Source organism: Prinia subflava, chromosome 5 (assembly GCF_021018805.1).
Source record: "Prinia subflava isolate CZ2003 ecotype Zambia chromosome 5, Cam_Psub_1.2, whole genome shotgun sequence".
In the NCBI taxonomy this organism is placed as follows: Eukaryota; Metazoa; Chordata; class Aves; order Passeriformes; family Cisticolidae; genus Prinia; species Prinia subflava.
Window position 1 is genome coordinate 62,904,023 of NC_086251.1, and position 69,342 is coordinate 62,973,364.

At 55.1% G+C, this 69,342-nt stretch overlaps 1 protein-coding gene across 5 annotated transcripts; it reads left to right on the forward strand.

Moving 5' to 3' along the window:
• The first annotated feature begins 606 nt into the window (after nt 1-606).
• Nucleotides 607-40,915, forward strand: LRFN5 (leucine rich repeat and fibronectin type III domain containing 5). 5 transcript variants are annotated; one of them, XM_063399776.1, is made up of 4 exons: nt 607-950; nt 31,547-32,954; nt 33,938-34,211; nt 40,508-40,915. In XM_063399776.1, exons 2-4 carry the CDS (start codon nt 31,567-31,569, stop codon nt 40,652-40,654), a joined length of 1,809 nt encoding a protein of 602 aa, XP_063255846.1. In that variant the 5' UTR covers nt 607-950; nt 31,547-31,566; the 3' UTR covers nt 40,655-40,915. The 5 variants fall into 5 exon arrangements, with proteins under 5 accessions (XP_063255846.1, XP_063255845.1, XP_063255841.1 ...); XM_063399775.1 differs by having other exon boundaries at nt 610-950; nt 33,938-34,650; XM_063399771.1 differs by lacking the exon at nt 40,508-40,915 and having other exon boundaries at nt 610-950; nt 33,938-40,499.
• The last annotated feature ends 28,427 nt before the right edge of the window (nt 40,916-69,342 follow it).

The window sequence follows — 69,342 nt, forward strand, 5'->3', positions numbered from 1 at the left end:
AGCTGCGTGCCCCGAGGGTGGACAGGAGCCCTCGCCGTGCCGGGCGGCGCGGAGCGGAGCTGCCGCCGCGCTCCCCCCGGCGTGGCCGCGCCGCGGGATGGTTCCGCCGGTGCATCCATCGGATCGATGGTCAGGGCGAACTCCGGGGCACCGCCCGCAGCCGCGCCGCCCCCGCCCGCTGCCCGCCGCCCGCTCCGGACCTGGGGTCCCGGGCGGCGGCCGGGGGAGGGCTGTGAGGTGCCCCGAGAGCCGCGGCCGCTCTCTCGGTGCCCGTCGCCGCAGCCCGGCCCCGGCGTGGCGGGGCAGGCGGAGGCGTGTCCGTGCCCGTGCCGGTGCCCGCGGCTGGTCCCGCCCGGCGGCGCGCAGCCCTGAGCCCGCCGCGGCGGGGGGCGGCCCGGCCGCACGTCTGCGCGGCGGCGGTCGGGCGGCTGCGGCTCAGCCGTGCGTGCGGCGGGGCGGGGAGGGCCCGGCTGCTCCAGCCCGCCCCGGCGCGGCGCGGCGCGGGGGAGGCGGCGGCTGCTCCATGCGGCAGCGAGCGGCGCGGCTGCCCGCGGCCGGGGCCGGGGCCGGGGCCGGGGCCGGGCGGAGGCCGGCGGCGCGGAGGATGGGCGCAGCTGCCGCCGCCGCGGAGGGCCGAGCCGCGGGCGCCGCGCTCCCCGCTCTGCCCCGCCGCAGCGCCCGCCGCCGCGGCTGCTCCGCCTGAGCGCGCCCGGCGCGGAGCGGCGCGGAGCCGCATGGCCCTGCCGCCGGCCGCCCCGCGCTAGCGGCACCCGCACCCGGGAGGCGCCGGCCCGGCGGCGGGGCTGCCCGCGCCTCGGCCGCGTCCGTCTGTCCATCCGTCCGTCCGTCCGTGCGTCCGTCCAGCGCAGCGCCCGGCGCGCAGGATCCCGCAGCGGGGTGCGGAGCGGCAGCGCTTGGCGAGGATTAACCTGGCGCAGGTACACGACAAGGTCAGCGCCGGCGGGAGCAGAACGGGGCGGGCTGCCCGGTGCGGGGCGATGCGGGCGGGCTGATGCAGGCGGGTCGTCCCGCGCCTCCCGCCCCCGCCGCGCGTGTGTGTGTGTGCCGCCGCCCGCCCGAGCCGCCGCGCGGGGCCGTCCCCGGGCCGCCCTGCCCGCCCCGGCCGCGGGCAGCTCCGCCGCGGACCCGCGGTAGGATGCGGGTGGTGAGCGCCGGCTCGGGGCGGAGCGGCGGGCAGCCCGCCTGCCGCCAGCGCCCGCAGCCCGCCGGGGCCCGGCCGCGGCCGCACCCGCAGGGGACGCGCTCCGGCCGCCGCCCGTCCCCGGAGGCACCAGGTAACGCGAGGGGAGTCTCGCCCGGCACATCTGCATTGCACCGCGGTACTGGCCCAGGGGACGGGGCGGGGGGGGTTGAGGGGCGGCCCGGCCGGTCCCGAACGTCCCGGTACAGATGACCCCACGGCGCGGCGGGGGCGCCGGGGGCGCCGGGACGACGCCCTTGCCGGGAGGGCGGCGGCCGCGGGGAGCGCGGAGCGGCGGGGCGGGTGCCCCGCGGACGGGCCGGGCCGGGCCGGGCCTGGCCGCGCTGCCGCCGCTGCCCGCGGGACGGCGCCGGCGGCCGCCCGCGCTGGGCTGGGCTGGGCTGGGCTGGGGGTGCTGCGGGGCCGGAGATGCTGCCGGGCTGCGATGCTGCGGGGCCGCCCGTGCCGCGGCCGCCGCCCCCTCCGCGCCGTGCTGCCGCCGCCGCCGCCCGGTTACCCGGCACCGCTGGCGCTGCGGCGCTGCCCGAGCGGGCGGAGGCGCCGCCGTGCGCGGAGCCATCCCGGGGCGCTCTCGGGGCGGCTCGGGGATGCTCGGGGGGTGCGGGGCTCTGCCGGAGGGTGCAGGAACCCCGCGGCTCCCCCCGCCCCGGTCCTCCCGCCCCGTCCTACCGCCCCTGGCCGCCACGCACACCGCGCTCTCCCCGCGGCTCTCTCCCTAGGGCCGCCGGGGTCCCCTGCGTCCCGGGATGCGGCTGCGCCCTCCTCTCCTCCTCCCCTCCGTGGCGAGCACCGCTGTGTGCGGGAGAAGAAATGTAGGACAGAATGGACCTTCCCCGCCGGAAGGTTCCCGTTGGGGGGATGGCAGAGCAGCGGCGGAGAAGCCGGCGGAGCCTCGCAGCCATGTTGGTGTCGGAGCATCAGCCCTGGCGGCTCGGGGAGCCCGGCAGCGGGTGTGCGAACGGGCATGTCTGGGCCAGGTGTACTGGGGGAGCCTCTTCCCGGGCGCGTCCTTCCCAGCATAGACTGAGGAGCACCGGCTCTGTGGTTTCTCTGTATCCTGGGACAGCAGCTCTTCCCTTCCTGCGCTTTCGCCTCCTCCCTCCCAGTCTGTTGCATCTCCGGGGCACTCATTATGTTGTGTGTGTGGAGCAGAGGGATGTGTTGGTCCCAGCTGTGGTCATGAACCCGGCCTCACCAGTCCTGAAGACCTGGGGTGGGACAGCAAGTGTCCCCAGCCAAGCCCAGCCCTGCGTGGCCTTTGGCTGACTGCCGTGGAGCTGGACGGGCTGGGAGTCCCTGCCCTCGGCCATCGCGCTGTCGTGCCGGTGATCCTCCCCACCCACACTTCCATTTCGCATGTTCTGTGTGACACGTGGTGTCAGCCTGTTCCTCTGGCGCATCCTCGGCGAGCGCTCGTGTCCAGGGCTGCTCAGGCCAGCGCAGCGGCGAGGCAAACAAATCCCTCCTGGAATTGAAGCCTGTTTGGTTCCAGCTGTGTATCTGCAGATGGAGGGGCCTGGCTGGCTCTGGCAGCAGCGATCCTGGCCATGGCTGTGTCCAGGAGCGTGGGGCAGTGCTGCCCAAACGGGCTGTGTGTGCTGGGACCAGTCTGTCCTGGTGTGGCAGGACTGCATCCCAGCTGCCTCAACCTGCGTGCTGGGGCTGCGTGTGCTGCCACAAGGACTCTGCCCCTTGCCCCGTGTGCAGGCCACGCCTCCGAGCTGGCCCAGGGACTCTCTGGTATTGCCAGAGTCGGTCCTGGCAGGTAGAGGTGTGCCCGGCCTGGCAATTGCACTGCTGGTCTGGGAGTCAGGTTTGATTTTGAACAAGTGTCTTTGTACCAGAGACTGAGTGTTCTCAGTGCCCAACACCTTCCTAATCCACGTTGCTAAATATATACTGTACTCAAGGGATTATGCATTTGTTTAAATGCATAATAAATGTGTTTAAATGCGTAAGACTGGATCATAATGCACACCAGAGCTTGCCAGTTTGGCCTCCAGTTACAAGCCTCTCTAAGATATATCTCCTGGCGTAGTTACCTCATCTTTTTGCTTCCAGAAAGAGCAGTTCCTGGTTTATCATGGCAGGGCAGTCAGTGGAAGCAAATCCTGGATATCTCAGGTACCCAGTGCAAGTTAAAGCTGAACTAGTTTGCCTGTTCAGCAAGCACTTTGAGCAGCAGGAGGGGACTTGAGATTGACCATTCCACCAAACACATGCAGCTGCAGCAGTGGGCTCCAGACTGTGCTATGGCAGTGAGAGCCGGTGGGCTGAGTGCTCCTCTCATCCTTACATCCAAGAGAAGCTGTGCTCGACTGCAGCACTGCTCAGGATGGTGTCTCAGGGGCTTGGTTTGAATTTTTCATGCAGGTCTCTTGTCTGGAGAGGCTCCCATTGGCCATCGAAGGTGTGAGTGGGGCCGGGGGGAGGAGGATGAGAGGTGACTGCCCAGCCCAGGATATGGGCTGGCTGGGAATGTGGGGAACCCGAGAAGAGATGTGGCTGAGCAGCATGGCATGAAAAAAACAGATCTTGCCCAATTTTTTGCAAGAGATTACAGGGGCTGTGGAGGTGGGTGCATCGGGAAGGATGGCCTTGGCACACAGGGTGCCTGTCTTGGGCAGGTAGAGCATCCCGAGGTGCCTGGGGGGCCTGTCCCTTTGCTGGGGCACATGGAGATGGTTCAGAGGCTGCAGAGCTAATGGCTTTCCAGTGCTGATCGATACCGCCTGTGCTTTCAGATGTGGGAACGGGCTCGGTTTTAGAGAGCAATCTTTGCATATTCCCTGCACAAGCAGCTGGGCCTGAGCGCCGCTCTAATGGCCTCGCTATTAGCGGGCTCAGAACCTGAGCCAGACTGAAAGGCTGTGTAAGTGCTGCTCAAGCGTTTTGGGCCAGGCATATTCCATGCATTAGGGAAGATTTGTACTCCTTGGACCAGACATCACTGAGTGTTGTCTATTTATACACATCTAAATATATCCTCTGCAGTCTTCAGACTTTTCTAGTAGTAAAATTATTTTTCAATATCACGCTATTAAAACATGCCTGCTGACACTAGCCGATGAAGTTTGTGCGAGGAGAGGCTTATGTGTGTGCTTGTTTTAAATAAAAACTATTCTTGAGGTAGTTACCTAAAATGCTTTGGAAACAAAAGCTTATTGTCTCTGTGGCTGGGTAGCAGGGAGAAATGTGGTTGAACAGAAGCAGCACTGGAGACATGCTCAAGCCTGGAAAACCAAATCCAAACCTTATGCAAAATATAAGGTTTTGTTGCTGAAGAGTGAACCATTCTTTCTAGAAATTTTTATCAAATAATCATGCACTTTGCAGCAAAACAGAAACATTTGCTTCAAGTTAGTCAGATATACCTTCTGGTGCTCTGGAGTTTGAGATGTCATTCTGAAAACAAAATGACAAATCTTGAAGTAACGTAGGTTATGGAATTCCTCTGCAGTTCCCAGATTCAGGTTGTTGGGGGTGTTCCCACAGAGCCCTGCTGCAGGGGTGGGTCTGTGTCCCTGTGTGCAGCTCTCTGCAGCTGTGTCGCTCTTAGGGGCTCCTGAGGAGGGGTGAGACCTCGGCTACATCCCCAAGTGACCCCTGGGCTTGCTGGCTGGGTGGTGGTGACAGTGATGGCTGGCTGAGTGCCTGCAGCCTGACATGGAATAGTGATGGCCATCGTTTTGTTTTCTGTGGCAGTTCTTGCTGTCAGTTCTTGGAGAACTGAGAGGCTGCAGAGGAGGAGGGAGAAGGGAAAGGGGTTGTTATTCACAGGGGAGCAGGTGAGATGAGGAGAGGAGAAGACAGGGCTCTTGGAGAAGGCCCTGGCCCAGAGCCCCTCGCGCCAAGGACAGTGCTGATCCCCTGGGCCACCCCAGGTCTCTTGGCTGGGGCTCTGGGCTCCGCAAGCCAGAGGTGCATAGTGTGGTGCCAGGAGCTGTGTCCTGCCCAGGACCATGCGCACAGGTACCTGGCAGCTGCTTCAGCTGCCTCATTGATGCATTCTGAGGTGCTGGGAGGGTGACTGTGCTGTCTGAGGGGCTCCACCCCGCCTGGCTCGCTGGCCACCAAGGTGCGGGCTGAACACGCCAAGCCTGCTGCTGAGCTGGGCAGCAGCTTTTGTATTCCCATGGAATAAATGGCTCTACAGGTCATATTTCTTTTGAGCATAATGTAGGGAGTGATTTGTTGAATGGCTGGGGTGGTAATGGGAGCCTTGGTGGGTGCCTCTAATTGTGTAGCACATGGCCAGTGGGACCTGGGAGTACTTGAGCCAGTTCCCAATGCTGCAGAGCTTGTGTCCAGTGCTGTGGTTTTGAGTTTGCTCCTGTAGATGAAGCGTCTCCCCAGGAACTGTCTCATAGCAAAACATTTCCATGAAAACATACGATTAGGTAGCTTTGCTTTAAAGTTGAATATCTTTTTTCCCTTGAAGTTTTTATTTAGGCTTCTCTGTCAAGATCACATTGGAATTCTTTTGGATTGGAGACAGATAAAACTCTTCAGTTTTCATTGCCTCAGCATTGTTTCATTGCCAGACAGCTGATACTCCCTGTGTATCTATTTCCAATTATTTATGCTTCCTGGTCTCTGTAGTTGACCATGGGAGATGGAGAAGCAGGAGCCCACTACAGTGAGCTATGACAGCTCTGTGACTCCTGCAGCAGGACTCACCAGATGTAGGACAGCAGGTGTGAGGGGAAAACACAAACAAAGAGGAAAAGATGGGATGGAATGATGGGATGAATCCCAGGGATGTGTTCTTAGTCCCCTGGTGCTGCTGGTCCTGGGATAGGGATGGGATTGCTTTAGCACCAGTGAGGAGTCACGCAGAGACCTTCTGCTGCACATGGGTGAGGTGCTGGTTCTCTGTGCTTAAGGCAGAGCTAAGTTTGCCTGGCATGGGAAGGTCTGCCCCGGCACAGGGAGGCACAGGGATGCAGATGCCAGTGGCACAGGGAGGCACAGGGAGGCACAGGGAGGCACAGGGAGGCACAAGGAGGCAGGTGCCAGCGGCACAGGGAGGCACAGGGAGGCACAGGGAGGCAGGTGCCATTGGCACAAGGAGGCAGGTGCCAGTGGCACAGGGAGGCAGGTGCCAGTGGCACAGGGAGGCACAGGGAGGCAGAGGGAGGCAGATGCCATTGGCACAGGGAGGCAGGTGCCAGTGGCACAGGGAGGCAGGTGCCAGTGGCACAGGGAGGCAGGTGCCACTGGCACAAGGAGGCAGGTGCCAGTGGCACAGGGATGCAGATGCCACTGGCACAGGGAGGCACAGGGAGGCACAGGGAGGCAGGTGCCATTGGCACAGGGAGGCAGGTGCCAGTGGCACAGGGAGGCAGGTGCCAGTGGCACAGGGAGGCAGGTGCCATCGGCAGCACGGCTGGGGCTCGGGGAGCTGCGTTGTTCTTGTTTTCTCCAACGCACTTTTGAAAGCCTTGATGTAAGGCTCCCTGATAGGGCTCGTGGGAGCGGGTCTGAGTAAGGCGAGCGGGATTTGTCGCCTTGTCAGCCGTGAGTCAGTGGTGCTGCCGGGTACGTGGTGTTTCACAGGGAGCCTTCGCTGCCGGCGGTGATTGCACGCCGAGCCGGCGTTGCTGCGTGCTCGGGCAGCTTTGGTGCTGCCGTGGGCAGCTTTGGTGTCGCTGTGCCGTGGGCAGGTTTGCTGTGCTCGTGGCTCCTCCTGACACGTCAGCCTTGTGTCTCATCTCCGCCGGCGCCCAGCTGCAGTGACGCTGCTCTGGGGACCAGGCTCCAAACTGCAGCTCCCGAGAAGTGACTGCTGCTTTCCTGCTTCCGAGCCTCAGCTTTGGCCGTGGCTGCCTTTGGGGACGGTCTGCTGTGTCACAGGTGTGCAGAGGGCTCTGCACACCAATAGTACCCTGGGCAGGGCAGCACCAAGGCCTGAATGCCACAGCTGAGCCTGGGCAGGCTGACATCGCCAACTGAGCATCCCTCAGCTATGATGTGAGGAACAGGATAACAGCACAAGCCCCAGTCCAGGCTCCAGTGCTGTCTGCCAGTGCCCAGCGGCGGGATGTTCCAGCAGGCACTGTGCAAGTGTCCTTGGCACAGCCTCTGGTGGGTTGGAGATGTGCTGCAAGTGCCTCCAGGTGACGGCCTGTCCTCACAACGTGGGTCTGGTAACATTCAGGCCCCATATGCGGTGCTGAGGGCCAGGGAAGGGGATGAACGCGGAGACCATCAGCCCCCTGGTGACATGTGGCTTCAGAGGCTCAGCCAGCAGAGCGCCTGCGTAGGGACTCCTTTGTGGGCTGGTCATCACTTGCTGCCCTGGCGTGTTGGGCCACTGCAAACAGATGTGTCCTTGTCCCCAAGTACATGGCAAGGATGGCATTTGGTGAGTGCAGGATGCAGCCTCCTCTCTAGTACCCCACGTTCCTCGCACAGGGGCCCCCTGCTCATCTGCAGCTGGATCCCACAGGTGTCCCACACACACCTCCCCTCTCTGCATTCCCACTTTGGTGAGCAGCAGGGATGCCTTCCTCAGGGTCCAGTGTTCTGATGTGTTGAAATGAGAGCTTGCCTCCCCAAGGGCTGGCGTTCCTGTTGTGTCCATTATTGCCCATTCCTGCCCTGAGTTGCACACACCTAACTTGTGTTATTTAAGAAGCATTCTGCAAATGTGCAGCTTCTGTGGATTGAAGCAATTCCCTGTCCTTTCCTGATGCAGGAGGAGAACATAATAACACCGTGGAGAAGGACATGGCAGGTCAGGATGGGTGGTTGCAGCTGCTGTAAGTGCCAGGTGAGGGTTGTGTTGATTCCTGAGGGAGCAGATCAGGACAGTAGTTGTTAAGTGAGCGTTGTGCTGTGTCTCCAGACCAGATCCCAGCTGAAAAGCTCAGGTGAGTGCCCCGTGCAGCCCCGCTGGGCACCGCGGCCCCGCCGTGCTGGCACCGCTCTGCCAGGGCCTCCCGTGGCGTCACCAACAGGCACAAGGGGCTCAGCTGAGTAAACTTCACTTCTTCCAAGAAGCATTAAAGAAGCCAATCAACTACAGAGTGTGTGACTGCACTTAAATTCCATCTGGAAAGTTATAATAACAGTAAATAAAGAACGATAATGAGGAGTGGAATTGTGTGGCCAGTAGAATGCGAGACTTGGAATGCTGGGGAGAGGCTGGACTTGCTCCTTGCCATCTGGAATTTGGGTGTAGGTGTTAATAAGATACCCAAATGGTTCCCCAATGGTCAGAAAAGCTTCCCTGGTTTGTACTGGGGATGTGAGGAGAGGTGAAGGCTAAAGGAGGAGAGTGAGGGACAGTAGTGTTACAGCTACCACACATGGATCAGAGGAGTCACTCGTACTCCAGGGGCACAGCATGGTGTTCCTGTGATGCCAGGCACAGAAAATCTAACCCAAGCGTCTGGGGAGCAGCACACATGTCTGTGGCTGTCCGGGTGTCCCTGTGCAGCAGGGACAACATAGGGCATGTGGGTTCTAGCCACACTTCCATGCCCCCTGCTCTGTTCCCGCTGTGCTGGTGGTGTGGGCAGCAGTGCTCTGTGCCCTCCAGCATGGCCAGCATGTGTCTGTGCCCTCAGCATGGCCAGCATGTGTCTGTGCCCTCCAGGGTGGCCAACATGTGTCTGTGCCCTCAGCATGGCCAGCATGTGTCTGTGCCCTCCAGCGTGGCCAGCATGTGTCTGTGCCCTCAGCATGGCCAGCATGTGTCTGTGCCCTCAGCATGGCCAGCATGTGTCTGTGCCCTCCAGGGTGGCCAGCATGTATCTGTGCCCTCCAGGGTGGCCCGCGTGTGTCTGTGCCCTCAGCATGGCCAGCATGTGTCTGTGCCCTCCAGGGTGGCCAGTGTGTGTCTGTGCCCTCACCATGGCCAGCATGTGTCTGTGCCCTCCAGCGTGGCCAGTGTGTGTCTGTGCCCTCAGCATGGCCAGCAGTGCAAGCTGCACCAACAGTGCTGGTGCTTCAGGTGCTGGAGTGGATTTTGAGCAGCAGGGGTGTGATCCTGAGCTGGGGTCTGTGTGCATGAGGCATCAAGGGGCAGGACACCTGCCTCGTGCAGAGCATGGTTCCCTCTGCCAAGGCTTTTGAAGCGTGCTGAGTTTCATTGATACGGTTTTGGTTTACATCTACAGTAGCAAGTTGTGTGAGGCAGCAGAAGGGGGTTTCTGGGGTGAGATGAAGGGTGAGGAGGACCCTCGTCCTCTCCACGTGTGTCTGGGGAGTCAGGTGGGACTGTGGTGGCAAGGCCCGATTGATCAAGTGTGGACAGGGGCTGGAGACACTGGTGGGGGCTGCAGTGCTCACCTGCCCACAACGTTGTGCCTGGGAGGGGCTCTGGGTGCCCTCTGGGGCAGCGTGGGGGTCACCCCACACCCTGCACCCCGGGGTGGGCAGCAGCCTGGGAGGGAGGGGCGGCTGGGCTGGAAGGACTGGAAGGACTGGAAGGACTGGAAGGATGGGGTCTGACTGCCAGCTCCTGGTGGTGGTGGCAGCTCCACAGCCCTCAGGAGCAGTGCTGGGAGTACTGGTGCTGGGTGTGCTGGTGGTGTGGAGCAGAGCAGAGCGTGGCTCAGCTCTGTTGTGCCAGAGCTGACTGCTGGCATATGACACTCGTTATCTCTCCAGCTCAGAAACGCAGTGCTCAGGGCATCCTGATGGATTTGTGACACTTCCCATGGGACTCTGTGCTCATAAACCAATTAAAGGATTACATCCTTGTAATGTGGAGAGTATTCTTTGTTTATTAAGTAATGCAGGTATAATTCAATTAGTGACAGGCTGACCTGCTGATGTCAAATGTGGATGCCAGTCAGGCTGGTCTCAAGCTCCGCCGCCCCAGATCAGAGCAGCAGGAGCTGAGGGGAGCAGTTGCCCCTCCTATTGCTCCCCGTGCCCCACATGGAACTGTGAGAGTTTTTTGTGGCTTTTACTGACATGTTTCCTTTACAGAGTCACAGAATCCCAGAAGCGTTTGGGTTGGAAAGGATCTTACAGCTCATCCCACCCCTGCCACGGCAGGGACACCTCTCACTGTCCCAGGCTGCTCCAGCCCTGTCCAGCCTGGCCTTGGGCACTGCCAGGGATCCAGGGGCAGCCACAGCTGCTCTGGGCAAACTGTGCCAGGGCCTGCCCACTCTCACAGGGAAGAAGTTCTTCCGTGGAAATGAGATGTTTTATTAGTTTGTTGTGGCTCAGAGAGCTGTGTGTCACCAAACGGTGTCCAAAGCACAGCCTGTGCCCCCTGTGCCTCCGTGTGGGTGACTGTGGGTGGCTGCAGTCCCCTCCCTGCCCTCAGGCTCTGCCATGTGCTGCTCCTTGTTCCTGGAGCACCGTGGTCTGGGTGTGGGCACCAGTGAAGGAGTGCTGTGGTGTGGAGGGGATCTGCTCCCTTCGGTGAGGTCTCAGTGCTGACAGTCCTGTCCACCAGGAAATCCCTCTGCTCTGGGCCTTGGGACAGCCCAGGGAAGGCAGAGGGCTGCAGGTGTTTTTCCCTCTGGAAAGGGGAGTTCAGGGGCTTGTGGGTGACTCGTGGTGCCTTGGCATCAGAGCAAAGCACTGGCTGGGCACCTGTCTGCCAGGAAAGATGGGGAGAAGCAGAAGTGAAAAATACCCTGTACATCAGTAGGGTTGTGCAGGAGTGGCTCTGGAGTAGAACAGGACTGAGTCAGCAGATTTGGAGGAGAAATTAAAGTTCAATTATCAGTAAGGGGTGGTTTGCTCCTAGGTGAGAGACAGTGCAACTTGGACAGCACACCACCAGTGTGGCTGGGAAGAATTGAGTGCAAAAGGTGTTTCCAGACTGCCAGACCTTTCCAGAAAGACCAGTATGTTTCAGTGTCCTGAATAATAAATGCTGGTCAGAAGCCCACTCTGGCTTTCCATGGAATCTCGTGACAGAATTGTGCTTAGTTTGCAGCACAGATCAGGCAAAACGTTATGTGTTGAATGCAAATATAATATGGAAAAGGAGGATCTGCACATGTATGGGCTAATAGAGGCACAAAAGCAGCTCATGTAGCCTGGCACTGCTGGAGGAACGTAAGCACCTGACAGCAGAATTATCTCTGAGGACCACAGACTGACTTGTAAACTGTGGAATAAATTGCTCTTATTTTGTAGCATTTACTTGCTCAGCTGCACTTCACAGGGTTTTGCTTGTCTGGCAATTCCTATTTGTCAGGTGGAAAACCTGGACTGCTGGGGGCTGGCAGCTAGTGAGCTCTGAGCTGGGCAGAGGGTACGGCCCTGGCAGTGAACCCTTTCCCTGGCAGAAAAGTAACAGGTAGAGGGGTGATCTTGGCAGTGGGGCAGAGAGGCTGAGGATGCTGCAGAGGGGGAGCTATCCTAGCCCCACTGCACTGCAGGGCAGTGGAAGCCCCAGCCCTCAGCAGAGCGTTCCTGCCCCCGTGGGCAGTGGCACGGGCTGCCTGGAGCGTGCTGTGGCTGCCCAGCCTTGTGCTCCTGGGGCTGCTGCCTGCCACTGCCTGTCTGACACTGGGAAACCTCTCAGGTGCTGCTTCTGTCAGTGAACCTCAGCAGCTCTTTGAAGCCTTCCAAAATGACAAGATTTGAATTGCTTTTCTTGGCGGACAGAAGTGAATGCCCAGGCTCTCTGTGCTCAGTCACAGCCTGGCAGCTGTCCTGGCACTCTGGTGCTGACAGTGATCTGCTCTCCTGATGTGTATCCTGTTCCTGTCCTGGTGAGATGCAGGGTCTGCTCACCTGGTCGTGGCATTCCAGCCCTGTGTGCACTGGCACACCTGAGTCACCTGGCTGTGGGATGCATTTTGGTCCTCTGGAGCGTCAGGGCGTGTGGAAGCACCAGTGCTGCTTCCCGTGAGTTCAGGGGCAGGAGTGGCACCTCTGGGCACGCAGAAACAGCCGTCACTGCCGTGCTCCCTGATCCCAAGATAGAGATAGCAGAGTGTGAAGGAGCTGGTGGAAGTTGGAGGGGCTGGAGCTGGGAGGGTGCTGATCACCCATTAGTGAAGGGGAAAGAGTCTGCTCCCAGCACATGAAGACAGAAATGGAAACAGCAGCCTGCCCACATCTCTGGTGACTTAATGCTGATGCAAATCCTTGCTAATGTTGGCTTCCTCTCGGCACAGTTTGTGGTGACCTGTGCTCCTGGAGGGCAGGATCCCTGTGGCAGGACAGGGCTGAGGGGCAGGTTGGGGGTGGTCTGGGCTGATGGGTGGTGCAGGCTCCCAGAGATGGGCAGGAAGAGGCATCCGTGGCCTGCAGCACACGAGCAGCGGTGCAGGGGGCAGGAGAAGGAGGGGGGTGCTGGGCGTGCCCCAGTGGGTGCAGTGCAGTCAGACAGTGTGCTCCTGTGTCCCTGTCCTGCCCGAGCCAGGCATGGAATGAATCCTGTGGGAAACTCCCGTTTGTCAGACTGGCACCAGGATGATTTTTTTCCCTTTTCTTTTCCATACTTTTTATATAACTTTTATGTATCCTCAGTATTCTTAGCATGCATACTTGTAAGTCCTTAAATCTGGTAACTTAGCATAGTCCTAGCATTCTGTTAGGCCAGGAGACCAAACATCCTAAAGGTCTCATAGGAGGCCAGAAAACCCTGTGCTATCTTGGGAAACCAAGGTCCCCTCTAGAACATACCCTGTAAACTAGAGGTGTGACCCATCCAGGGCGGAATTCCATGGATAGGGGAACATCACACCATTCATCCAGGCCTCCCACTGGGGCATCCTTGCTGGATATGCTAATTTATAAGGTCTGTAAATGTTATATGCAATCTATTGCGTGTGCATTGCGGTGCATTATTCCACCTTGGCAAAGTGGTGCACCAAGAAAGATCCTTATTAAATATTGAGGTAAAAGCCCCTTATCCCTTAACCATATCTGGCTCTCGATTTAAGGCCAGGGAAAGGCACCAGGACCGTGGTGTCTCACTGCTGCTGCAGAGGTGCCAATGCCTCTGTCACACCCAGGGCCCGTTTGTCACATTATATCAGTGCATTCCCAAGTGTTATCACAGGGTTCAGAGCTGATGGCTGGAGCCGTCTGCTGTGAGTGTGGGCTGGGTTGTGTTTGTCAGCCTTGGCCATGGGGGCACCAGGCTGCCAAACAGGATCACTTTGCTTTGGAAGAAGTCTGTTCCAATATAATTCCAGCTGTGCCCTGGTGGGTGCATGTGTGGAGTGCCCGTGTGTGGTAAAGAAATTGCATGTAAAAGTGGCTCTCACACTGGGAGGATGCCATGAGGACAGCTGGATCTCATTCGGATGATGTGAAGGAAAGGCTGCCTGGGAGTGAGGAGATCCTGCTGCAGGAGATCCTTGTCTAGGAGACCTGAGGATTTGTTTGTTTTCTGCTGTGTGAGTTTAACTGACAGCACATAGCAAACCAGCACATTTCCCTAATTCACATGGGTGAAGCAGAGGGAGGCATTGCTGTGTCCCTTTCCAGGGGTGTGAGCTGTCCTGTGCTGTGGGCAGTCTACAGAGCAGCAGGATAGGAACCCACTGTCCCCGTGTCATCCCTCAGTGCCAGAGCCAGCAGAGGAGCTGTTCTTGTCCCTGGTACTATCCCAGCCTGTGGAGCAGGGAGTCGAAGGTGCTGGCTTCCCTACACTCCTGGTTTCAGAGCAGGATTTCATGTCTCAGGCGCCTCTCTCCTGAGAAAAGGGTCTGTGTTTCCTGGAGCATTGCTCCTCACAGCTCTCCTGTGCTGGCTCTGGCACAACCTGTTGGTGGCTGTGTTCCTCCCAGCAGCTCCTGGGTGGTCCTGGTGGTGTTTTGGCAACCATGGTGCCACATGGTGATGCTTCCAGGTGCTTCCTGTGGTCACAGTCATCCTGAGAGTGGCAGCATCATGCCAGGATGTTTTACTTTGGCAAATTTACTCTTGCCCCAAGCAGTGTTGTCTAATGAAAGGTGCCTCTGCCCATGTCAGGGGATTGGAACTGGATGCTCTTTAAGGTCCGTCCCAGCTCAAACCATTCTGGGATTCTGTGGTCTTTCAAAAGACCACAAGTCCTGTTCACTGGAGCTGTGTAAGGTCACTGTGCCCACAGAGGCAGTGGTGCTGGAGCTGCTGACTGGTGAAAGGACTGGAAAACGAGTCAGTCCTGTGAGCAGGATTGGAAGTGCTGCCCAGGGCATCATTCTGCTCTGCTCTGTCGCCTTGCTGGGACTCTGAAGTAATTTAGTTTTCTCCACTCCCCCACCTCATTCTTAATTACAAAAGTGAACAAGAGGACCAGACAGCAAAAGAGATAGGCAAGGGAGAGCTTAGATAGCAAAGCTGAGAATTAAAAAAAAAGTTATGGATTCCTTAAAGTAAGATTTTTTCTTTCCAGTGGAAGGCTTTCTCATTAAAAGAGATTCATTTGGCACCGGATCTTTGCAGCAGAAATTAAGTGTATGCAAAAGAATTTGTGTGTCTGAAGAATCTCCAGTACAGCGGGAAGGGCATGATGCCTTTGCTGTACTGTTGCTTTTTTTAATATAAGAAAAGTTGAATTTAAAAAAAGGTGAAAAACTTTAAAAAACCAATCAGCAAACACACAACTGTTGAAATGTTGGCAAATGGTTATGGTACTTTTCTGGAACTGTGATCTGCTCATGTCCCCTCACACTGTACCAGGACCTGCCCCCTGTCCCCTCTGCTGCACTGGAACCTGTCACCTGTCCTCCATCCCTGGGGCCACTGGATCCATATTTTAGCTGGGCTCAAGCCTCTGGGTGCTTCCTGAGCTGTAACCAAGGAGCAGCTGCTTCTCTGTCAGGAAATGAGCAGAAAATTGTCAAGGTAAGCGTCTCAGCTAAAAATTGTCATTTTTTGGAATACAAAGTGCTCTTCTCAAAGTGTTTCCCATTTGATGACTTTTCCTTGAACTTAGGCCAAGTTTTGGCGTGGCCTGCCCAGGGTGGGGGGCTCTGTGGGTCCCTGGTGCTGAGCCAGGCATGCAGAGCCTGTGGGGACGGCTGCATGGTTCCCTCGTGCCACCAGCACTGAGGACACGGCTGGTGGTTCTGACCCCCGTCAGCTTCGGGTGTTTGGGCTCTCCAGAAATAATCTTGAAGAAGAAGATGGATTCTTGATCCGTTCAGAGTGAAATGAAAGTTAAAAAACTCCCAGTGACATCCCCCACCATCATTTCTGTGTTGGCCTCTCACTTTCTCTCATCTCCTTGTGTAAATCCAAGGAGTGGCTGAGCAGCAGGAGTGGCTGTGGGAGTGACTGGGAATGGTGTTTGGGTCTTGCTCCCTGTGCTCGTGGCACTGGGACCCTGTTCTGCCTTTTGAAGCTTGGAGCTCGTCCCTCTGTCCCCTGTTCCTCCTGTTCAGTCCCTTCCTGCCAGACCTGCTGGGGTCAGTGGGTGGGATGTGACAGGGACACGTCACACAGACACGTTCTTGTGGAGCTCAGAGATGAGGAGCAGTGATGCTTTTTTAAAGAGGACATTGTGTGGAGGGCAGAGTTTCTCTCTGCATTGATTTTTAGGCATAATTTGAAGATAACTCAATTAGCTGCAGTAAAGTCACGCTGATTTACTTGAGGTAAGAGTTTGAGGTTCCTTGTTTTGTTTCTACAAACATTTCCCTACACAATGCTGCTCTGCCTCCTCTTGTGAGAGGGAAACTGTGTAATTTTCCTGATATTAATTAAGATAAGAGAGAATTATACCAAAATGTATTAAATGGGAAATAAATAAGTTTAAAACATGCCCGAACTCTGGATCATAGTCCATGTGCCTGCTGGCACAGCGCTGGCACCCCAAGCAGGGGCCCCTGTGGGGAGCAGGGGTGGAGGCTGCATGGGGGAAGGTGGCTGCGGAGCCATTTGGGATCCACCTGGACTTCATTTGCCTTTGAAGATCGTGGTGAGCAAGGCAGGCGCACACAGGGAGGGGATGCAAGAGAGTGGCTGTGCTGTGGCCACCATGGGCTGAAGTGTGTCTGTGCTGAGCTCCCGGAGTGCTGCAGAGCTGGCCCAGGGCTGCACAGCTCGGGAGCCGTGCACGGCCCCTCTCTGCCCTGCTCCAGGGGTCCCTGTGCGAGTGACCGACTGTCCCAGTGCAGGTGCACCTGGCCATGGCTGACAGAGCCCTGTGCCTGTCCAAGGGTGGCACCACGTGGGCTCCATCTCCTCGTGCCTGGGAGCTCTGGGTGCGAGGAGGTGCTGTGTGCCGGAGCCGTGTGCTGGTGCTGTGTGCTGTGTGCCAGTGCTGGGTTCCAGAGCTGTGTGCCGTGTGCCGTGTGCCGTGTGCCGTGTGCCTTGTGCCAGAGCTGTGTTCCAGAGCTATGTGCTGTGTGCTGTGTGCCAGTGCTGGGTTCCAGAGCTGTATGCCGTGTGCCGTGTGCCAGAGCTGCATGCCGTGTGCCGTGTGCCGTGTGCCGTGTGCCTTGTGCCAGAGCTGTGTTCCAGAGCTATGTGCTGTGTGCTGTGTGCCGTGTGCCGTGTGCCGTGTGCCGTGTGCCGTGTGCCTTGTGCCTTGTGCCAGAGCTGTGTTCCAGAGCTGTGTGCTATTTTCCAGAGCTGTGTTCCAGAGCTGTGTGCTATTTTCCAGAGCTGTGTTCCAGAGCTGTGTTCCAGATCTGTGTGCTATTTTCCAGAGCTGTGTTCCAGAGCTGTGTTCCAGATCTGTGTGCTATTTTCCAGAGCTGTGTTCCAGAGCTGTGTGCTATTTTCCAGAGCTGTGTTCCAGAGCTGTGTGCTGTTTTCCAGAGCTGTTTTCCAGAGCTGTGTGCTGTTTTCCAGAGCTGTGTTCCAGAGCTGTGTTCCAGAGCTGTGTGCTATTTTCCAGAGCTGTGTGCTGTTTTCCAGAGCTGTGTTCCAGAGCTGTGTGCTGTTTTCCAGAGCTGTGTGCTGTTTTCCAGAGCTGTGTTCCAGAGCTGTGTGCTGTTTTCCAGAGCTGTGTTCCAGAGCTGTGTGCTGTTTTCCAGAGCTGTTTTCCAGAGCTGTGTACCACAGCTGCCCCTCGTGCTCCTGCTGCCGCCTTGCCGTGGTGGTGCCGGGCAGGGAAGCACAGGGGCAAGGGGTGGAGGTGCTGACTCTGCCAGCTCCTTTGCAGGCCTGGAAGGGCTCATGGAGGCGGTCTGTTGGAGCTGGCTGTGCCCAAGGATGAGCTCCACATGCTGAATTCCCTTTTGCTAAGGAGAGGAGGATTTGCTTGTACCAAGTGGATCCAGTGCAGGTTTCTGTGCAGTCCCAGCCAGTGCTGCTTACACCTGGTGGGACTCAGGAGCTGCCTCTTAAATTGGTTGAGAGTGCAGCGCTGCTCCTGCGAGCCTTGGTGAGATGCTTTGGGTGGGTTGGTGTGGGAAGAGGTCATCAGGATCTCCCAAGATCTCTGCCTTCCCCAGGCCATGGTTGGAGTGCAGGATCATTCCTACAGCCCGGCGTGGTCCTCAGCAGCTGCTGTGCAGCTCCTGCACAGCTGGCCCACAGCTGGACTGTGGTGTGAGCAGGGTGGCTGCAGGTGTGCAGCCCTTGCGAGGCCTCGGGGCAGCATCAGCCTCAGCTGGACTTGGGGTGTCTGTTGGCATCCGTCTCTTGAGCTCTGTGCAGGTCTTGCCGTAGCAGCACGGTTGATCAAATTTTGAAGCAGCAATTAAAATCTAAATTTCTTTGCCAAAGCCTTAAGTATGTCTCTTATCTGAAATGCTCAGACACTTTGCTGAGTGAAGAACATTAGGAGCAAGAGACCCATTAAATTTTCTGGCACAGACGAAGGAGATAAATCCTGCAAACTGATGGGATCACATGTGGCAGATCTGATGGTATCTGCTTCACTGAGATGTAGAGAAGGAAAATGACCTTTCAGAATAATTTCTCTGGCCTAGAAGTTTTGGAAGTGGCTGTCTTTTCTTTTTCCAGAAATCTGTGTAAAGTAATTTTGATCTTGTCCAGCTGAAGGGAAACCCGTTTTATTCACTTATATTACTTTTTCTGTCCTACAAGATGTTTGATCCATCTTTTGGAAGCAGAGGAGAGGACACAGTGCCACTCTGTCAGCCCTTGCCTGAGCAGTTCACACCATCTCTGGTCATCACGTTCACAAACTTTTCAGCACTGTCATTCTGATGTAGGTGAGGTCACAGTCACGGTTCAGCTTCTCCTGGTGTCAGTGATGCTGTCCTCTGCTAATCCATGGTCTGCAGGTTCAGGAGCTGTGGTTCATTAGTGGGAATAGCTCCACTCAGCTCTGAGCTGTGCTTTTTAGCCAAAGCCTCCATCCTAACAACCAGCAAACACCAGTGTCAGCACTACCCTGGCAGCCCTGACAGCAGGGCTTGCTAATGTGAGGTGACAGGGGATGCAGAAGTGGCTAATTAACAGATAAAATAATGAGGCACTTGCTTGGTAGCAACTTGTCCAAAGCTGTGGGTCCAAAGCACATGTTGGGGAGCCAGTGGTGCTGGGCTGAGGTGCTGGAGGGCTGCTGGAGGGGCTGGAGTTTCTGCTGCAGCTGCCCATCTCACCACCCTCCCACAGCCCACATTTCTGCCAGAACACTGAATTACAGAACCAGCAGGGCTGCAAGAGCTTTGCAAGAGCCTCAAGTCCCAGCTGTGCCCAATCTCCACCTTGTGCCCAGCCCAGAGCACGGAGTGCCACGTCCAGTCATTCCTTGGACACCTCCAGGGACGGGGACTCCAAACCTCCTGGGGCTGCCTGTTTCAGTGACTGACTGCTGGAATCCTCGAGGCTGAAAATTTCAAGCCTTTCCATGAAGAAATTCTTCCTGTGTCCAAGGGGTTTAATTCTTTGCTCCACTGTCCAAAAATGTGTCTGCACACTGAGGGTCTTTTTTAATATCTGCCTAAATATCTGTCTTCTGAGATTGGTGGAAGTTTTCTAATTAAAATGTTCAATATCCTTGGATCAGGTACCAGTTGCAGGAGGAGGACTACATTTGAGATGCAAACATAATCCTGTTGGAGGGCTGGACCTCACGAGGCAAAGCGGGAAATACATTGGGATGATACAGAAGTTTTCTGTGATTTTTTCTGTTTGCCATTTGCAAAGGAGTAGCAAAATGCAAACTCTTGGCAGCTGTTTTCTACTGCTACAGGAACTAAGAAAAAGGCTAAAAGGGGACAGTTTAAGTAAGGCAGTTTAAAAGTGGCAGAGCTGGATAACTGGTACCCAAGAGTATTAAAATAATTGGCCAAGGAGCTCCCTAAGACACTAATGGTTTATTTTTAACAAATCCTGAAATGCTGAAGATGAACCAGAGGCATGGGAAAAGGCTAATGAAAATTGATAGAAAAATTAAATATGATTTGGTCTAAGGGGAATTGTGCCATCTGCTCCTCCCAGGCTGGATCCCTCTCCCAGTGGCTCTGCTCCCCTCCCACTTGCATCCCTCATTGTTTCCACCACAGGCTCTTCCTGCAGACCTGAACATAGAAAGCAGTGAGACCTTCTGTCCTTCCTGCTGCTGTTGGATGTGTTGCTGGGGCAGCAGGGCCATGCTCAGCCTCTCTCCCACCCTGTCCTGGCACATTTGATGGCTGGGCAGGGTTTTGGCTGATGCCATCGGAGGCTGTGTGCCAGATGCTGATCCTGGTTCCATGGCAGTCCCACAACCCATGCCCTTTGCCACCTTCACCAGCCTCTGGTGTCCCCAGGCTGGGAGGTGCCAGCTGGGCCCCTGTGGGATGTGACAGTGTGATGGTGACGGGTGCTGACCCAACAAATGACCATTGCCAGTCCCTGGGCATGGCAGCAGCAGGGCCAGGTCAGTGTTCCTGATCTTCACTCACCAACCCTCATTCCACAGCCTGTACATTTCACGGGCTTCTGGGGCTCTCCTGTCTCCATCCCGCCCAGCACAGCTTTCCTTGTACCCAGAGGCCTCCTCTCATCTCCAGAGCAGATCTTTGAGCCCTTTGGCACGGTTGCTGTGTTGCCTGCCAGCAGTCAGGAGCAGTTACGGAGAGCCGAGGTGAGCCGGCAGCGTGTGATGTCCTGAGTGTGCGGCAGAGACCGGCCAGGTGACTTCTGCTGTGTGTTGTCTTCTACTCTGCAAATGTGCTTTTCCCTGTTTCTGGCAGGGCCAGCTCCCTGGGTGTGGGACCCAGCAGAGGTGCAGTGAGTTATGCTGTGCCTGCCCCAGGGAGGGTCCCGCTGCGGGGGCTGTGGGTCACTGCAGCCTGGGAGCCAGAGCTGGTGCACGGTGCTGTGCTGAGGATCCCACAGCCCCCGCAAACACCCCTGCAGCTGAGTGTCTTTGTGCCCAAACATCCCCGCATCCAGGCACCCCTGTGCCTGAGCACACCCCTGTGTCTGCAGTGGGCAGCCACGTGTCGCAGCCTGTCCTGTCCTTGGCCAGAATCCCTGGGGCAGGGCCTGAGGTTCACTGCCACCTTCTCTTACCCCTGTCCTCCTGGTCTGCTGTCTGTCCTGCTGCCAGAGCTCTGTAACATTTCCTGCAGCTTATCATTACTTTCTTCTGTTCTTATTCCCTATATCAGGAAACCATAAATATGTATTTTAGAGCCGTCAGTTTTTTCGAGCGTGTGGAGTGCTGCCTCCTGAAAAATCCCAGCAGCAGATTTTGAGCCAAAGGGAAGATTGCAAAAATAGTTTCTCCCTTATGGCACATTGAAAGTTTCCCTTTTAGGCGAAATTGTCCAACCCTGACAGATGTATCTGAAGTTTTAAAAAATATGAGTCCCAGTATTTCACTTAAACTGTCATTCTCAGTAAAGGAAAATATTCCTTTTGGTATGCCCATTGATTTCCTTTGGATCTCAATGTGGGCTGAGGTGTGTCGGGTTCCTGCTGCAGCTGCGTGGTCAGTGAGCTCCGTGTTTGTGTGAGCAGCTGTCCCAGGCTGGCTGTGTGGTCAGACTGTGCCCTGAGTTCCTGGGAGCTGGAGGCACTGCCTGGAGCCCTGTCCCCTGGGCAGCCCGGACATGGCAGCCTGTGCTGGGGCCTGAGCCCCTTCAGCACGGGCAGGGAGAACGTGCAGGGAGAGAGAGGGAGGGGGTTCAGCTCCCTGCTCGCTCTTTGTTGGGGACTGCATGACCCCACTTCTTTCACAGCCTTCAGCTGAGAGGAGGCAGCTGCTGCTCCCTGCCTCTCCCTGTGAGCAGGGGGCTGGGATGGGGCATGTGCTGCTCCTCCTGTCCTGGCAGCACTGGGAGCCAGGCTGGGGCTGGGTGCTGGCCTGGCACTGCCCTGGCCTTGCCCTTCCCCTCGTCTTGGTGCTGTTGGTGCTGGACACAGCTGCCTGTGGTGATGGAAGTGCTTGGAATGGACTCTGGGTTGTGTGAGAGCCCCTGCCGGGGGTCACCGCTGGGCCGGTGTCACCTCAGGTCACGCCCTGGGGAGCTCCCTCCTGGGCACGGGGCTCTGGCTGTGGCACGGGGGGCACGGGGGGCTGGAGCAGCAGCAGCAGCAGCAGCTGGGAGTGCCCGGTCCCGGGGCAGTGGGTCCTGCTGGGGCTCCCCCTCTGCACTGGTCTCAGCTTTGCCTCGGTCTTTGTTTCTCAGCATGCCAGGGGCTGTGCCAGGGGCTGTGCCAGGGGCTGTGCCAGGGGCCACGCAGTCACTGCCTGTCCTGCCAGCCGGGACTGCCTGGGTTTCCAGACAAGATAACACGGTGGATTAATTAGATAGTAAGTGCTAATAGCGATTGAAAAGAGATGTGCTTGCTCCCAAGTTTGGATTTATTACTACTACTTTCTATATGGCCTATTAATTTTTGATGACTTTAGATAAATTGCATTCAGCCTGAAATAAATTAAAATAAGTGCATATAAATCATGTTCTATTCTTGGCTTCTGCAAAACAAATTTCCATTTCATCTCTTGTTGTCCTTCCTTTATTACATGTATCCTGCCGGCGCATGTCACCCGTTATTGTGATGGAAATGTTTTATCTCCTTGAGATTTCCTGGGTTTGCCTTTGAAGTGTCAGGACTGCTGTAGACATGGCACATCTTAGATCATCTCAGTAGCTAATTTGGCCACATCTGTTTGATTTACCAGTTAACAAGCCAGGCCTAAATACTAAATAGGTGTTCTTCCACGAGAGTGATCTACGGTTTGTACCCAGTACTCCTTGACATTAAATTAAACTTTAGAACTCAAAATCCAACTAGTTTTATGACTCACATCCTCAAGTGATGTTCAGACAAGTGTAGAGACAACCCTAATAAATGTCTGGTTTTAGATTGTTTAATTTACTATGTGTTTATGTGAGAGTACAATGACTAAGAGAAGAAGTGGCCTCCACTAATGCTGCAACGATTGCAAGATATTATTGCAGATAATAAATGTCCATCTGGAGTAAGTCATTGTTAGTTTACTTTTCATTTAATTAGGTGGGCTGTGCAGAAGCAAGGCTGTGGAAGAAAAAAGTTACTTTTACAGTGCTTGGTACAACCTGCAAACTGTTTGGAAATCTTGTTATGGTTAATCCCCTGTTTTGCTCTGGTGTGTCCTGCTGACAATGTCACCCTTCACAGCGCTGTTTCCCCTGCTTCTGATTTCCCGCAATTAAACTGTGTGTGTTTGGTGGGAACATTGGGTTTGACCACAGTGCCCTGGCCAGTGCCTGGGTCCCCCTTCACCCTCATCCATCTTCCATTCCAGTTGGGAATGAGAGTGTTGGTGCATTAAAAACCATGGCATTTGTTGGCAAAAGAAACCAGAAGAATAATTTTATTCACAGACTCATAAAATCCCAGAATGGTTTGGTTGGGAGAGGGCCCCTAAAGTTCATCTTGTTCCGTGCTCCTGGCATGGGCAGGGACACTTTCCACTAGACCAGGTTGCTCCAAGTCCTGTCCAATCTCACCTTGAACATTTCTGGGTATGAGACATCAACTACCTCATTTTTCCATTATTGCATATTTGTCCCAGGAATAAGTTAAAGTGGCCAATGCTGGGTGTCCTGTACTGCTGTAGGGTGGTGTCAGGGATGGAGAGTTCCAGGGAGTTTGGGGTGTATGAGAGGTTGTATATCCACCTGTGTGTCCTGGGCCTGTCTGCTCACCATTTCTGAGTCACTCTGCTGTGCCCTCCGTGCTCCCTCAGCACCTTTGGCAACCACACCCGGCTGTGTGGTGTGGTCAGCACCTGGAGGGAAGGGATGGCATCCCAAGGGGTGTGAACAGGCCAGCACGAGCACTGGTCACTGCTACCTGAGGATGTAAGGTCACCACCAGGATGTGGCCAGGGAAGGGTTTGGCTGTGCTGCTCTGGAGCACCTCTCCCACCCCCCCAGTGTGCCTGACATGGGCAGCCCTGGCAGCTGGCACTCGCCGGGCACCAGTGGGCATTTGACAATAAGATGAAAATCCCAGATTTCCTCATTGTGTGACTTGCTAGCATGTGGAGTGCTGCTGTCAGAGTGCTGGGGCAGGAGGAGCTGCAGGGAGAGTGTGCAGGGAGAGTGAGCCTGTGCCAGGACAGGAGTGGGCCAGTGGCTGGCATGACCGGCACAGCTGGCACAGCTGGTGTCCTGCAGCAGTTAGCCAGCAGTTTGTGTGTGCACCCTGAACTTGGGGGCACCCCCTGCTCGTGTGAGGGCATGGCTGGTGCCCTGCCACCCCCCTGCCCTGGGGGCCTCTGCCTGGGCAGGCTGCATGCCAGGGACTGCACCAGGGTGGTGGTGACCCTGAGGAGCCACTTCCCCCACACCAGCGCTCACCACATGTCCCTCTGAGCCAGACCTGTGGCTGGAAGGTGTGAGGTGGGTTGTGCAGGGCCACCATGGCTACGTGACCTTCCTGTACCACCTGGGAATGTATGGCTGTGGAACAGGCATAGGGGAGTGGCAGAGGAAATCCCTTCACATCCCTTCCTTGCGTTCTGTTTTGATGTTGCCAAAACAGTTTTTAAAATGCCACAATACCACAATTCGATAAAAATGTTTTGGTAAGTTAAAAGCTGCCTTATTTAAACAATTATTCACTTAGGCCTGCTCCTGTTTGGAAGCTGCATGGCTGATGCTGATGTTGGTATCAGTGTTTGGCATATCTGTGCAATATTTGCTACAGGAACTCCTCAGGAGATGGAAAGCTTTGAATAGAGTCACAGAATGGTTTGGGTTGGAGGGACCTTAAATGTCTTAGTGTTCTGACTTTAAAACACAGTGTGTGTGTACCACCATACCTGAGATGCTTTTTGGTGACATCCCCCTGTGCAGCGCTCCGGCCCTGACTCCTGCAGTGCCGGGGGGTGCAGGGTTGATGTGTCCAGGGGGATGAGGTTGGAAGCTGTCTCGGATGGCACTGGCAGCCCTGGGCTGGGCTCTGGGAGGGGGCTGCAGCCGGGCTGGGAGCTCTTGAGTGCAGGCAGTGGGGCTGTGCTGCTTTCCCTGTGTTGCATACCACTGCAGGGATGACTCCTTACGGCTGGAGGAAAGGAAAAGGATGGAATTCCCAATACACATTTTACAGAGGGGGCCAGGGAAGCGGAGCAGCCTGTCCACCTGTCTGTACCTGTGGTGTGCACGGAGCCTGGCTGACCAGCACAGGGACCAGCAGCCCTGGGTGCTGGTGGTCATCAGGCACAAGGACAGTGTGAATGGTGACAACAGTGCCAGCGTTCTGTGCTGCCTTCACAGGGGGTAGAGGTGCCTTGGGAAGCTGGTGTGCACTGTACTGGACTGAAAGATGCACTGCTGAGTCTTTCTGTCCCGAGGAGCAGGAGGATACAAGGGAAAGAGCCCAGACAGGTTCTTGGCTGTGCTGCAAAGCCTCAGGTGGTTACACACCCTAAGCAGCACGCTGGGTTTCACAGGGGCAGAGATGGGAGTGCAGAGTTGTCCCTCAGACATGGGAGATGATCTCTGCAGGTGTTTTTGTCACAGGATGTTTCTCAGGCACTCTGTTCTGTGCTTGGTTCAGTGCCCCCGTCCCCCTCCACGGCAGAGGTGCCCCCAGCCCGTGGCACCATCCGGCGTTTCCTCACGGCACAGCTATTAATACCAAACCGAGCTGCAGTCGTGCTCTGCGTGCAGCCTTGACTCATCCCCCGGATCACTCTGGGCTCCTGTCTGTGGTACCAAAGCCTTGGTGGGTGCCTCCTCCGAGCCGTGCGTGGTGTGGGAGCCCCTTGCGCTGGGCCTCGCTCAGCCTTTAATCCGGGCCCGGCAGGCGGGGCAGGTCAGGCCGTGGCAGCAGGGCAGCCGTGTGCCCGGCTCGCACGTGTGTCCTGGGGCCACCATGGACAGCCCGGGCCGCGCAGCAGCAGCTGTGAGGCACAGGAAGGGTGCTGGAAGGGTGCAGGAGGCACTGGGAGCGTGCTGGGACAGGGAGCAGTGCTGCACCCTGTCCGCCGCTGTCAGCGCGCGGCAGGCGGCGGTGCCGGGGCGCTGGTCCCCGTGTGCTCGGCCAGCTCACTGGGACACGGGTGTGGTGGGGACAGCCTGGGCCCTGCCAGGGAGCAGAACGGGAAGGGAAAGAAAGGAAATCCCTGGAAATGCCATGTCTGTGCTGCAGGGTCACTGTCCCAGGGGAGCTGCCACGAGCCAGCAGCAAACAGTGCTGGGGGTGAGGGCCAGGCCAGGCTGGTGAGCACTGGGCACTCCCCTGGGTGCAGCCATCCTGGCCCTGTCTGTGCCTCCTGGGAAGGCTCCAGCATTCCTGTGAAAATGAGGACACAGGGTGCTGTGTCAGCAGAAGTGAAGGGACAATGTGCCCATGTCCCTGCTTCTGCTGGAAACACTCCAGCTGTGACATCTGCACTGCTGCAAGAACCCCATGGGTTTTTTACCTTTCTGAGCACTTGGCATTGTTGGGTGTTGTCTGCTCCAGACAGCATGAAGCAATTCTAAAATGAAGTGCTTTAAAAAAAGGATATTCTATTTTTCTCCTTGGTTTCTGAACTTCATGAGCATGTTTTTAATCTGTGTATTGCAAGGCCAAGTGCTGAAGCTGTTTGTTGTGCAGAAGACAGGGGAAACCAAGCAAAAATCCAGAAACTGAGCTTTTGAGGAAGGAACATACATTATGTCAGGAGAAGTATCATCCTTGTATGAGCTGGCAGCACTGCCCCTGACCTTCACTTTAGGCCTGGGTCTCCCCTTGCTCCTGCTCCTAAGATTCACAGGGGTCTGAGGGGTTCATGGCAGTTTGAAGCCCTTTGAGTAGGACCAGGATACAGGATTTCCCAGTCCTGTGGCCGCCCACGGGGATTCACCTGTCCAGTCCTATAGCAAGTGTCAAACGTGGTGGCCTTGTGGTCCTGGCTGGTGCTCCTGGCTGGTGCTCCTGGCCAGCTCAGCATTGGGTGGCTAGCACAGCCCCCAAAGCTAATCTCTGGATGAATTTCTTCGATTCAAATGTTTTTTTCCTCAGGTACTTTGTTTCCGAATCAGCAAAACCATTGGACCTGTTTATAAACCACTGACATTTGTGAAACTGAAGCTCCTTGTTCTCCACTTTACTGATCCCAGCAGCTGGAGTGCCACAGATCCCAGAGTCTCCTTTTACACACCGCATTCTGGCATGGCTATGGGGTGCCTGTGGTGCCTGGTGCTGTGATTTCCCTTCCTCCATCCCTAGCAGATGAACATCATCAGCTTCCAGACTGTTTTTATCCCCATCACAAAACTGCATTTGCAAAGGCCCTGAGAATCCTGACTTCTGGACAGGTGGGAAGGGCAGACAGTGGCTCTGTTATGAGCTCAGTGATGGCAGATGACATCTGAGCCAGGCCCTGAGTTGGCTGCTGGCTCCAGCAGCTCCTGGTGTGCACTCTGGGCATCCCTGGCATGCTAACCCTGTGTAGCACCAACCATCCAAACAGGAATTGGATGTTGGAAGTTGTTTGCTCATTAATGGCTGTCTTGTGGATTCTGCTGCTCCCATGTGTTGCGTGATCCCCAATATGTAAATGACCCTTTGGAGCACTGTGCACACTGGCAGACGCTGCCCTTCCTATCCCAAAGAGGAGGCAAACCCCCCAGCATGCAGAGTGCTGGGCACAAGGAGCCATCACCTTATGAAGCATTTCAGTCCTGGGTTCCTTGGATCCATTCCAGGCAGGAGTTTCAAGTTCATTAGCACCTCCCCTGACCTGTGTGTGTTGCTGGGACAGCTGGGCAGTTATTCCCACTGCCTGCTGCTGCCAGGTGCCAGGCTGTGCCTGCTGCTCCCCTGGCAGTGCTGGGGAGGGCTCAGAAGCTGTGCCCACAGGGGCTGGGGTGACTCTGGCCATTCCCCAGCCCCTGTCAGACCCTGCAGAGCTTTGTGGTGGGAGTCTGCCCTTAGGAGGTGCTGGCCAGAGGGGCTGTGGGGCTGTCACCCCCAACAGGAGCGGGTGGAAGCAGTGGAAATCCTCTGGTGGGTGTCCCGGAGCCATGCGTGGTGCTGGAGCTGGAGTGTGCCCCGACTGTCCCACACCCTGCCTGGCTGGGTGCCACGGAGCTGGGGGCTCCTGCTCTGTGCAGGGCTGGCTGTTCTGCAGCTGCCAGGCTGGGGCTGGCATCCACGCCGGGGGAATGGAGGTCCCTGTTCCACAGCTGGGCTGGAGGGGACCTGGGAAACACCTGGCACGGGAAGGACCGTGGGAGTGTCACCTCTGGGAAATAGCAAATGTAAGAAGACTTTTAGAAAGCTGTGAAAGCAGGCCTTGGAAACAGAAAGAGCAGAGAACTTAGAGCTAGCTGTAGTATCTTTTGGGAAGGACATGAAATAATAGTTTGAGTTTATTAGGTTTGGTTAGGATAGACCTTAAGATTGTAGAAAAATATGCTTAGTAAGATAGTAGAAGGTTTTAAGCCTAATAATGGAGTATTGTGCATTGTTGATACGCAACAATGTGCATTGTTGATATCATTGTGTATCAACAATGTGCATTGTTGATAAGCAAGCATTGTTTGGAGCAGGTGTATGTCCCTCTTGAGGTCCCTCAAGAAGACGTCCCACTTGAGAGTGGCCAGGGGAAGGTGGGCAGGGGGTGACGGTGCTGGAGGGCTCTGTGCCTCCAGCGAGCCCTGGCCCTGCCCAACCACTGTCAGGCCTGCTCCACACCTGAGAAAGGGGGTGGGGAAAGGCCTCCTCTGCTCAGAGACAGGAGCAGCAGCCTGGGGACCCCTGTCAGTCCCCTCCAGCTGATGGAGGAGCAGTGGAGAGGCTCCCAGCCCCTGGCAGTGTGCCGGGGCTCACAGGTTCCTGGCTCTTTGGAGTCATGGTTCCCACTCTGTGTGACCATAAACCGTGCAGCTCACACCAACTCAAACTTAGGTTTTGTAGACAGGTAAATAACTCAAAATGATCAAATGTAGTAACAGAATGGGTATGAAGAGTAGTGCATGTGAGAGGCTTTTTTTGTGAATCACATATATCACATGAAGAGCTTTGACTACCCTTGTCCTGTTGCAGGCACCGAGCAGTAAATGAGCAGTGTCCACCTCCCCAGGAAGCTGGCATTTGTTTTATGTGTGAATGCAGTTTCCCTTCTGTTTTTTTGTGTTCTAAGCAAGTAATGAGAATCACATATTGCTTTCATTAGTCAAAAAGGTGTTTTCTGCAATGAGTTCTAAGCCATGTCAATGCTGCTCTCTGCAAATTATCCGTGTGAGGGATGAGATATGCTGGGAGAGGAGGGGACACATGTCCAGGCTGACTTTCAGCACATGTGTTTTCTGATGGCTGTCCTCCTAAGCCTCCAGGTCCTGCAGTTCATATTATCATCTAGTATGTCTCAGTGGTGGGGCACTGCCAGAGGAGTGCTGCACTGGGCACTCTGGGAAGAAATGCTCTGGGAAAAAATGCTCTGGGAGGAAATGCTCAAGGAGGAAATGCTCTGGGAGGAAATGCTCTGGGAGGAAATGCTCTGGGAGGAAATGCTCTAGGAGGAAATGCTCTGCACTTTTCAGCAAGGAGGTGAAATGTCTGTGCTACCCCTGCAGCAAGGGATGATGCCCAGGCTGGGGAGGATGGGCTATCCCCATCCCTGCACAGCCCGGGGCACCATCTTCCTCTTGTAGATCCAGGTGTGGCTTTGCTGTTCCCATCACTTCAGGCACCCAGATGCCAAATCCTCACTGGTCTCCACTGCACTCGGGGCTGGTGGGTGCTCAGCACTCTGATCCAGCAGGACCTCTCCATCAGCACCCCGTGCTCCCGAGGGCTCAGTCCCTCCTCTTAATTCAGTGTCACTGGCAGATGGATGGGGGTGCACTCATTTCCTTCCCAGGTCACTGAGAGAGGGCTGTCCCTAAACCCAAGTCATGGGGGACAGGGCTGGCCACTGGCTGGTCTTGCCCCATTTACTGCAGCCCTTTCAGCCTGATGTTCACTGATGGTGTTGCATCCAGCTCTGGCCATATGCTGGACATTTGACCAGAGGATATTGGCAGAGAAAATATCCAGAATTGTCTTAACATCCAAAAAACCCACCTCTGCTGGTAGGTAACTTTGTGGTAACCTTGTCATCCCAGCTGTTGTTTAAGTTGTAACATCTTGCAATGGTATTTCCAAACTTGTGAACTTGCTGATTTGGGTTCAAGCTTGTGTTAGTCTTGGGTAGCTCTAGCAATGGACTTGGTTGAATCCAGGCATGTGACTTCAACCACAGGCATGGATCTAAATTGGCAGCTTTAAGTTAGCAAATTTAAATGAGTGTGGTGCCCCCAGCCAAGGCTGCCCAGGAACCCCAGTGGCTGTGCTGCAGATGTCCTGAGCCTCTGAGCCCTTTCCAATCTAGTACTTAGCAGATGTACATTCAAGGGGCAAAGTCCCATCTGGAAAGGACAGCTGACAGTCCCTGGCCATGAAATGCAGCTGCTGGCTTGGGAGGTGGCCAGTGGGTGACACCAGTGGGGTCTGCGGGCTGCAGCAGGCAGTTCCCTCCACTGCTTGGCGTTGCTATTCTCCTCCAGGTCCTTGTAACCTGCAGGGCCACTCTAATTTGTGGTGCTGTCATGAAAATGAGTCCACAGAACATACCTGAGTACTGCCATGGCATTTTGCTTCCTGCCACAAGTCATGGCAGCAAGAATGGTGCTGGTTATATTGGTTATGGGAGCAGCTCCCAGCACTGCCCACAGTAGCAGACTCTGTTTTGGACTGCAGTAGCAGTCTTTTATTTTTCCAGCAGGAATTCAAAAGTTGGAGTAGTCCTGAATACTTGCAGTGACCAGAAATATCAGGAAAAAGTACATTGATTGTGCTGAAAAGCAGGGTTTAGGGCTGGTATTTTCACTAATCTTTTTGTTGCCTCTGCTTGCACCACGGATTTGGTTTGGGTTATGGACACACCAGACAACAGGAGCAATAATTGTTGTTCTAACATTAAATGTCTTTAAGCATCAATGACGATTCAAGACTTCTGGTTCTGGCTAGCTGTGAAACTGTATTTTAGCTGAGCTTCATTAATGTGTCTCTGGGATGGCAATGGGTCTGAGTAATCTGATCTGAACGTGTATGATCGTGCTGGTCCCGAGGGGAGCTGAGCACTTCTGTGGCAGCGTGGAGCCCCTCTGCTGCTCACAGTGGCACGAGCCCCCTCTCAGACACGTGGGTGCTTCCCGTGGGACCCTGCTCCCACCTGTTCCACAGATCCATCACCTGCCCGTGTCGTGAAGCCTTTGGCACTGATGGGTGATCTCACTGAGTGGCGTGGGCACTGCTGCTGCCGGCCCTGTTCCCACCTGCCACCAGGGGCTGGGCCTGGCAGTGTGAGTGATAAAGCTGATTGAACTGCTGGGCTTTCCAGGGGGAGCCGGAAAACTGTGATCAGCTAAAATTAGTCCAAGATCCATTTTTATTTAGATCTCTGTTGTGGGGGCTTTTCTTGTGCTTTGTTTTTTGTTTTGTTTCATTTTATTTGCATTTTTTGGGTTTGAATGACATAAAATTAGCTCCTTCTGAATTTATTCTGAAAATAGCATTAAGAGCTTAAATGTTCAGTGGAGATGGCTGTAAACCCATTGCGCTGCTGTGATTGCAAGGCTGCTGAGAGTTTCAGCTAGCAAGTGAAGCATACATGAACCACTCCTCCTTTTCCATACCTGGACATTTGTCACTGTGGCCAACAGCCTGGGAGGTCAGGGGCTCTGCTGGGGTGTGGAGGTGTGCTGGGCAGCAGGATGGGCTCTAGCAGGAGGGGCCCGAGGGGCGGCAAGTGGCTTCCCAGTCGCTGTGTCATTCGTATGTGAGTGTAGGGCTGTGAGTACCTGCGTCTGCAAACATCCCTGATTCTCAGCTGTACTCCTGTACAGGCACTCTTGTGTTGGGATGGGAGAATGAAGAAGAGCCAGGTAACACAGTGATGGGGACTCGCTGCTAGCTGAACTTCAGCTCCGTGGTTGAACCACAGACTATCTGTCTTGGCTTTTTTATTTTGTCCGTCTTACCTCACAGAGACTAACCACTGTTTGCTCTCCCTTGCAGGCTCTTGAATCTGTTCTACAATGGAAAAACTGCTTTTGTTTCTGCTGTTCATTGGCGTAGCGGTGCGAGCTCAGATCTGCCCCAAGCGCTGCGTCTGTCAGATCTTGTCTCCGAACCTCGCCACCCTCTGTGCCAAGAAAGGGCTCTTGTTTGTTCCTCCCAACATTGACAGGAGGACGGTGGAGCTGCGGCTGGCAGACAACTTTGTTACAAACATTAAAAGGAAAGACTTTGCCAACATGACCAGCCTGGTGGACCTGACGCTGTCCCGGAATACAATCAGTTTTATCACACCTCACGCATTTGCCGACCTGCGCAATTTGCGGGCTCTGCATTTGAACAGCAACCGATTGACTAAGATCACTAATGACATGTTCAGTGGGCTCTCCAATCTCCACCACTTGATACTGAACAATAACCAGCTGACTTTAATTTCTTCCACAGCTTTCGATGATGTTTTAGCTCTCGAGGAATTGGATTTGTCTTACAACAATCTGGAGACCATCCCTTGGGATGCCGTGGAGAAAATGGTCAGTTTGCACACTCTCAGTCTTGACCACAACATGATTGACCATATTCCTAAGGGGACCTTCTCCCACCTCCACAAGATGACCAGGTTGGACGTCACATCCAACAAACTGCAGAAGCTACCGCCTGATCCGCTCTTCCAGCGCGCCCAGGTGCTGGCAACCTCAGGAATTATCAGCCCCTCAACGTTTGCGTTGAGCTTTGGTGGGAACCCCTTGCATTGCAACTGTGAGCTTTTGTGGCTGAGGCGCCTTTCCAGGGAGGACGACCTGGAGACGTGTGCTTCTCCTACACTCCTGTCTGGCCGGTACTTCTGGTCGATCCCTGAGGAGGAGTTCCTGTGCGAGCCCCCGCTCATCACCCGGCACACCCACGAGCTGCGGGTGCTGGAGGGGCAGCGGGCAGCCCTGCGCTGCAAGGCCCGGGGTGACCCCGAGCCAGCCATCCATTGGATTTCACCTGAGGGCAAACTGATTTCCAATGCAACCAGGTCCACGGTGTACGACAATGGGACGCTCGACATCCTCATCACGACGGTGAAGGACACGGGCTCCTTCACCTGCATTGCTTCCAACCCAGCAGGGGAGGCCACGCAGACAGTGGACCTGCACATCATCAAACTCCCCCACTTGCTGAACAGCACAAACCACATCCATGAGCCTGACCCAGGCTCCTCGGATATCTCCACATCCACCAAGTCGGGCTCCAACGCGAGCAGTAGCAACGGGGATACTAAAGTCACCCAGGATAAGAAGGTGGTTGTTGCTGAAGCGACCTCCTCCACGGCTCTGCTGAAATTCAATTTCCAGAGGAATATACCTGGGATACGTATGTTTCAAATCCAGTACAATGGTACTTACGATGACTCCCTTGTTTACAGGTAAGGTGGCCCCAGCCTGCCCGTGTGGGACCATGCTGGGTGCTGGGTGCTGGCGTGTGGCCCCTGGCCTGGGCAGCCCCTCTGCTGGAGTTCCTGTGCCATGCCGTGCCAGCTGAACAGAGCCCAGCCCTGGCCACCCTTGGTGGGAGCCTCAGGAAGGACTCAGGCCATTTCTACTCACAAATGGGAAAATCACTTAGAGCAGTATTATTTGTAGATAATCCAAATGGACCTCTAATCCTCTGAACTGATCTGAGAAAGGTTGTGAAGGTAGATGGATTAAATGGGTCCTAATGTGTGCGGTTTTATGGAAGCAGAGGGAGGGCAGTGTCTGTGACCGTGTTCCTCACAGCGCTTCCTGCTGGGTGTCCGTGCTGGGGAAGTGCAGGGGGCCTCTGTGCTGCCTGGTGCAGCTGTTGCACCCTTCAGCACTGGCTTTGCTTGGTCATTTCTTCTGTGAATTTCTTTATCCATTACTAGGACAAGAGGTGCTGGCTTTAAACTGAAAGAGGGTAGATGTAGATCAGATAACTGAAAAAAAATCTTCCCTGTGAGGACCATGAGACCCTGGCACAGGTTCTTCAGAGAAACTGTGAAGTGTCCATGGCCAGGCTGGATGGGGCTCAGAGCAACCTTGTCTAGTGGCAGGTGTGCCTGCCCTTTGCAGGAGGGTGGACTAGTTGTTCTTCAAATGTTGTTTCCAGCCCAAGCCATTCCGTGATACTGTGATTCTGTATTTTTGATGAGGTTGTTCTAATGGGGGCTCTGCCCTGCTGAGCTATGCCAGGGGTTTGGCAGTGACTGCTGCTACATCAAAGGCCAGGCAGGAGCTTCTGGGAGGATGGAGATCAGCCCCACCGGGGCTGCAGCAGAAGCAGGACAGACAAGTTGTGGTGGTGCCCGGCATGTCCTGGGCTGCCCCACAGGGTGGGAAGCTGCCGGTGTCCGCCAGGTTCACTCACACTGGTTTCCTTCTCCCCCAGAATGATACCTCCCACGAGCAAAACCTTTCTGGTCAACAACCTGGCTGCGGGGACGATGTACGACCTGTGTGTCCTGGCCATCTACGATGACGGGATCACCTCGCTGACGGCCACCAGAGTCGTGGGCTGCACGCAGTTCACCACCGAGCAGGATTATGTGCGCTGCCACTTCATGCAGTCCCAGTTCCTGGGCGGGACCATGATTATCATCATTGGTGGGATCATTGTGGCATCCGTGCTCGTGTTCATCATCATCCTCATGATCCGCTACAAGGTGTGTAACAACAACGGGCAGCAAAAGGCCACCAAGGTCAGCAACGTGTACTCGCAGACGAACGGGGCTCAGATGCAGGGCTGCAGTGGGGTGCTGTCGCAGTCCATGTCCAAGCAGGCTCTCGGGCACGAGGAGGGCATCCAGTGCTGCAAGGCTGCCAGCGACGGTGTGATGCAGTCACCGGACACCGGCTCCAGCCAGGACTCGGCCACCACTACCTCCGCTTTGCCTCCCACCTGGACTTCCAGCACTTCCCTGTCGCAGAAGCAGAAGCGAAAGTCGGGGCCAAAGCCCGGCAGCGAGCCGCAGGGCGAGGCCGGCGGCAGCACCGAGCCCCAGAACTCGAACAGAAATAACTCCACGGCCCTGCAGTTAGCGAGCCGGCCCGCAGACGCGGCCCCCGCGGCCCACACGTACAAAAGAGCACAATCAAAGCCAAGTAAGTTCCTCACCCTGCCGGCCGACGCGTCCCGAGCCAAGCGCCGGCGGTCGCTGGGCGGCGAGCTGCTGGAGCCCCGCGGCGCCGGCGCCGGCGGCCTGCGCTCCAAACGGAGCCTGTCCATGAACGGGATGCTAGTCCAGGCAGACTGCGCCGGGGCCGATAGCGGAAAAGCAACTTTCTCCAGTTCTGAGTGGATATTGGAAAGCACTGTGTGACCTGCTTTTTTTTTTCTTTTTTCTTTTTTTTTTTTTTTTTTAATTTTTATTTTGACTTAAAACAAAACACCAAACATTGTGTGAAACTCCCTTTCCCAGGGAATTGGATTTGGATGTCCACTGCTGTCTCGCTGATTAATGGCTTGTTCATGCGGGGTTCTGTATAAGCCACCCGGTGCACACGGGGGGTTATTTAGTTTTTGTTTGGTTTTACTTATTATCAAAACCGAAGGCAACATTCAGAGATTAAAAAAAAAAAAAAAAAGGAAAAAAAGATTAAGGGGCGAAAAAAAGCACGAAACAGCACCAGTGCCTTCCCTGCTCTAGGACTGGCTTCCTGGTTCTGCGGTAGCAGAAAACAAAAGAGAGAGTTTTCACAGAAAAAGCCTTTTATAAAGGAAATGCAATTTCCTCCAAGCTAACAAATAACCACTTCTGGATCAATCAGTAAAATGATATTTTTTAAACCGGTCAGACTGTATATTTCTTTTCCGTGACAATGGTGTTGCCTTTGTTTTTAGGCAAATGCTGTACAGGAGCAACAACGCGGTGTTGTTATGTTGTGTAAAATAAAATATTCACTCGGTACTCCAGCCAGCCTCGCGGTGACTGCCCCGCCGGAGCCGGGCCGGGCGCTCCACAGCTCCCACCGTGGGGCTGGGGGAGGACCAGGAGGCACCAGGCTGCGGCTGCGCTCCCCTGGGCCGCGCCTGGCCGGCCGGGGCTGGCCCTGCTGAGGCAGTGGGAGCCCAGCCCGCTTCTCCCTGGAAAGGTGCCTGACCCAGGGTCCAGAGCACCCCGTCCTGCAGGTGCCTGGGGAGGGAGCGGGGCTGGGCACCTCGGGGTGCAGGGCAGAGCTGAGCAGGGCCAGCTGGGCAGCCAGGGCGGGTGCTGATGGTCGTCTCCTGCTGTCCTAGACCTTTGGGGTGTATTTCTTCTGAACTTCATGGTTTGATCCAGTTCTTTTCAGTCCCTGAGTGCATTGAGGGGCCTGCAAGATGATGGTCTCACCTTTAAGCTGCTCTTAATTGCGGTGCCTGTGGGACAGAGTGAATTTGGGCCACTCTGTAGGGACAGAACCCCACAGCAGTAGGGGACAGCAGGTGCAAATTTTGTTGTGTGGATGGCAGCTGCTCTGCTCACTGTAAAGGGAAGCCTGCAGTTAATATTAATTAAACTCATATGGTCATCATATTCAAATTAGAGACAGCTTAACTCTGAGTATTTGAGCATTGTGCATTCTCAGATGCCAAATAATAGGCTCAGGATGGACTTTGTGGCCATAAAAGTGAGAGAATAGTTAAATTTCATATCCTGTATGCTTGTTCTTGGGGGCACCGTAACTAAAGCAGGTGCCTGAGGCCAGCCTGGCCCCAGGCAGGGCAGCAGGCGGCCCCAGGGCAGAACATCTGTGGGGGAACATCTCACAGTGGGGCACGGCCCTGGCACCCCCTGTCTGCTGCCAGGACTCTGCAGCGTGGGGCTGAAGCTCTTGGCCACTGTGGGTTGCTCTGGGTGATTTTATTGCCTGTCATGGAAGAGCTAAGTCAATGAGGGTGGTATAAAGGACCTAAAAGGAAGAGGCTGTTTCTTTTTTAGAAACCCTTTTTGCTTCCCTCAGGAAATGCAGAGACCAAATAGGAAGCAAAGGTTCAAAATGAGAAAACCCACTTCCTGCTGGAAAAGTTTAAAAAAATACAATAAATCCCCCCTCGGATTGCTCTGGCAACCCATGAGCACTGCATGAACAGAAGGGAGCTATTAAATAATGTGCTGTCAGGGGCAGGGGTGGTCTGTCCAGACTCTGGAAGTCTGATGACAAGGGCTTTGCTCAGTGTGGGTCAGATGTGAAAGTCTGAGCCCCAGTGAGGGACTGTGCTGGCAGAGGCATCTTCTCCCCCACACTGTGGCACAGGGAGAGTGTCAGAGGTTTGCTGTGGAGTGGTTGGGTTTAATCATGCATTTTAAAAACATCAGATGAAAATGCTTTTATATGCTGTCTAAAATTGGACCTAAATCTGTGTGATGTTTTGTGAAAGCGCTAAAATACTAATGGTGTCTTGTGGTTTAAGGAAGTTTATTTTTATATTTGTAATTTTTCACTCAAAGAAATGATTTTCTAAGCACTGCAGCTGATGTTCTGTCCATGGTGCCTCTGTGTCAAGCAGCGTTCAGGGACCATATGGCCCTGTGTTTGGTTTGATTCTCTGCTGATAGTGCAGGAAAGGGGATCTGGGCAGCCGGGGATTGCTCTTGTGCCAGTTTCTCTCCCCGGCTGAGAGGATCACCCCTTGGGAATGCCCTGGGCATGGAATCATCTGTTCCCACTGGAATAACTGTGCAGTGGGACATTTTGTTTTATTCAGGCTTGATTCAAAGAGTGGGATGCCTCATGGAGGAGGAAATTCTCTGTCCTTTCCGTTCTGCAAAAAACATAGGTTGCCAACTGTGTGAGACAGAAAAAGTGCTAAGATGCTCCTGGATCAGAATAACATCAGGTTATTTCCCCCAAACTGGAATAACCGTAGGTGGTGCTGGAATGGGGGTGTAATGAGCTGTGGCCCCAGCATCACCCCCAGCTGCAGAGGGGTCTGCAGGGACAGGAGCCCAAGGTGCCTCCCTGCCCCTCTCAGGCATTGCCCGCCTCTGTGTGCTCCTGCTCAGCTATAGATTATCTGAGATTTTAGCCATGAGAGGGTCTTTATTCACAGGTGCTGGTGGAGGAGAAACTGCTTCAGAAAGTTGGTAGCTGTTACTGCCCTGGCTGGAACACAGGGTGTGCCTGGGCCTGCCTGGAGAAGGGCTGTGTTAGGGGTGCCTGTGGCTGGGAGGAGGAGCTGGTGTTGTGTTGTGTCTCTCGTGTCTGTGCTGCCTTCCCGCTGTGTCCAGGCGTGTCCTTACCACGAATACCTGGTGCTGCTTCGCTCTGCTGCCAGCAGGGCTGTGTTTCTGCAGTGTGCCCATGCGTCTGCCAGCGCTCCCCTTGTGCCCACGTGGCTCTGCAGCCATGCCCAGGGAGCTGCCAAGCACGGCCACGTGTCCTGTGCATGGGAGAGGGGACACAGCTGCTGGGCACGTTGCTCTGGCTGGGAAGGGCCCGGCTCTGCTGGGGGATGCTGCCTGCCCCAGAGCCCCTGGCGAGGCGCTGGCACGGGCAGCCCTCACCCCTGCTGGTGGCAGAGCTGCTGGAGGCTTGGTGCCAGCAGCACAGGGATGCTCCTGCCTCTGGGGGACCATGGCAGCCCTGCTGGGCATTGCTGTGGAGCACCCCAGAGCAGTGGAGTGACCTGGGCCTGTGCAGCCGTGTGTGCCCTCTAGAATGTGCAGGAGGGCCCTTTGTGTGCCGTGGCCAGACTGTGCCTGGAGCCATGGTGGGCACCCAGCACAGGGAAAGGGCACCCTGCTTCCTTGGGAATGGCTTCAAACCAGGAGCAATGGCTGCAGCTGCTACCAGGATCACTTCTCTTCCCATCTAGGGGAAGCAGAGCCGCAGTGACACTGGAGCTTTGGGGGTGCTGGAGCCTGAGCAGTCCCACTGGCAGAGTGGTCACAGCTGTCAGCACTGTGATGGCTCAGGAACATTCCCCTCCCTGTTCCGTGGTGCTGCTGCCCCCTCAGGGTGCACCATCACTGCCCGAAAGCCCCACTAACAGCAGCCACCCAGCTGCACGGTGCCTTCTCCTGGCAGTAATTCTAATGTTGGTCAGAGTTCTGTTTTAAAAGCATCAAACTGTGGCCAGTCTGTAGGGTCCTGCTTACAAATAACGTGGCTCTCCCCTTTCCCCTTTGCAAATGTGTCTCCGTGTGCCTGGCTGTGTGTTGGGGTGCTGGGCTGGGGCACAGCCTGTGCTGCCAGACTCCGCTGTGTGGGGCTCATCGCCCACCCCGGCCCCCAGCCCAGATGGGGCTCCCCCCAAGTCCTCGGCGCTGGTTCTGTGGTGCTGCACCCCTGTGACTGTGGAATTGTCCCTGGGGATCTCAGGCACGGCAGAGGGGTCAGGCTGGTGCCAGCCCAGCTGCTCAGCAGCAGCCTGTGCTCCCTTCACTGCAGGGCAGCGGGCAGACCTGTCTGTGAGGAGGAGCCCCTGTGCCCCAGAGCCGAGGCCTGCAGGGGGCTGAGCTCTGGCACAGGAACAGGCCTGTGCTGGGTGTGGAGCAGCAGCAGTGCCCCTACAGCACCCACACCCCGCACCAGTAACGCCAGCCCAGCAACAGGTGAAAAAACCCACTGGGTTTGCTGACTGTGACTTCTAATGCAATAAATTCATTCAAGAGCCTGTGTGAAGGTTGCTGCTGGAGAGAAAGGGGAGCTTGGCTTGGAAGGAAGGAAACTTGGAAGGGAAAGAGCAAATGTGGCCCGTAGTTGGCTGCAGACCCCACTTCAGGGACTGTGCTTGTATTAAATGAGCAGAATAAGCTCCACATTTTGTGGTGCTGTGTCACCTCAGCTTGGTTCAAGAGCTGCACTTTAGAAGCGCCTGGGTCAAGAATCTGAAAGATGAGCCCAGGCTGGTGTGCCTGGCTTGGTGTGAGCTGGTTTTCCTCCTGCACTGCCAGGTTTCTGCTCTGGAGGCATCCACAGTGCTGTGTGCAAGCTGTGCCACCTCCTCTGTAGGGGAAATTCCCACTGGGAGAGGGAATGAGGAAAGACAGTCAGGGTTGGAGGCTAGCCCCCTCTGTGGGCACACAGGGACCCCCACCTGGCCTAAGCCTGGGCTCCCATGGCCAGTGTAGTCTGGGGGCTGTAACCCACAGCAACCCAGAGATGAGTCCAGAGTGGTGCCTGGCTGGTGTTTGCACATGGCAGCAGCACATCTGCACTGCCCAGGTAAGGGGGCTGTGCTGGCTGGCAGCTGAGGCCGGTGCAGTGGGACCAGGCGAGGCTGCCCCACGGGCTGTCCCTGTGCCGTGGGGTTGATGTGGGGCAGGACAGTGACATGGCACATCCTCATTGCAGTGACCTCTCCTCGTCAGGGCGGTGAGTGCAGTGTCTGTGCCCGCCTGCTGCCCTGCTCTGGTGTCCCTGGCTCTGCGTGAACCCCTGGCAGAGTGAGGAGTTGGGGCCCCTGCCGTGGGCAAAGGCTTGACCTATGCAAGGGCAGAAGCAAATCTAGAAAATGAAGAAGTCTCTGGCTCTGGAACTCTGAGTTTTGCTGGTTCTGTTGGGGCTTTTGAGGGTTGTCTTGTTGGATTTTCTCTGAAGCAGCAGCAGCAGCAGCAGAAGTGCTGTGCCTGCACTCCTGATGGTGACAAGACGTGGCAGAGGTGTGGGTGGGGACACTGGGTACTGTTAGCCCCGTCTCCCGTTAGCCCAGTCTCCTGTTAGCTGCCGTGCTGTGCTGCCCCAGCCTCTGCAGTGCACATGGCACCAAGACAGTGGGTGCCAGGCCCGAGGGCAGGGTCTGCTGCTGCCTCCTGCCCGGGCTGGCTCTGTGGCAGCTTCTGGGACCCTTGGTGCAGTGCCCAGCTGTCTGTGCAGCAGTTCTGGGACCATCAGTGGGTGCCGTGCCCAGGCTGGCCCCGTGGCACCTCCTGGGGCTCTCGGTGTGTCCCTCCCACAGCAGCGTGGCTTTGGCCGTGGGGAAAGGCTGCTGCTGCTCCTCGTCCCCTCACTGTCTCTGTTCTGTCTCTTTGTGCAGAAGCCGGGGCCTCTCTGCAGGACACCAGCCCTTCTGCACTCCCCGAACAGGCTGCCACAGATGTTGTTACTCGGCAGAAAACCATACGGTTCCAACTCTCCGAGGACTGACGTGCACCGCGCCCTCCCCGCTGAAACCTTTACTTGAAGCTGCAGCCGAGGCCGTGTGACCATCAAGGGCGGCTGCCTCGATAAACTGTCTTCCCCCCTCACAGGTTTCCCATCTCCCATCTGCCACTTAAAGTCTAAAATACCTGTTTTTTCTGGTGTCCAAGGTTTTTATAACTAAGAATTATAATGAAAAATCTCGTGGCAACAGCTGCAGTCCCAAGTCATGTTCCATGTCGCCAGTGGTGAGGTCACGAGCTGTAAACATGGTAGCTTCAATCACCTGAACAAATAAATGTTTTACTACAATGGCACGGGCATGTTGGTTGATCGGGGGGGCTGTGCCTGGCATGTTGGTGGATCCAGAGAGGCCCTGTGCTGCCCGGGGTCTGTGCCCATGGAGAGGCCCTGTGCTGCCTGGGGTCTGTGCCCATGGAGAGCCCCTGTGCTGCCCGGGGTCTGTGCCCACAGAGAGCCCCTGTGCTGCCCGGGGTCTGTGCCCACAGAGAGGCTCTGTGCTGCCCGGGGTCTGTGCCTACAGAGAGACCCTGTGCTGCCCGGGGTCTGTGCCCATGGAGAGCCCCTGAGCTGCCCGGGGTCTGTGCCCATGGAGAGCCCCTGTGCTGCCCGGGGTCTGTGCCCATGGAGAGCCCCTGTGCTGCCCGGGGTGTGTGCCTATGGAGAGCCCCTGTGCTGCTCGGGGTCTGTGCCCATGGAGAGCCCCTGTGCTGCCCGGGGTCTGTGCCCATGGAGAGGCTCTGTGCTGCCTGCCTGGGTCTGTGCCCATGGAGAGCCCCTGTGCTGCTCGGGGTGTGTGCCCATGGAGAGCCCCTGTGCTGCTCGGGGTCTGTGCCCATGGAGAGCCCCTGTGCTGCCCGGGGTGTGTGCCCATGGAGAGCCCCTGTGCTGCTCGGGGTCTGTGCCCATGGAGAGCCCCTGTGCTGCTCGGGGTGTGTGCCCATGGAGAGCCCCTGTGCTGCCCGGGGTGTGTGCCCATGGAGAGCCCCTGTGCTGCCCGGGGTCTGTGCCCATGGAGAGCCCCTGTGCTGCCCGGGGTCTGTGCCCATGGAGAGCCCCTGTGCTGCCCGGGGTCTGTGCCCATGGAGAGGCCCTGTGCTGCCCGGGGTCTGTGCCCATGGAGAGCCCCTGTGCTGCCCGGGGTCTGTGCCCATGGAGAGGCTCTGTGCTGCCCGGGGTCTGTGCCCATGGAGAGGCCCTGTGCTGCCTGCCTGGGTCTGTTATCACAGAGAGGCCCCTTGCTGCCTGGGGTCTGTGCCCACAGAGGGACTCCTTGCTCTCCGGGCTCCAGGTGCTCAGCCAGCAGTCTGAGGCCGGGCTGGGCACTGCACTGAGCCATGGTGGCCGTTCCTGTGTCTCTGGGTCAGCAGTGAGCTGCGTGGCTGCAGCCCCGGCTCGTGGCTGTTGGTGCTGCTGGCCCGGGGTGACCAGCTGGGTCAGGCAGCCGTGCCAGCAGGGAGCTGGCTCTGCCCCCTGGTGCTGGGCAGTGACACGGGCTTTGGGCAGAGGGAGCCCCGCCTGCCCTTGGGGGAAAGCCCTGGGGCACCGCTCCCTGTGCCAGGAGGGCAGCCTGGGCTGTGGTGGGTGACAGCACTGCAGGCTGCTCCAGCACCGTGTGCCAGGAGTGCCATGGGGCAGGCAAAGCGCTGAGCACAGTGTGCCACGAGCTCTGGGGCAGTGCCAGCCCTAAGAGGATGGCCTAGGGTGGGGGGACAGCTGGGGACTGGCCTGGGACTCTCTCATGCTGCCCCAGTCCCTTGGTGTGCACAGCCTCGTTTTGCTCCTCTAACAAGACCAAAGCGGTTTTTTGGATTTTTTTTTTCTCCCTTGTCAGCATTCCATCTGGCTCACAGATATAATTAGAGCTTCCTCAGAACCACAGTGAATCAGCCAACCTTAGCATAACTCCAGGAGAACAGATCACAGCTCTGGTGTGTCTTGTCACCAGGACTGGGGCTGCCCAGCTGGGGCTCTCTGTGCCCACTGCTCCTTGTGGAGGCTGGTCCCACTGCTGGCCCCTGATGCACCTCAGCTGGCAGCTGGCTGAGTGACCTGCCCGTGGCTTGTCTGTGCCAGCAGAGATATCAGCATCTCCCCAGGACACAGCAGTCCGTGGAGGAGAGGCTGGGCTGAGCCAGGAGCCTCATCCATCAGGTCCCCTCCTCTGCTTCCTCTTCTGATGCTGCAGAGACAAGATTGAACCCATGGCATTGGCAAGGAGACCACAAGCTTGGCACCCAAGGCTCGTGCCTGTGTGAAAAATTCCGTGCTGGCCTGGCCCCACAGACCCTGGGGCAGGTGCTCCCTGCTTCATCTGGTGCACAGACTGCCACGCTGAGTGGGGCTGCAAGGGGAAAAGCCAAGGCTTTGATCAGGAGCTGGATCACGGCGCTTTTCCTCACCAAGCCAGAGCAGTGATGCTTCTGACGCTGCACACAGCCTGGATTTCCTGTGCATTATAGTAACAGCAGGTACTGCTCCTCCCTTTCCCTGCTGTGCAGTGCACATGGGGTTTAAATTCTGGAAGAGACAGCCCCGGATAAACTACTCTTCAATAAAATGTTCAGTGGATGCTGAGTCTGCAGAGCCATCCCCTCTCTCCCTGCAGACTGGAGTGACTCCCCTGGTGGAGTTCAGGACAACTGACCTTCCTTGGAGCAAGCAGGTGACACTGAAGTCTGCAAAGCTTCAGAGCAAATACATGGCTCAGGTGTGTGAGGTACAGGAATAGCAGAGGCTGCTGCTTCCTTCTAGCATCCTGCATTTGGCTGTGCAGCTGCCAGAACCTCTGTTACACCAACATGCTCCAAGTTCCAATTGCACAGACCACAGCCATGCTTAGAATTTCATTCCACATTACTATCATGTTATTCCCCTCATTCAGTGGCTCCAATTTCAGGCTTCCATGCACAGAGCAGAGCTACTTTCCCCTTGCTGATTCCCTTCTGTATGCTTCTAATTAATTGTCAAGATAGGTTCCACATGTCCATTTGATGTTAACTGGAAATACAGCTTTCATGGGGCAAAATTTACTGCAGTTGTGAGTCACATTTGGGGAAAAAAGCCCTTGGAGGTCTGTGAAGTGGAGTGTGTTTTCTTGTATGGTGCCGTGAGTGATCCTCTTGTTGGGCAAGTAGGGGCTGCTCTGCCCAGGAGGGCATTTCACCCACAGAGGATTTAGAGGAACATCAACAAGCAAAAGGGATCCATTATGAGATCCAGAACTTGGAAACTTGCTGAAGAATCATGCAAATCACCTCAGTTGCTAAAGCTGAAGGGAATTCTGGCCAGAATCAGCACTTGTGTCCTGGTGGGTCCGCAGCAGTGTCCCACGACAGCGGTGGCCACGGTGGGCTCCTGGCCAGGTGGGCACTGTGATGCTTCAGGGGCTTCCTCAGGAGTGGCCCCTCGGGTGTGACCCTGCTCAGCAGCCACTGACTCACCACTGGTGCTCGTCACAGGGGGTGAGTGGATTATTATGGGAACTGCTTCTCCTTCTGGGTCACCAAAGGCCAGGAAATGTCTGTAGGCACTGAGGACGGTGGCCAGGGTCCAGGGGAGGCTGACGGGGTGCAGAACACGCAGCGTCCTGGGAGCTCAGACAGCCTGCCCCACTCAGGCCTGTGGGGTGAGCAGATGGTGGTGAATTTGATGAGTTATGCCTTGTGCTGTTCCAGGGCATCCTCAATCAGAAAAGCCTGGACATTCCAGCCCACCAGCATTCTCACTGCTGCAGGTGCTTGGCTCTTGCAGTTCTGCAAGGCACCAGAGAGAGCTGATGGGAATTTTCAGATTAAACCTTGTTTTCAAAGAAATACACAGATTTATCATGGTCTAGTTCTGGTTTTGTTGGTTCTGTTTACTCCCTTTTTAAGTATGGGAAGATTAATTGAAGAAAAACTTTCTGCTCATAGACAAATGACAGAGCAGATTGAGGAGCACCACTCTGGGAAGCAGGAATTCCAGATGGGGCTGGATTTGCAGTGGGGGTGTAAGTCTCCTTTTTCTTACCTGATGCAAACAACACTCAAAATAAGCAGATGCTGCTGACAACTTCCATGGACGTTTTCATTTGGGTTTTTGGTTGGTTGAGGGGTTTTTGTTTGCTTTTAGTCTCATGGAAATGTTACAAAGCCATGGAAGCACTTCCCGGCAGCCCATCCCAGTTGTTCAGGATGTCCAGGTCTTGGGGCAGCACAGAGGCAGCTCCTGTGGTGTGTGGCCAGCTGGGCAGGGGATGTGGGCCTGTGGGAGCTGTGTTTGCTGCAATCCGGGACTTCAGAGGCATTTTCAGAGGTGACAAACCAAGGGCAAGCACATTGCAGGGCACTGAAGGGGGACTGGAGAGTTGGGAAAGATGCTCAGGTGGGCACATCCTGCACAGTGGGCAGCACTACACTGTGGGAGAAGTGGTCCCGACCTTCCTAATGGCACAAGGAAGCTGGAGATGCCCTGAAAGAGCCTTCCCTGGGGCAGTCTCACTGTGTGACTGCAGGCTCAGGGCCTGAGGTGGGAGCTCTGCACTGTCAGAGTCCCTGGGGCTGCCAAGGACAGGCACAGACAGAGGCAAGTGAGGAACCCCCAGGTGTCCCCTGGCACTGACACGTGAGGTGTTCTGAGGCCAGTGGGAAAAAATATTTGATGGTGGGTCACCCTTTAAGGGATCACAGTTTCCTGTAATTTTTTTCCATAAATTCTCTTGTGTACACGGGATTGGAGCAGGGCTGGTTGGGCTTTGGCACACGCCATAGGATGATGCTGTCAGTCTCCTAAAAGAGAGTTTCCCTGGCTACCAGGCAGGAAAAGATGGGTGAGATAAGGAGGATGTCACCACACTGCTGTCTGCCTAATGACAGGGCAATCCCTTTTCCCAGTAACACTGGAAATAGCCTAGTCCTCCAGAATTACTTCAGGTTGCAATATGAGCTACCACATCTGTGCTCATGCTGCTGAGGGGCAGTAATTACACTGCTCATAAACACTCATTCATTCCTAGTGGTCTAATATTCATCTTCATTATTTAGGAATGTTCATCCCTAAATAATGTTCTGACCCTGAAGTCCTAAAACCCTGCTGAAATTTGAAATAGATGGAGTCTAATCTGTGGCTGGGCTGATGTCCTGTCACTGTCTCAGAGGACAACGTGGGCTGGAATGGACAACCCCTGTAGGGCTGGAATGTTCCCTGAACATTAGGGAGGTGAAGTTTTTTGTGCCTCAGCGTTTTGTGCCAGGGTTGCTGAAGAGGCAGAGGAGAAGTAGGACTCTGCTCCTGCTGCCTGTCCAGCTGCTGGCCAGGTGGCTCAGGCTGGATGTTGGGAGAAGGCTCCCCGTAGGCAGTGGAGCAGGGAGGACAGAGTGGGGCACCTCTGCCCATGGAGGTCTGTGAGAGCCAAGGGGGCAGAGCCCTGAGTAACCTGGCCCGAGCCCAGGGCTGGCCCTGCTCTGAGCAGGGACCAGGGCAGAGACCCCCCGAGGGTCCCACCCAGGCAGCTCCGTGTTTCTGGGATTCTGCATGCAGCAAGGGAGTGGGGGTTCACCCAAACCCCTGCAGAGGAGGGGATGGCACTGCCCTTGGGAGCTGACCCCTGCCAGGGCAGGCTCAGGGGCCACTGGAGTTACCTGCCAGATACCCCACGGGCCTCTCTTTTCTCTCCAAGTGCTTCACACTGCCCTGTCCAGGCTGGAGCCTGGCGCCAGCCAAGGAGCAGTGCCACTGCAGCAGGAGAGATGATGCTGGGGACCAGCTGGGGACCAGCTGCCCCACCACAGAACAGCCCAGCAGCCACTGGTGTGGAACTGCCCCAGCTAGGGCTGTGCAGGAACTGGGGAAGCAGGAAGGAAGAGGGGCTGCACCTGATTTTCTGGGTGGAGCTGATCCAGGAGTGGCGGCAGGGTGAGCCCACACCGGTGAGAGGCATTTGCTTTGCTGGGGTGAAAGGGCAGGTTGTAAGAAGGGAAATGGCAGAGCCTGACGAGGATGGGCTCTCCTTTGGGTAGGTGTGGAGGGCCCTGCAGCAGCCTGTGCCAGGGAGGGATGGCAGCTGGTGGTGGAGGGTGGCTCTGACATGTGCAGGGGGCCTGCACAGGGAGGTGGGGATGTGTGAGTGTGAACAGCCCCCAAGGGAGCATCTTCCCTGCAAGTGTGTTGTTTGTTGTGCAGTTCACTGAAACCAGAGGAAATTTAAAGTTAAGTATATTTGCCTAGTGTTTTTGTAGAGTTGAAACCCCTTAAGGGAGGTGAGAAGGTGGAAGGCAAACCCTTAGAGAACATTTATTTTGTAGTTACAGTAAAAGCTACTCTCGAAAGCAAAACGAATCAGTTGTAGCTTTCCCAGAAGGTTCCTCACTGTAACCCATCCAAAGCTGGGCTCAGGCTGACCTGGAGGTCAGGGCTCAGGTCACCAAACAATGTCCCAGGAGCAGAGGAGGGGGGCCAGCTTGGAGCAGTGTGGCTCCTGGGGTGTGACAGTCCTGGCCGGATGCTCCACGGTGCTTGGCCAGCAGGGTGCTGGGGGATTACTCTCGTTATGCAGTGACTGTGTCTGACACTGCAAGAACAGATGTCTCTGGTGAAAAATGTTGCTGTGGGAGCACAGTGGGGCACAGTGCTGTTTGAAAACATGCTGTGTGGTTACTGCTGCTGGATAAACCTGTCTGGAGCTCTGTGGAGTCTCAGTACTGCTTCTTAAACAGGGCTGTGATCTGTTTGTGTGTTTTTACTGATGTAGTAGATAAATGTGGTGCACAAGTGTCCTTTCTGTCCCCATTACTCCCTCACATTAACTGAACAAATACCTGGTTGAGCTTGGCTGAGAGGCTGCTAGTTGTGCTTTGGGGTGAAGCAGCAGGGTACAAATTGCAAGGAGTGTCTTGACAGGTTGCAATAAACTGAGCTTAAAAAAAATCCTGCAACAGAGGAGAACTGGGGTTCTGTTTCTCATTTGGACACAGGAAGATTATTAATGGTTCGCTGACATTGACAGAGGCATGTGGTGTGTCTGGTTTGTGGTGGTGGAAGTACCTGCTCTGTATCCAAATTCCCAGGGGCCTTGGGACTTGTTCCCCTCTCCCTAAGGCAAAGGCTGTTCTGAATGGTACAGGGAGGAGGGTGCTGGGGTTTAGAGGGAACCTCCTGGTTCATCATCGATTGCAACTGATGGCAAAGGTTGTGTTCATAAAATCACAGAAGTGGTTGGGTTGGGAGGCACCTTAAATCCCATCTCATCCCACCCCTGCCATGGCAGGGACACCTCCCACTGTCCCAGGCTGCTCCAGCCCCAGTGTCCACCCTGGCCTTGGGCACTGCCAAGGATGGGGAGCTCACAGCTTCTCTGGGCACCTGTGCCAGGCCATCTCCACCTGCACTGTGAAAAACTTACTTATCTCTAATTCCTGTTGCTGTAGTTAATGGAAAATCATTTCTCTTTCCAGCCTTTACTAATCGGAGAATTAAGATGCTCAAATAAGATCTAGAACACGATGCCAGTGGAGAGAGGAGGCTCTGCTGCTGTGGTCAGGGTGTGCCGGTTCCGGGCTGCTGTGCTGGGAGCAGGAGCCCCGGGCAGGCAGGGTGCGGGGGGATGCAGGGGGATGCAGGGGGATGCAGGCAGGGTGCAGGGGGATGCAGGGGGATGCAGGGGGATGCAGGCAGGGTGCAGAGCGGGTGCAGGGCGGGTGCAGGGCGGGTGCAGGGGGATGCAGGGGGATGCAGGGCGGGTGCAGGGCGGGTGCAGGGGGATGCAGGGGGATGTAGGCAGGGTGTAGGCAGGGTGCAGGGGGATGCAGGGGGATGCAGGCAGGGTGCAGGCAGGGTGCAGGGGGATGCAGGCAGGGTGCAGAGCGGGTGCAGGGCGGGTGCAGGGGGATGCAGGGCGGGTGCAGGGGGATGCAGGGGGATGTAGGCAGGGTGCAGAGCGGGTGCAGGGGGATGCAGGCAGGGTGCAGGGGGATGCAGGCAGGGTGCAGGGCGGGTGCAGGGAAGGTGCAGCAGGGCACCAGTGACCCGTTTGGCAGCGCTGGCCCAGCCCCTTGGCCCTGCCCTGCCTGTCCCCGTCAGACGGAGCCCTGGCGGGCAGGGGCAGCGGAGGAGCTGGGGCCGCCTCCGCGCCGCGGGTGCCGTGCGGGAGCAGCGATGGTGCGGCCCGGCCCCCGCACGGGTATTTCTGTGCCGCGGAACGCGTGGGCTCCTGGAGAGCCGCCAGCACGGCTGGCAGAGCGCACCCGGCCCGGGGGCCGCTGCGGCTGGGATTGGCCCCGGCTCGGGCGGGATGCTCGGCTGGCAGCCCCGCATTTCTGCTCCTGGCCCCAGAAGCGGGACCCCCACACCAGTCCTGAGCTGCGGTGGGCACAAAGCCCCTGGCTGTGAGCTGCACTGGCACTGCCTTGGCTCCGGCGGGGAGGACGGGCTGATGGCAGGAGCTGTGTGCTGTGCCAGCCAGCGTGTCTGAAGGACACACCCTCGGGAAGGAAAGGGACTTAATATTCACATTCAATATAAACCACAAATAAGATTTCAGGTGGGAGTGCTATCAAATATGCTGACAGTCTTCAGATGTGTTTTGAAGAAAAGGTGTGTGGACGTGGGGTGTGACTGAAGAGGAAAGGACCTGGTGTCACCTCCCTGGTGCCTGTGATGGATGGGGGAACACACGGAGGGTTTGCAGGGCGGGTGACCTGAAGGAGAGCCTGGGAACTGCCGAGCTGGGGAGCTGGGGCTGCTCGCTCCGGGGGTCTGCTCTATACTGAGGAAAGCTCCCTCAGGGCAGACTGCTGGGAATGGCACAGAACTTTTCAGGCGAGGGGCTCCGAGGACATTCCTGTGATTGTGTGGTAAGAGAAAGTGCTTCCCTCTTAACAGACGTCTTCTAATTTTGGAAGGAAACCAAATGAACTGGAGAGCTCTCACTCGTATTCACAGCCCATTGCACTCGCCTTTGCTCCTTCTCAGCAGCCTTTTTGCCCAGCACACAGAAGAAGGAGGAAGTTGGCGGATGAAGCCTCTTGTCCCACTGTACCACCTTCCTTGAGGGGGATCTAGGGGAAAAGAGTCCTAAATCACACTAGCAAGCCCTTTTGTGGAATTGTGTGGAAGAGGGAAGTTCAGCTGCTCAAGGAATGGGAGTTTTCTCTGCAAGACAGATGTGCACAGAGAGATACTTATGGAACAGTAAAACAAGACCCCCTTGCCCAGGCATTCTCAGAGGTCTCCAACCCAAACCATTCCACGATTCTGTGTACCAGGCACACACCACCCTCTTTCCTTCACACTTCATTCTTCCAGTTGCATTCATCCAGTCACCTTGGGCTGGTTTAGAAGATGCTGAATACAAGCATAAGGAAATCATCCCAGGTAACACTTCCAGGGCTGGATGTGGGTCCTGGAGCCGTTTTGATAACTCAATTGAACCTCAGTTATGATCTGTGAGAGCCTGTGACATTCTGCTGTTGCACTTGTGCCCAGCTGGACTCCTGCAGACCGATGGCTGCTGGGCTCTGGGGTTTGTCCCTCTGAATGGAGATGGTTTTTTCCTGGACTGGCTAAACTGCACTGGACTGTGCTGGCGTGGTGGCTCCACACAAACCTTGCCCAGGAAGCCACTTCTGCTCGGGGTGCTGGCTGTCCCCAGGGCTGCCAGGCTGGCATGTGCCCCCTCCACTGGGGAGGGAATTCTCTCCCTCAGTCTCTCTCTGCTTGGTTCTGATGTCAGTAACAACTGCAGAGCCAATCTGCTGCCCTTAACAGGCTCCTGTGGGAATCTGCTCAAAAGGCATTTGCAATTCTTCAGACACTTTCCTTCTGCTTCACGTGAAGCGCGTTTGTAGCATGGAGCAAGGGTCAGTGCTTAGGATAAAATCCCTGTTGCCGTTCACCGCAGCCCCGGCCGTGGTGGGTGGGTCCAGCAGAGTGGTGGGTGCTGAGGGGGGCTCCAGCATGCTGGTTTGCTTCCACCCAACACGCTTCACACTGGAGCTGCCCAGGGTTTCTCTCTTGTTGTAACAAGCTCCCTCCTCCTCTCCCCTTGGCCACTGCCTGAAGAAGAATCTCAGGCTAGTGGCGTCTCCAGCCCGCGGGAGGTGCAGTCCAGCTCTGTCGGGACTTTGTGCCGGCAGGACACCCCCAGCCCCAGGACCGTGTCTTCTTCTGCCCCTCCTGTCATCACCAGCCTGGGACAGAGGGGGCCTTTGCAAAGCCCAACCCCCCCAATTCCTTAAACAAAACCAAAAGCCACAATGTAATTGAAGAAAAGAGTGGAACAGAGCACAGGTTTCTATGTTGGTAAATTATTTTATTTAGAGGAACTAGGGATGCAGTAAGAAATGGTTTGGATTTTTTTTCTGTTGGATTTTATCTTTGCATGGTGAAATAGTAAAAGAGCCCTGCTCTGACCCAGGCAAACCTTTCCAGTTCCTAAACATTTGCTGATGCTTTGAAGGAAGAAAAAAAGAGGGGAAGAGAATCCACAACACATTTAACATGGTTTTGCATTAAATCTTCATTATCTTTATCCCACTGGGTGTGTGTGATAGCACTTCGTTTGCCAGCTGTGCACAGCTGGATGCTCCGGAGCACAGCAAAGCCCCGAGGAGGAGCACGGGACGGGCTGGCAGTGCCGGAGGGAGGGTGGGAGGGGTGCGGGGGTCTCAGTCGCTCCCGGTGCCCTGCCCAGCCCAGCCCAGCAGCGCAGGAGTCCCGCAGGGTGTCCGGGTCCCCACCGCTGCCCTGGAGCGCCCCTGGGGTCGCGGTGCTGTGCCCAGCTGTGCCCAGCTGTGCAGCCCCGGGGCAGGAGCAGCCTCTCCCCGGGTCCTGCTCCCCAACAGCTGCAGCCCCTCTCATGGAACCCTCTCCCTTCTCCCCGGCTGAGGCTGTGTCCGGAGCAACAAAAACATCCGAGTTAATACAGTGAGAGGGAGGAGCTGCTGTGTCCTTCTGCTTTCCCAAGTTATCCTTTGAATAGTGTACAAGAGTGTAACTATTTGACGTGAACAAAGAAATTGTCATTAACGGCTCCTTTTCATCTCATCTATTTGTTGTTGGTCCCCCCCAAGTTTGTTTACTTTTCGCTATCTAGTATCTCTGTCTTCGCTTTACATTTAACCTTAGTGTCCTTTGTCTTTTCCCCTATTCAGAATCAATGAAGCGGTGAAAAGGAAGATTTGCATGCGAAAGAACGTGTATTTTGGCAGCGCACTTAGAGTGCCGGTGTGTTTTGGTCGGTTTGGGGTTTTTTGGGGGGTGTTGTGATTTTACTTTGCTTTGGGTTTTTGTTGTTTTGTTGTGTGGGCTTTTTGTTTATTTTTGGTTTTGTTTTGGCTTTGTTTTTTTTTTAAGAACTTGCTTTTTCTCCTGTCCGTTTTCTGGCTGGAACTTCTTGAATTCTCATACATTTCCCACTGTTGTTCTTGCCAATGCCAAAGTAATTTCAAATATATTTTTCCCATCTAATTGTGTTAAGAAAACAAATCACCTCTGAAATGCTTTTTCGTGTGTGGTTTTCCTTCGGTAGTTCCATTAAGGGGTGTGAGGTTCCGCAGCACCTTTCCTGCCGAGGGGAGACTCAAACCTGGCAAAAGAGGTGATGGATGGGAGAGACCAGACCCTGTGGGTGCTGCATTTGTCACCTGCCCTGTTAGTGTCACCCACGGCTCTGTGGATCCCTGGCAGGGGAACAGGAGCGCTGGTGCCTGGACTCCCTCGGCAGCGAGACCCGGGCGGGGGATCCAGGGGAGAGCTGACTGCCAGCAGCTTCTGGGGAAGTCACCGGTTTACTGAAATGTTCTGATACAGCGAGACCATGACTGCTGGACCTGCTCTTCCGCACAGCTTCCACCTTTCCTGCTGCATTTGAGTCCAGGAAAGAACTCTCAGGTTCCCACCTGGCCCCAGTGTCAGGGCAGGGGGTGCAGAGGGAGCAGCTGGTGCACCCTTGGGTGGATGCTGTGGGAAAAGCAGCGCCTGGCTGAGCTGTGGCACTGGCTGGGTTATCGACTGCTCTGCAGCCTCACGAGGGCTTCCATCAAATGTTCTGAGCTGCAAAAAGATTGTGATGAATTGCTTCAGTATTTTACTTTTAGTAAAGTACTGCTCAGACACTGGGCAGTCCTGCTGTTTGTTATGGATATTTTGCTGTAAAACGCTGAAAATACTGCATTCTTGGCTGTTTGCCCATAAACTTAGGCTAAAGAAGTTTCCTGACCTTGGAAGGGTGAAAAAAGAGGCAGGGAAATGCATCCATGTGATGTTTGAGAAAGTCATAAATCCAAGCTGGAGTGAGCAGTAATTTAGTCATCCCTTTGGAGTTGTTTTCTGTAAGAAAATATGTACTGAATATCAAATTTGCATCCAGTCGCTTTGATATCAATGGTACAAGACAGTCTGAATTTCTTAAAAGACAAGATCTGAATTTACCCGGGTGTTTGTGGGTAGCCCAGAGCCGCGCTGGCGGCCGGAGCTGGGACTGAGCAGGTTCCTCTGGGCGGCTCCGAGGGCTCTGCCTGGGACAAGTTGTGTGGCACAGAGCGTGTCCTTTGAAAAGCTGCTGCCAGGCAGCGGGGCCACAGCACCCGTCACCTTGTGAAGGGTCTAAACCTGCGGGAGCTCTTGGTGGTTGCAGGGATGAGCCGGGGAGTGAGGTACAGCCCCGAGCAGCGGCACCGAGGGCGTGCCCGGGGAGGCGCCGAGCGCTCCCGGTGCGCATCCCACGGCCCGGCTGCTCGTTCCGGTGTTCCCCACCCCTAAGGGAGGGTAAATCCCGGAGGGCCGGGCTCTGCTGCCAGCCCAGGGACATCCTGGTTGGGCCGTGCGATGTGCCGGGATGTGCGGGAGCGAGGCGGGGGCCCGGGCACAGCTGGGCTCTGTCCCTCTGTCCCTCTGTCCCTCTGTCCCTCTGTCCCTCCGCGCTCACTGCCAGGAGCAGACCCACGGAGCTGCAGGGCAGGGCCCTCACACCGGCAGCTCCCTGCGTGTCCCCTGGGAGCCGTGAGGCCACTTCTGATTCCAGCAAAGCCGGGATGGGCACGGTGGGCACGGCTCCGGGCCAGCTGCCACCTCCGGCCGTCGCTTCCCGGCTGCTCCTATTCCCTGAGCACCTTCCCCGGTATTTTATAGTGGCTCAGCCGTTTCTGACATTTTTCTCACAATGAGCTGTCCCATATCTCATTAGTTTTAGTTTCGCTGTCGCTGAGGGAGCGCTGTGGGCTCCGTGCCGGGCAGGAGGTCTCACCCCAGTGCCAGCTTCGAGCTGGGGGCAGTGCTCTGCACTGGGGCGGCTCCTGCCCCCGCCGTGCTGGGCAGAACAAACTCCTGCTGCCAGAGCTGGCTTTGGCTGCGGTGTAATTGCCTTTAATAAAGCCTTGCTCATGCTAATGAGGAGCTGTGCTGAGGGCTGGGCCCCCTGTGACCCCCAGTTCACACCAGTGTGGTGTGGGGAGCACAGAGCAGGGGGGGCCGGCACCCCCAGCCCCCGGGGCCCTGCTCCAGGAGCTCCCCCCTCCAAAACACGGGGGAATTCACCTGGGGAGATTTCAGCTGTGTTTTTAATGGCTTTTTAAATAATGGTTAGCTAGTTTGGAGAGTAAATGTTAGTGCTGCTGTAACTGGACTAATAATAACTGCTGCTCTTATTTCAATGAGGCTGGTAAAACATTAATGGGAGCAGCAGCGAATCCGGCCCCTGGCACGGCGCTGCCTCTGCCCTGACACCACTCGGAGTGTAACAAATTAAGTGGATATATTTTTATGGCAAGCCATAACACTTCCTCTGAGGTATCTTGGGTTTCACTGGATGATTCCAGCTAATTGTCCTTGAGTTCATTATTGAGGAAGCTCTGCTGTTATTTGAAATGATGAGGATTTTTAGGCAGGGAAGGTGACTGTTCAGTGGTGATACCCTGCCAGACGTCCTTATTGCAGACCCAGGGCTGCTGTGTGGCATTCCTCCATGGTTTCTGCTGCTGGAGTTGTCACTGCTGTCACCTGCTGCGGTGGGGCTTGTCTTCACCTCCTCCTGGTGGATACCTGACTCCACATGGCCCTGTGGGGACCAGGAGAGGTCCAGGACGATCCTGGCCCCAGCGTTCTGTGGAAGGACAGTTCAGCCCAAAGCAGCTTTGGCTGGAAATCCACATGTTCACTGAAAGTATTTTGCAAACATGTGGAAGTACATTTATGCTCGTGGAATAAACAAACAGAAACTGAGATTTGTTTCAGAGGCTGGTGAGACAGCTGTACCGGGGGCACAGCTCTTTGAGATGGCACTTTTTTTCCCTTCCTCTTGGCGTTTCAGTGAAGAAAGGATTTAAAATACAGCACATTTTAAGGGTATGAATAATCATATTCACTATCTGATTTACATTGACTTAAGTAAAGGCTAAGAGCTTAGAAAAGTCATTAGTCATTTGAGGGTGTTTTTGTGGAAGGTTTTTTGATTGGAAAACAAATGCAAAGCAGAGAACATGTAAGAAGCAGACACAGCCACTGAACTAAAATGTTTTGCAAATCCTTTAAAACTTTCCACTCGTATGGATGTAAACCCACGATCAGATTGCACCAAGCTGACACGGATCAGTGCTCTCCATGTCTGTCCAGAGCACAGGAGATGGCACAGGCAACAGCAGAGCTCCGTGCCCAAGAAAAGGGAGGATAAATGAATTTATGGGGTGTCCTGTGGGAGCCCGTGTTACCCCTGCCCTGCTCTGGGCATGCAGGTGGGGCTGTTTACATGGAGTGACTGATGAATGATCAGGATGGGAATGGAATAAAATAAAAGGGGCAGAAAGTGCAGCTCCCTGTCTGTGCCAAGTCCCTGCTTAAGCCTCAGTGTGGGGATTTTTCTGGTGCTGCTGGTGCCTTGCAGTGCTCACCTCTGAGCTGAAAAGGACCTTACTTGATCCTTGAGTCCCTTTGTGCACCTTGGCTCACTGACAAAGTAGAGCACTGGCCCAGCCTGGGCAAACTGACATCTCAGGGTGGGCATAATCCTGTTCTGTTTGTTTTCAGAACACCTCTGACTGCAGATCTGACTTGTCACCAGATTTACTCTGTGCTCAGGCACAGAAGTGAGCCCTGGCCTCCGTCCTCCCTGTTCATCTCTAGAAGAGGCCTTTGCTCTGACGTACAGGACTCCTGTTTTCAGAAAATGAAGTTCTGTCTCAGTTAACAGAGGTTTTGAAGATTGTTTTAAAGAGTAATAGCTAACTGGGCTCCACTTGATTTGGAGGCCTGGCATTGCTTTGGTACCTCCTGTGCCATTGTCTCGTTGCTGTGTGAAGAAAAAACATTTTCCTCTATCTTTGGAAAAGCTTCCAGATTAATCTGTTGCCATAATGGCACAGGGGAACAGCTGTCCTGCACAGATACACATTTCTGGAAAATTCCCTGATTTATTGGGACCTTGGCACAGGCTGGGTGGGAAATCTCTGCCCCTGGCAGCCTTTGCCATGGAGAAGGGTCTCTGGCCGGCTCAGGGGGTCTGTATGAGGGTCCTGTGGGCCATGGGCAGGTGGCTGTGTCCCACAGCAATGTCACCAGCGCTGCCCCGCTGAGCTCAGCTCTGCTCTGAGACCCCTCTTGCTGCCCGGCCCTGCCAGCAGCTCCTCAAAGGGATGGTGGTGAGGAAAAGGGTGGCTGGCACAGAACGTGGCTCTGCAGGTTGTTTCCACAGGGGTGCTGGGTTTGAGTTCCTGTATGAGGCACCTCAGCAGACAGCAGTGAGCCTGGCCCTCTCCAAAGGATGCCCTGTGCTTGGATGGGAGTTTACAAAGCCCTGCTCCCTCTCTCACCATCTGGGAAGGTGACTGCTGAGGCTGGAGAGGGCCTGGCTCTGGGCAGGGACCAAGGCCATTGCTGAAACAAACGCTGTGCTGAGCTGCCAGGCTGCAAACTCAGCGTGTGTGAAAGGAAATCAATGAGCAGGCTGAGCTCTGCAGGGCAAAGCTGTTTGTGCCCGTGCAGATGGGCTGGAAGGCAGGAAGGCTCTGTGGTATCCACTGACAGGAGCAGATGGTGTCCACCAGCAGCTGCCTCTGGGTCAGGCGGAGCACTGCTCCTGCTCCCTTGTCCTGCAGGAGGGGCAGGAGCAGTGCCCGGGCTGGTGACACCTCCCTCACCCCAGCTTTGGATCCCCCACCGCAGGAGCCTGGGCTGGATTACCAACCCCCAGCACGGGGGGCTGCGATTGCTGCCGTGGGAACGGAGCTCCCCTGCTCCCACAGCGGCCCCAAGGGCTCCAAACCTGCTCGGCTGCATCAGCCCCTCCCCAGAGGAAGGGGAGAAATCCTCACACAGCAGCACCAAGGGCTCCAAACCTGCTCGGCTGCATCAGCCCCTCCCCAGAGGAAGGGGAGAAATCCTCCCACAGCGGCCCCAAGGGCTCCAAACCTGCTCGGCTGCATCAGCCCCTCCCCAGAGGAAGGGGAGAAATCCTCACACAGCAGCACCAAGGGCTCCAAACCTGCTTGGCTGCATCACCCCCTCCCCAGAGGAAGGGGAGAAATCCTCACACAGCAGCACCAAGGGCTCCAAACCTGCTCGGCTGCATCAGCCCCTCCCCAGAGGAAGGGGAGGAATCTCTGCTCGGTTTCAATGCACTGATGCTGATCAAATGATTCCGGCCCACTTCAGAGGATTTGTCCGATCCTTTTCTAAGTGGCTTAGTCTCTTTTACACTGAATATACAAAATCTTTTCTTATATCCAATTAAGGTTTCTGCTAGGTCCAGGTGACACCTTCCTCTCTGTTCAAAGGCTCCTCTCCCTGCTGTGGGAGAGCTCAAGCTGGTGCTTGGAGGTATGGGGAGGGGAGAATTTCCATCCTTGTTTATCTGGTCAATTTGTCAATTAAACAGTGTTTCACATGGCCACAGCCACAGAATAATTGGCTATGCTGCATCTTCCTGGGAAAGTACCTGGGAATTAGTGTGGAAAAGATGCCTCATGTGCTGGAGTGATGCTGCTTGTGCCTTGTGAGCCCCATTGGGGGCAGGCTGGCACTTTGGGGGTTTGTCTGCCAGCTGCCAGGGCCAAACTGGGTTTGAGAAATCTGGGAATTGCCCTGGCAGGGCGTTCCATGGGATCCTGTCCCCTTGCTTCTACAGAGGGGTGATGCTGCTGCACCATCCTTGTGCAACCCTCATGTTCAGGTGCCAGTCCCACATCCCTGCTGGCTGTGGATCACCCCTTGATCAGGGAATCGTGTGCTGAAACATTTTTCAGAGATATTTATTTCCTGTGAGGAGCGTCCTGGTGTCTGAGTGACACAAACCCTGTCTGAGCTTCTTTTTGCTGCTGCGGCCCTGACACTGAGGGAGCAGCAAGCTGAGCTGTCTCCTGCATCTCCAGTGGCTTCTGCTCATCTGGCCAGTCAATTATATTTTAGTAAAGCCTTCAAAGGCATTTTGTTTGCACAGGTGTCACTGAAGATTAAGTTTAGCATATGAAGTCTATTATTTGGAGCTCATGCTTCCCCTGTTCCCAGGAAGAGACTTGGCTCAGTTGTCAGAGCCTTGGAGAGGTTTGCAGAGCTGGCAGCCAGAAATACAAACAGCTTCTAACAGCTCTTTTAATCCAGCAGAAATAGAAAAGCCAGTCAGTGAGAGCTAGAACTCAACAAACTCAGGCAGGATAGCACACACAAGACTGGATGGATGGCTGGGATGTCATTTCTGTGGGGCTCAGAGCTGTTGGGACTCCAATTTGAGGACTCGGTTTGGTGGTGAACGTGGTGGTGCTGCTGTGTTGATGGTTGGACTTGGTGATCTTGGAGGCTTTTTTCCAAAATTAATGATTCTGAGACCCTATGAAATGTCAGTAGAGGAATCTGTACTTTACTTTTCACCGTTCCCCTCTTTCCTTGGGTTTTGTGACCAATAACATTAGTACTGACAATTTCTTTGAATGATGGCTGAAATGTGCATCAGGACAAGCTGTTCAGGCATCACTCATCCATGACTGGTACATTTCCTTGTGTGATAAATTATGTGGGAAATCTTAACCCTGGGCCTTTAGGAGAGCTCCTGCCCTGCCAGCAGAGCAGAACTCTGGGATGTGTGGCTGGGGCACCCATGACAAAGAATCCTGGGTGTAACAGGCACCCCCATTTCTTCCCTCTGCTTGTCCTGGAGGTGCAGCTCTCCCTCTGCTCCACGCTGATGCCAGCAGGGAAATGGGTGCTGCCTTGGGAGCGGGGACAGGGCTGGGCTGGTGGCTGGAGTCCCAGCCAGGTGGAAAACACCACACGTGCCTGTGCTGAGGGGCTGCAGCCCCCCTGGGTGTTGGGAGGTGCGGGCAGGGAGCTTTCTCTGCCGCCCAGTGTTAGGGCAGGAGAGAGAAGCATGTGTGTGGAACAAAGACCCTTTTTCAAATCACAGAGTCACAGAAGGGTTTGGCCTGGAAGGGGCCTTACAGCTCATCCTGTTCCACCCCCTGCCATGGCAGGGACACCTTCCTCTGCCCCAGGTTGCTCCAAATCCCATCCAGCCTGGCCTTGGGCACTTCCAGGGATGGGGCAGCCACAGCTTCTCTGGGCACCCTGTGCCAGGCCCTCCCCACCCTCCCAGGGAAGAATTTCTTCCCAATATCCCATCTAAATCTCCTCTCTTTCAGCTCAAAGCTACTTCCCCTTTCCTGCTGCTTGCCCTTGCAAAATATCGCTCTCCAGACTTCCTGGAGAGGTTTTCCTTTCACAGCTTGTGGGCCAATCCTGCAGCCCCAGCGGTGCTGATAGGGCTGTTCCAGTTTTAAGCGACATTTTGTGGAGTTGAATTCACATTTTTAAGGCTGCTGGTGGTGCAGCTGCTCTCAGGTATTACCTTCTCAGCTGTGCAGAGGTTAAGTGTACATTAACAACCACTTTCCTTGGGCACTCTCTCCAGACTCACCTCTGAAGGAGTTTTTAAAAGATCTGGCCTTTCTGCAATGTGACCTTTTCAGCTGTGAAATTACCAAAGCAGCAGAGCTCTCATCACACTTGCTTCTTATTCTTTTTGCTTGTAAAATAACCCAAGCAACTCTTCACTTTCTGTCTTAAATCATTGCAAGGAGCCCCCTGGTTCCCTGGGGGTTGTGAGGGGTCTGGATGTGCCATCCCTGCGTGGCCCTGGAGCTGCACACCCCGGGCTGCCCTTGGCGTGGCAGCCGTGGCTGCGGGCTGTGGTGGCAGCGGAGCCCTGGGAGCTCGCAGTGTTCACTGCCTGTGCTTTATTTGTGGTAACTCACGAGGCAGTCGTGTTTTATTAATTTTTTTTTTGCCCTACAGGAAATCCATAGTGAAACAGCAAAATCTCACTGCTGTGGAATTGAGATCTACTTTACCTTGGGCTCGCTTTTGGGCTGTTCATTTTGTACCCCTGAGAAGTTTCCATCTGACACAACATCAGCACTGCTCAGAGAGGCAGTGGTGATGCTCTCAATGTCCTTTGTCTTGGTTTTTTTTAATTTTTTTTTTCTTTTTCTTTATTCCATGAAATGAGGCACTGATCCACAAGACTTTTGGGACACCTGATCTTGTGGAATATCGACCCTCAGCCAGGTCCTCAGTGGCCATGGAATCAGGAGGGAATCTCAGCTCACCTACATCATCTTTTTCTCGCCCCAGGTACCATTAGCTACTCCCACTCCTGCATCATCCATGCAGCCTGGGCCCTGCTGAGATCTCTAGGGAGAAAGTTTCCCTGGCTGCCATGGCTTTCCTGCCTTTACCCCCACCCTGAGTGTGGCTCTTGGTCTGATTCCAGGCAGCTGCAGTCCTGGATTTGTTATCCCAGAGCTCTGCAGTGCAGCTCTGCTCCTCCCTAGCTGCTGTCTGAGCCTGCTGTCCCTCCCTCCCAAGGGCTCTGACCACAGCCCTGTGCCTTGTGTGGGTTTTACCCGGGTGTTTCACCATTCCCAGAGCCTCAGGCGCTCTCTGAGAGCCTGTGTGACCTGTGAGTGTGCAAGAAATGTCTTTATTAGGCACTAAAGCAAAGAGAGAGCTGCTGCTGTGACAGCCAGGGCCGGGACAGGGCAGGGCAGAGCAGGGATGGGGGTGCTGTGGATCCCATCCCTGCAGGTGACCCTGGCTGGGAGCTGAGCAGTGCAGGGCTCTGCTCCCCCAGGATTTGTGGAAACATGGTTTGGTTTGGAAGTGACCTTGCACACCCTCCTGTTCCACCCCCTTGCCCTGCTCCCAGCCCCAGTGTCCAGCCTGGGCACTGCCAGGGATCCAGGGCAGCCACAGCCTCACCCTGTGCCAGGGCCTGCCCACCCTCCCAGGGAATGATTCCTCCAGCCCAGGATCCCACCCAGCCCTGCCCTCTGTGGCCCTTGCCAAGGCACCCTTTGCTCCTTGTCCCTTTGGTGCAGGGCTGGGATCTGTTCTTCCCCATTATCCTTTTGCTGCAGCTCTGGAGGTAATTAACACTTCTCTGGAGCACAGAGGCTTCTTGAAGTGTTCACCATCTGGTCTCACTTACCACATTAATCATAGTCCAAGGAACAAACTAGTTTTGAGTTGAGGTTTCCCGAGTAACTGAATTTCTCTGTTTTAGATGCTATTATTGATAAGTCTGAAGTTTTGTGAGATACCTTATGTTCCTGTCATTTCTTCAATGGAATAAAGCAAATTAAGATAGTTCAAAACCCCCAGATCTGAAAACAAAACTTGGACTCTTTTGATTTTGCAGCAAAGCTTGGGAACACAGGATGCTGCATTTCTGACAGTATTACAGTTTAAACTTTCATGACCCAAACTGAAAACATACCTCTGGCAATATTTTAATATTGATAGGCAAAATTGTGATTCATCAACATCAAACTGTTTAATTCATTAGCCAACAACTTCTAGGCAGTGTGGGAATACATTTAAAAGAGAATGAGATGAGACCACATATTAATTATGCAGTCACTGCACAAATTGATAATTATATGTCACAAAGAGCTCCCTATGTATTAACACTTTAGAACCTGCTTCCTGCTCTGATTGGTAAGTTCTTTGGAGGTACATGGATATGATGTATTTTTAAATCACTTTTCTCAAAAGTGGTAGGCAGAACCAAACATGAAAGACTGACGTAACTAAGCCATGATTTTGGTGAAGTTTTGAAATTCTCTGATCCCCATATGTGTGTGATTTTCATGCATAACTGTTGATAAGAATTGCCATAAGCAGTTTTGTGCCATAGAACTATTTTGTTGCCTTGTATAATTTCGGCCTTGACCACATGACGTGGTAATCCTTGTGTCTGTCCTTGGGACAACGCTGCCTTCTGAAAGTCAGATGGAGGAACAGCAGCAGCTGTGGGATGTGGAGAGAGGGTGGGAGGCACCGCGTGGAGGGGGCTGGGTTACCCGGCTGGGAAATGCACCACAGTGCCCGCAGGTTTGGGCTCATGTGCAGGTGCTGCTGCAGCTCATCCCCACTTGGAGTGAGCACCCTGGGCTCTTTTAGGACCTGCACAGGAGCTGTGTGGTGCTGCAGAGCTGGGCTGCCCGGGCTCTGCTGCTCCCAGCAGTGTGGGCTGGGGTTGGGGCTGGTGCAGTGCTGGGCTCATGCAGTGCTGGGATTTGTGCAGTGCTGGGATTTGTGCAGTGCTGGGCTCACCCAGTGCTGGGATTTGTGCAGTGCTGGGATTTGTCCAGTGCTGGGGTTTGTGCAGTGCTGGGGTTTGTGCAGTGCTGGGATTTGTGCAGTGCTGGGGCTCACCCAGTGCTGGGATTTGTGCAGTGCTGGGATTTGTGCAGTGCTGGGGCTCACCCAGTGCTGGGGCTCACCCAGTGCTGGGATTTGTGCAGTGCTGGGATTTGTGCAGTGCTGGGCTCACCCAGTGCTGGGCTCACCCAGTGCTTCTCTGCATGTTGCACAAGGGAAACCTTCAGCAGTCGCAAGAGCAGAGAGGTTTCTGCAGAACCTGCCACAGCCAGGTCCTACACAGAATGATGGAATGGTTGGGTTGGAAGGGACCTTAAAGCTCTTCTCATGCTACCTGTGGGCAGGGACACCTTCCACTAGACCAGGTTCCTCTAACCTGGCCTTGGACAGGATCCAAGGGCAGCCACAGCTTCTCTGGGCACCCTGTGCCAGGGCCTCACTGCCCTCCCAGGGAAGAATTTCTTCCCAATATCCCATCTAATGCTGCCCTCCTGTCAGCTTTGTCCTCCTTGACCCCTCTCCCTGCCCATGGGTGGGTGCTGGCTGTAGAACACTGTAGAACAGCCACACTGGGCTTCCCTGGCTCTGGGCAGGGCAGAGCTGCCCCCTGGGCACACAGGCTGTGGCAGGGAATGGGAAACTCCACGTGTTTTTCATCAGGCCCATTTGCTTCCACCTCCCAGTGCTCAGACGAGGGAATATCCAGCAGCCTGGGTGTGCTGATGGGATTATCCAGACAGAAATCCCCAGACCTGCCCACTGTGGCCCTGACACAGAGACCTCCTCTCCTGGGAAGGAGCCACGTATGGCAAAACGTCTTGGCACGGTGGGGGAATGCTGTCTGTCCCCAAAACAGAAGCTGTAGGTTTGCCTTTGCCATATTGCTGATGTTTAATGTTTAATTGCTCTGAAATGTGGCAAAGCATGAAAAAAATCTAAATTTGTCCTGGAGCTATGAAAGCTGCTGGAAGTTCTCAAAGTGGAGCTTGAGCTGGAAGCCAGAATGAGCCGTGTGAGAGCCTGAGCTAAGGCAGCCCCTTCTCAGGGTGCAGGACACAGAACTGGGCTGAGCACTCCAGCAGTGCGGGAGCTTTGGGGAGCAGAACCCTCCTGGGCTGGAGGGACACACCAGGGCCAGAGCCCTCAGCCTGAGCAAAGCTCTGCAGGGAGAAGCCAGCCCCGAATGGCCCACGGGTCCCTCACCTCCCACCAGCCCCTCCAGAGCCACTGGGGGTGGCTGCCAGCTGAGGGAAACTCCAGCTCAGTAGCTTCAAGACCAAAGATCTCCAGTTCCACCCTGCCTTGCCTGTGACATATTGGTTTAGGTGAGATTTCAGTCAGAGCCAAATGTTATACACATTTGGCTGGAGCAATTTTTTCAAGAATGTTTTCCTAAATTAGGGTTGATGGTGATAATGCTCCTACTTCTTGGCTCTTGCCTACTACTGGCTGAGATTTCATCTGCTAAGAATCATGTTTCTAAAAACTCACAATCTGCTTTTGCAGCTACTTCACATGGTATGTGAAAACACTTTTTAACAACACTGCAGTCAGAAGCTTTTCTATTTCTATGGTGTAATTGACTTTGCATGTTGAATAATGGTGTTTCTTCAGCAAAGAGGTGCAATTTTATTAAACAGGTTCTTTTGTTCTTCATAAAGTCTTTTCAGTGACTTTTATGGTTTTGAGTCTATAGTACAAGTACTAGAAGAGATCTTTTCCCCCAGATAGCCAAGGATGTGGGTAAGGATGTCATGAGGGTGCCTTGAGCTCCTGGAATATTCTGCTTCCATTTGCTGTTTTGCAGGCTGCTGTGTGGTTTCTACAAATTCTTTTTGTTAAACTCATCCTTCAAATGTTTCCAGTAAAGTGCTGAAAACATTTGCAAATGCCAGAAAATCTAATAATTTGCTTTTAAATTAATGAAGACACTTCATTTCTTTCGCCGGGAAGGAAATTAAGGAAAATTTTCTTCATGCAAAGGGTTTCCAGGCATTTGAAAGAGCTTCCCAGGGAGGTTTGGAGTTCCTATGCCTGGAGGCATCCAAGGAAGTCCTGGATGTGGCACTCAGGGCTCTGGGCTGGGGACAAGGTGGGCATCGGGCACAGCCTGAAGGGCTTTTCCAAAAGAAATAATTCTGTGATCAAAGCGGTTGATTTGTACAGTTTTACCCATAGAAGTAACCCTGTGCAGAGATGGTGGTAAAACCTGTGCAGAGATGGTGGTAAAACCCAGCTGGCTCTGACAGCAGTGTCTGTGTGTGACTGTGGGGCGGTGAGAGTCACAGCCTGCATCTTTTCTGTTCCCTTACCTATTCCAAGATACACATTCTTATTTGAAATGGATTTCAGAGCACAGCTGTCAGTGTGTGTCTTACTGGGGACCAATGCTCGGGGTGGTTTTAGTCTGGTATGCAAAGCACACCCAGAGCACCTTTCCAGTGGTTAATTCTGCATCACCTCCCTCTGCTCTGTTAATCACCATGGGGGTTCCTTAGGCTTGGTACATGCTGAGTGTGGGACTGACAGACCCAGCCCTGTGTGCTCAGTCACAGCTGCAGGCTCAGGTTGGGACAGTGGGACTGACAGACCCAGCCCTGTGTGCTCAGTCACAGCTGCAGGCTCAGCTTTGGGACAGTGGGACTGACAGACCCAGCCCTGTGTGCTCAGTCACAGCTGCAGGCTCAGGTTTGGGGATTGGGACTGACAGACCCAGCCCTGTGTGCTCAGTCACAGCTGCAGGTTGAGGTTGGGGCAGTGGGACTGACAGACCCAGCCCTGTGTGCTCAGTCACAGCTGCAGGCTCAGCTTTGGGACAGTGGGACTGACAGACCCAGCCCTGTGTGCTCAGTCACAGCTGCAGGCTCAGCTTTGGGACAGTGGGACTGACAGACCCAGCCCTGTGTGCTCAGTCACAGCTGCAGGCTCAGGTTTGGGGATTGGGACTGACAGACCCAGCCCTGTGTGCTCAGTCACAGCTGCAGGCTCAGATTTGGGGCAGTGGGACTGACAGACCCAGCCCTGTGTGCTCAGTCACAGCTGCAGGCTCAGCTTTGGGGATTGGGACTGACAGACCCAGCCCTGTGTGCTCAGTCACAGCTGCAGGCTCAGCTTTGGGGATTGGGACTGACAGACCCAGCCCTGTGTGCTCAGTCACAGCTGCAGGCTCAGGTTTGGGGATTGGGACTGACAGACCCAGCCCTGTGTGCTCAGTCACAGCTGCAGGCTCAGGTTTGGGGATTGGGACTGACAGACCCAGCCCTGTGTGCTCAGTCACAGCTGCAGGCTCAGCTTTGGGGCAGTGGGACTGACAGACCCAGCCCTGTGTGCTCAGTCACAGCTGCAGGCTCAGGTTTGGGGCAGTGGGACTGACAGACCCAGCCCTGTGTGCTCAGTCACAGCTGCAGGCTCAGGTTTGGGGCAGTGGGACTGACAGACCCAGCCCTGTGTGCTCAGTCACAGCTGCAGGCTCAGGTTTGGGGCAGGTGGAGCCCGAGGTGTCCTGTGCTGGGCAGTGGGGCTGACAGGGAATGGCAGGGCTGCCTTTGTCACCTCTGGGGCTGAGGGAGAGCTGCTGGGGGTGAGGGTGGTGTGTCCTGTCCCTGCAGGGCTGGTCCCTGTTCCGCCATCCACGCCAGGGTGGATCCTCCACCCCATCGGTGCTCCAGGCTCTTTGGGGGGCCGTGCTTTGCGGGGTCCCTGCAGGGACAGGTGCCCTCCATGTCTCAGCAAGGCAGGGGAGAGCAGAGCTTGGGCTCAGTGCTGCCCTGGCTCCCGAAGAGCTGCTGGAGAGGCGAGTCGCTGCCAGCTGTGGATGAGAAGGGGAGCCAGGTGCCAAAGCAGGGTGAAAGGGCAAAAGCTGGACGTGTGTCTGCCCTGGGAGATGTGAGAACTCAGTAACAGCAGCAGCTCTGCCTGGTGGAGTGCCTGGGGAGCCTTGCAGAGCAAGGACGGTGCTGCTGCACTGGTGGTCACTCTGTGGGGAGAGAAGAGCTGGGGCTGCCCTGCCCAGCATCGCCTCCTGGCCTGCTGCAGCCTCGGCCCCCAGGGGCTCAGAGCACTTGTCAGGGACAAGGGACACCAGCCCAGGAGCAGAGGTGACCTCTCTGTTCAGCAGCACGGAGCTGGGGCACTTTCCTTCCTTATCCAAATTTGTGGGAAGGGATTGACACTTCCACTAACCTGAGCATGTGCCACGAAAAGTTCTTCTGTTTCATTATTGTGGAATTGTTTCTGAGGATGGGGCAAATGATTATGACCCTAACCTGAAATTCCTTGGCAAATGGGCTCAGCACTGCTCAGGGAACAGCTGTGAATGCCAATATGCAAAATCTGCATTTCTGGTCAGGTAGGAGGGTGCTCTTTAGCAGTGAGGGCAGTTCATGGGTTCACCAGATCAGGCAATAGAGTCTGTCTGCATTAGACCCCAGAGACACATGTTCCAAAAGGCACCTGGATGCCACAAAAAGACATTTTTATCACACCAGGGAGAATCACGAGGGTGGCCCAAAGAAGCAGAGTGAATGCAGAGGAGGAGCCCTGTGACAGACACCTCTGTCTCCTGCCCCCAGACTGCTGGTCACAGCCTGGAGAGGCTTTTGCTGTGACAACCCAGGCACAGCAATCATAATATATTTTGCTTGGAAAGGATAAAACCAAATCAGCTCATCTGCAGCTTGCTGGCAGCAGGGAGGAGACTGCCTGGTACTCAGCTTGTGATTCTCCAGACTATGTGTAGATGTTTTGTGTAATTTTAGATATCCTAGCAATTGGCAGTGATTCATACCAGCCCTGCTGCTGCTTTCCTCCCCATCAAAACATCTCCCCTGCAGCTGTCATTTCTGCCCCCTGGCATTGCATCAGCACATCCTCATCACCAGCTCATGGACCTGGCTCTGCCCATGGGCTGCACTCAGTGAAACCTCACCTGCTGGGGCTCGAGAAGAGGAAAGACTCAAAATCCAGGGAGGAGGACTCCACATGGCCCTGCACACCTGCAAAAAGCTCAAAATGGGTCTTTATCCACTCAGCCTCCTCTGCCGGGGCACAGAGAAAAAATGGATGGGGCAGGCAATGGTTTTGTGAGCTTGGAGGAAAGGCTGAGCTGTCTCCAGCCTGGCCACGGCTCAGGGGATGGAGCCGAGGAATGAGACACGAAAGGGTGGGCAGAGCTTGTTACATGGAGAGAAATACCTGGTGTTGTGACAGAGAGCAGGGAGGGGGCCGAGGTCACCCCTCTGTGTTAATGGGTGCAGTGAGCACCCCTGACCTTAACTTACTGCTGTACTGGTTTCTCCTCTGCTCCCGTGCAGGCTTCGTGTGACTGGTTATTTTCTTGACCTTTTTCCTTTCCTTTGTCTGGGTTTTCACTGCTGTTTGTGGGGCAGAAGGCAGCCCTGGGACAGTGAGGGTGCCAGCCCTGCTGTGGGTGGGCAGGCGGCTCACCAGGACTGGCCCCGGCGCTCCCTCGGTGTCCTGCAGGGGCTGGGGGCAGCAGGGGCACTCGGGGGGGGCCGTGTGGGAGCCCCCAGCTCCCTCCAGAGCAGCCCCAGCTGCCCCTGGCCAGGGCTGTGCCTGTGCCCTGCGCTGCCTCCAAGAGCTGGGTGATCCCTGGGGAATCATGGCAGGAATGTGCAGTGCCAGAGCTGGGTGATCCCTGGGGAATCATGGCAGGAATGTCCAGTGCCAGAGCTGGGTGATCCCTGGGGAATCAGGCATGGCAGGAATGTCCAGTGCCAGAGCTGGGTGATCCCTGGGGAATCAGGCATGGCAGGAATGTCCAGTGCCAGAGCTGGGTGATCCCTGGGGACTCAGGGCACGGCAGGAATGTCCAGTGCCAGAGCTGGGTGATCCCTGGGGAATCAGGCATGGCAGGAATGTCCAGTGCCAGAGCTGGGTGATCCCTGGGGAATCAGGCATGGCAGGAATGTCCAGTGCCAGAGCTGGATGATCCCTGGGGAATCATGGCAGGAATGTGCAGTGCCAGAGCTGGGTGATCCCTGGGGACTCAGGGCATGGCAGGAATGTGCAGTGCCAGAGCTGGGTGATCCCTGGGGACTCAGGGCATGGCAGGAATGTGCAGTGCCAGAGCTGGGTGATTCCTGGGGAATCACAATATTCCAGGAATGTCCTGCTGGCTCCCTGGGGGCCAGCATCTGCAGCTATTTCTGGTGTGGTGGCCAAGCCTGTTTCTCCCAGTTTGTGATACACAAATTGTTCAAGTAAAGCAGCATCTCAGTTCAGAATCTTTTGGTATAAAATTGTAATAATTGAAGCAATGAATTGTTTAACTTCTACAAATGCACACAAAAGCAAGAATGCAGCATGTGGGGTGCTGGAAGGAGACAGACTCTGCTTTGACGGGGTAAGAGCAGAAAACACCTGCTATAAAGCCATAAAATTAACACTTGGGATAAGGCCCAGCTTTGCAGGGGTGTCCTGACCGGGGGAAACAGGATCCTCTCCAACCATTTCCTCTCCTTTGGGAGATCTGAAGTTCTATGTTTAAACCATGTCTTATTCCAGCTGTCATTTGCATAAAACCTAACCAGTAGTCGCTATTTTTAGTGGTGTTGGGATGCTCATCTTGGACGGGAGGTGGAAGCAGTCTGACAGCTCCGGCTGAGCAGGGATCCCATCGCAGATGAGGTGTTTGGGTTTCCCACACACAGCCAAACCTTCACCTTCCTCCAGAGAAAATGTTTCTCCACTCATCTTCTGCAGGGAGAAGGGATGCAGCTTGTTCAGAGTCGTTGAATGAAGCTTCATTCCACATCTTGGGGTGACACGCTGGATTTCCCTTTGCTGGATTTCTCTTGACTTTGAAATTGTCTGCCCAGGTGGCAGTGCAGGAGTGAGAGGTGGTTCCAGAATATTGTTTGTTTCAAATGAAGACGAGCTGCTCAGGGTGAGGGAGCAGCAGAGTTTATCTGCAGGTGGTTGAGTGCACATTTGACAGGAGCTGTTTGGGTTTAGGGTGAGATGATTTTGGTGTACAGGTGCTTTTCCATGGATATATTCTGCTCATGTTCTGTTTGGGTGAGTGAGGGCAGGACATGAAGAACCAAACACGTGCTGTCACATCCTCCC

What these genes read in the sequence shown, in the direction of transcription:
- LRFN5 (XM_063399771.1), top strand. Translation starts at nt 31,567, where the DNA reads ATGGAAAAACTGCTTTTGTTTCTGCTGTTCATTGGCGTAGCGGTGCGA. An exon ending in GATGACTCCCTTGTTTACAG is followed by an intron (nt 32,955 to 33,937) that starts GTAAGGTGGCCC and finishes CTTCTCCCCCAG; the next exon opens with AATGATACCTCCCACGAGCA.